This window comes from Salmo trutta, chromosome 40, assembly GCF_901001165.1.
Source record: "Salmo trutta chromosome 40, fSalTru1.1, whole genome shotgun sequence".
In the NCBI taxonomy this organism is placed as follows: Eukaryota; Metazoa; Chordata; class Actinopteri; order Salmoniformes; family Salmonidae; genus Salmo; species Salmo trutta.
Genome location: NC_042996.1, coordinates 16,349,929 through 16,422,017, shown reverse-complemented (window position 1 = coordinate 16,422,017; position 72,089 = coordinate 16,349,929). Strand labels below are relative to the sequence as shown.

At 42.4% G+C, this 72,089-nt stretch overlaps 2 protein-coding genes across 4 annotated transcripts in view; one reads left to right on the top strand and one right to left on the bottom strand.

Annotated features, from left to right (window-relative positions):
• Positions 1-21,507, bottom strand: part of sult4a1 (sulfotransferase family 4A, member 1) — a 21,531-nt gene extending 24 nt beyond the window's left edge. Inside the window, exons 1-8 of one of the 3 annotated variants that reach the window (XR_003873063.1) lie at positions 20,962-21,507; positions 13,280-13,410; positions 11,381-11,461; positions 11,170-11,296; positions 10,828-10,922; positions 5,288-5,426; positions 3,810-3,903; positions 1,440-1,522 (exon numbers count right to left, since the gene is read on the bottom strand). Coding sequence is in view for 2 of the 3 variants with exons in the window: in XM_029742409.1 (XP_029598269.1) it covers positions 1,410-1,522; positions 5,288-5,426; positions 10,828-10,922; positions 11,170-11,296; positions 11,381-11,461; positions 13,280-13,410; positions 20,962-21,130 (855 nt within the window). In the remaining variant the exon portion in view is untranslated. Of the gene's footprint in view, positions 1,523-3,809; positions 3,909-5,287; positions 5,427-10,827; positions 10,923-11,169; positions 11,297-11,380; positions 11,462-13,279; positions 13,411-20,961 lie in introns of those variants that run through there. The other 2 variants (XM_029742409.1, XM_029742411.1) reach the window with 2 other exon arrangements.
• Positions 21,508-34,913: 13,406 nt separating this feature from the next.
• Positions 34,914-59,701, top strand: LOC115180353 (patatin-like phospholipase domain-containing protein 2). The gene is made up of 10 exons (XM_029742399.1): positions 34,914-35,162; positions 35,977-36,190; positions 39,260-39,492; positions 39,786-39,851; positions 46,458-46,667; positions 53,938-53,998; positions 54,599-54,778; positions 55,911-56,043; positions 59,158-59,277; positions 59,407-59,701. The coding sequence occupies exons 1-10, from the start codon at positions 35,136-35,138 to the stop codon at positions 59,633-59,635; spliced, it is 1,473 nt and encodes a 490-aa protein (XP_029598259.1). The 5' UTR covers positions 34,914-35,135; the 3' UTR covers positions 59,636-59,701.
• Positions 59,702-72,089: the final 12,388 nt, after the last annotated feature.

Genomic DNA, 72,089 nt, shown 5'->3' with positions numbered 1-72,089 from the left:
AGAGAGAGAGAAACAGAGAGAGAAACAGACAGACAGAGAGAGAGAAAGCAGATAACTGCGCCTGTGGGAGGGGTTTGTTGAGGTTGTTACATCCACATCAATAAACACATTCACAAGTGTCCAGCAGAGCAGAGGGGTTGGGGGGGGGGGGGGGGGGGGTCTACTGGTCTGTCTGAGGGCATTTACAGCAGAGAGGAAGAGGAAGAGATGGAAGCAATAGAAGAAAGGGGGCTCCGATGACAAACATAGAGGGTAATGATGTTTTGATGCCTAACCTTTGGGGAGGGATGGATGCATCCATCCGACTTTGGATCCAGTCTGAAGGGACATTGGGTGATAGCACACAGAGAATGCTTTTAACATGGAGGGATACTCTGTTGTCTCAGTGTGGTGCATTAACTCTATAGGTGGCTATGGGTCTGAGGACAGAGAAAGGCATCACTTTAGCAGCATGAACAAACAGAACTGATATGAAAGGCAGTTGTGATGTGTTGTTTTTCTGATTTTGCTCACACACGAGCATGTACACACACACAAACACACGCACGCACACACGCATCCCCATTCACTTCAGCAAGAAAGGCTGATACAAAAAGTCTCGTGCTGATTAAGCTAATGCCCATTGAAAGCCTTTTTTGTAACAAACAAGCTGTGTAATGTACTGAAAGTGAAAAACGTGTGCTAAAATGAAGGACTAGGTAAAGTAGGAACTGACCTGGATACAGCCAAAACGGAACACTTGCTCTGTATCAAAGGGCAGTCATGGGTGGTCTCTATACTTGACTCTGAGCTGGACTTATGATTCCCCACCACAGCATTCATACAGCGTTTAAAAAACACAACACTGTCTCAACATTAAGTGTTGAACGAGACGTGTAAGCTTCCTCTGTATAGGTTTGGTGACGGCGCCACAAACTTCCATGCGTTTCCCTCAGGCTTGGGGCCACTGCCACATACACAACTTGCTATAGAGCACTGGTATATACATACATACATACACAGCGGTACATACTGAAGAGGAATGGGATGATGGGCGGAGAGGGGGGACATAGATGGGGGTGGGGGATGGGACCTGTGCCACATTGGGCTAAAACAGGATCTCGCTGATTGGCTGAGAAACTGACCGATTGATTGATAAATCAAAATTGATTTGTGAGCTTTTTAAGGATGCAATCTTTATATTGATTGATTGATTGATTTTGATTGGTGTGTTGGCTGACTAATTTATTGGGTGATTGATTGGTTGGTTGATTGATTGACAGCTATAGTCTTTGGCGGTGGAGCGACTTGATATACACATATCCAATACGTGATTGATTGATGAAGAGAGGCAGGAGTGTACAGTGTTTTGGCAGCAGGAGGAGGAGTGTAGTCCGTGTTCGCGTCGTTGTGGTCAGTCGGTCCGGTCCTCACAGGCCGAAGTCAAAGGTCAGGTCAGACTTGCCCATCTTCTGTCTATACACCGTGTCAAACTTGTCATTCATAGACACGGTGAAGATGTCCTGCCACAGTCCCACGCGACCTGACAGAAGAAAGAGTCACATGATCATACATCACTTCTGTTTTAGCTATGAATGAGACGAATGGCCGAGAGGAATGGTCAGCAGCCAATATGAATGTTATCATTTTGAAACATTCTTTATTGCATATTGATCAGCTCATAGGCTATCTATGCTTCCTTATGACTCCCAACCGTGTACAGTGAGGTCCATAATCACCCTCGATAGAGATGAGCAAAAAATACAAATAAATAATACAAATACGGAGCTATACTGTACGCTACACTTTGGTGGGGAAATTATATTATTTTATAGTAATACAATTGCTCAGAGAAAGAGATTTTGTTTAACAAGTTATATTGAGCAAAATAGCCCCATAACGTCAAAGATCCACCACCATATTTTACAGTAGGTCATCAAATCAAAAAGAGAAAGATAATTACACAAGGAATAGATACACAACGATTAACAAAAACTTTGCTATATTCACAGGGTACCAGTACCGGGTCGCTGCGCAGGGGTACGAGGTAATGGAGTTAGATATGTGCATACGGTGCATTCGGGAAGTATTCAGGCCCCTTTGACCTTTCCCACATTTTGACACGTTACAGCCTTATTCGAAAATTGATTAAATAAAACAATTGTCCTCATCAATCTACACACAATACCCCATAATGACAAAAACATGTTTTTAGAAATGTATGCACATTTCTTAATAAAATAAAATGAAAAACATAAGTATTTACATAAGTATTCAGACCCTTTGCTTTGAGACTCGAAACATGGCAGCCCGCTTGGACTTTGCCAAAAGGCACCTAAAGATTCTCTGGTCTGATGAAACCAAGATTGAACTCTTTGGCCTGAATGCCAAGCATCACGTCCTGGAGGAAACCTGGCACCATCCCTACAGTGAAGCATGGTGGAGGAAGCATCATGCTGTGGGGATGTTTTTCAGCAGCAGGGACTAGGAGACTAGTCAGGATCGAGGGAAAGATGAATGGAGCAAAGTACAGAGAGATCCTTGATGAAAACCTGCTCCAACAGAACAGAGGGCGGTCTATTTGTTCGCTCATTAGGAGGCTACCTCGCCTGCCTCTTTTTCCGAAGCCCGGTGATTAGGGCCTGGTCCGGAGTGAGCAGAATATCTAGAGCTTCCGACTCGTTAATGTAGTGCCATCTCATAAATCTAGGTAAGGGGATCGTTCCTGCTTATGCACTCTTATTTCGACGCCAAACCCACCACTGGTGTGCGTGACCAAGGCACTCTATTTTCATATCATCTGACCATAGCACCGGTTCCAATCCAAGTGCCATGGACCGTTTTAGCAAACTCCAGGAATTGACATTTGTTGAATAACATGAAAATATAGTGCCTTGGTCACTCACACCAGTGGTGGGTTTGGCGTCGAAATAAGGGTGAAAAAGCAGAAAAGAACCCCATACCTACTGTAAAATATGGTGGTGGATCTTTGATGTTATGGGGCTATTTTGCTTCCACTGGTGCTGGGGCCTTTCTTAAGGTCAACGACATCATGAACTTTACTGAGTATCAGGACATTTTTGCCAAAAACCTGGCTGCCTCTGCCAGCAGTCTGAAACTTAGTTGACCTTCCAGCAAGACAATAACACCAAGAACACATCAAAATCCACAAAGAAATGGTTAACTGACCGCAAAAATCAACATTTTTCAATGGCCATCTCAGTCATATGTATTTGAACCCCATTGAAAACCTGTGGTTTGAATTGAAGAGGCACAGACGATGGATATCAAGGATCTGGAAAAATGTTGTATGGAGGAATGGTCTAAGATCACGCCAAATGTGTTCTCCAATCAATAAAACATTTCAGAAAAAGGCTCAGTGCCGTTATCCTCACAAGGTGAAGTATTAAAAAGGTATTGAAAACATTGTGAGATAAAAAAAATATTACTTGTTAAACTAAATCTCTTTCTCTGAGAAATTGTATTAGAATAAAAGTATATAATTTTTAGAGCATACAATATGGGGCGGCAGGTTGCCTAGTGGTGGGCCAATAACCGAAAGGTTGCTAAATCAAATCCCCGAGTTGACAAGGTAAAAATCTGTCGTTCTGCACCTGAACAAGGCAGTTAACTCACCGTTCCTAGGCCGTCGTTGTAAATAAGAATTTGTTCTTAGCTGACTTGCCTACTTAAATAAAGGTTAAATAATATTTTTTTTAAATATAGCTCAGTATTTTGTATTATTTATTTGCTACAGTCTTTTTTGCTCATCTATCAACAACGCCAATCATTTTGGGCCTATGTATGTATGTCTACAGATACGGACTCACCTGTCCTCCAGTAGTGTGTATGGGAATGTGTGTTTATGGCCCTAATAGCTCAGAGCTGTGTGTTAGACCAGCACCAGGCCAGAGGCTAGGGGTCCTGCACTAAAAGAAACAGAACATGGAGAAAACAAGACAAATCTGACAACAAATCATAAGAAAAAAACAACATAACAAAAATCTACAATGATCAACATGAAAAATGAAATCATAATTATATTAAAACGACATTCATAAATCATAATGCCAGAAAAAGTACAACAAATGTGAACGAATTTCCAAACTGAACGGTAAGGTGCAACTCCTTGTGCCAGAAATCACTGAGCTGTAATTACTATGTTTAACCACAGGGCGGCGTTGCAGAGCAGAAATAGGAGTGAATGGAATGCAATATTCCCTATTCCTTTGATGGTTTATGTTACTGCTGGGGTATGTACATCTGAGTCATGATATGTGGTTTGCTACAATAAAGCTCAAGTTACTCTCTGCCCCTAACAGACCAAGGATCAGACTTCTGCAACCCAGTGCTAACCTTCACCATTATGAGCCAAACAACTAAACTGGCCCTGGATCATTGCTTAAAGATATAGACTACACACAAACACACATTATGTAACTGTTCTACATAGCCTACATACAAATCTGGTATAGGTTGACTCATCCTCAGCCGGCCGAGACATACGCTCCCTCAGGGTTAGCAGAGCTATAAAGCCATATGAACATATTCTATATGCCTTGAAGAGTGTGCGTGCATCCGTATGCATACAGCAACGGATAACATTCCAGCTGGCTGTATTTTGGTGTACGGCTGAGGCTCACATATTGCGTTCTGATATGCTCTTTGTCTCTCTCTGTCATTCTCTCCCTCTGTTCCCCCTCTTCTATCCGAGTGCACCATATCATGCACTGCAAGCATGCTTGTGTCTAGGCTTGTGAGTGTCTAATAATAGCCTAAACAATGTATATGATGCAAGCAGCGAAGCTATGAATGGGGCTAGAGGGAGTACAGTGTGTGTGTGTGTGTGTGTGTGTGTGTGTGTGTGTGTGTGTAAAGGTTGGAGTTTGCATACAGTACACACGTTAGGTTACTGTCCCTCTTGGCACACAGCCTTCACCCCTTCCATTTACTTTACGGCACAAAACACGCACTGCTTCAGTAACCCTACAGAGCTCTTTACTTTCTCAACTCTGTCGTCGGGAGATATTGGGAAATCTCTGCCTCCGTAACGATCATTCCTTGGCTTATCTTTAGTGTCTGTCTACCCCTCACTTCTGTTTTCTTATCTTCCTTTCCTCTATGCCTTTATCACTCTCTTTCTCTTCCTCGCTCTCTACCTCTGTCCTTCCCTTTCCCGTCCTCTCACTCCTCCAAATCTCTTGCTCCATCTTTCTCCCTCCCTCCCTTCCTTCTCTCCCTACCCCCTCTATTTCTCTACCGCCCTTTCTCCCCCATCCCTCCCCCCTGCGGATGGAGAGGACCTCACCCCTGCAGATAGAGAGGGCCTCTGAGTTGCAGCACTGCTCTATGAGCTGGTTGCAGCTCTCCACCATGGTCTCCAGTTGGGCCTTGTCACACGAGACACCCAGGAACCTCGCCAGCTTCCCCACCAACGTCCCCAGGTCCTGGAGAGAGAGGAGAAGAAGAGAGAGAGAGGGGGAGAGAAGAGAGGGGGAGAGAAGAGAGATAGAGAGATAGAGAAGAGAGATAGAGGGGGAGAGAAGAGAGATAGAGGAGAAGAGAAGAAGAAGAGAGAGAAGGCGAGTAGGAGAGGAGAAGAAGAGAGAGAGAGGGGGAGAGGAGAGAGATAGAAAGGAGAGGAGAGGAGAGGAAAACGAGTCAAAGACAGAAGAGAAATTCAAATAAAATAGTAATTATATTTAGTCACCTCCAAAATGATTGGCAAATTACATGCATGTTACCTCATTTTTACACCCCAGTGAAACAGGAAGCCATGGAAGGCCACAATACAGTTCCTTAAAGGGGCAATCCGCAGTTGTTACATCCATTTTTGGACTTCTGAATTCATTATACAGTGAGGGGAAAAAGTATTTGATCCCCTGCTGATTTTGTACGTTTGCCGACTGACAAAGAAATGATCAGTCTATAATTTTATTGGTAGGTTTATTTGAACAGTGAGAGACAGAATAACAACAACAAAAATCCAGAAAAACGCATGTCAAAAATGTTATACATTTATTTGCATTTTAATGAGGGAAATAAGTATTTGACCCCCTCTCAATCAGAAAGATTTCTGGCTCCCAGGTGTCTTTTATACAGGTAATGAGCTGAGATTAGGAGCACACTCTTAAAGGGAGTGCTCCTAATCTCAGCTTGTTACCTGTATAAAAGACACCTGTCCACAGAAGCAATCAATTAATCAATTAGATTCCAAACTCTCCACCATGGCCAAGACCAAAGAGCTCTCCAAGGATGTCAGGGACAAAATTGTAGACCTACACAAGGCTGGAATGGGCTACAAGACCATCGCCAAGCAGCTTGGTGAGAAGGTGACAACAGAAACAGAACAGAAACACAAAAGAACTGTCAATATCCCTCGGCCTGGGGCTCCATGCACGATCTCACCTCGTGGAGTTGCAATGATCATGAGAACGGTGAGGAATCAGCCCAGAACTACACGGGAGGATCTTGTCAATGATCTCAAGGCAGCTGGGACCATAGTCACCAAGAAAACAATTGGTAACACATTACGCCGTGAAGGACTGAAATCCTGCAGCGCCCGCAAGGTCCCCCTGCTCAAGAAAGCACATATACATGCCCGTCTGAAGTTTACCAATGAACATCTGAATGATTCAGAGGACAACTGGGTGAAAGTGTTGTGGTCAGATGAGACCAAAATGGAGTTCTTTGGCATCAACTCAACGTGTTAGGAGGAGGAGGAATGCTGCCTATGACCCCAAGAATACCATCCCCACCGTCAAACATGGAGGTGGAAACATTATGCTTTGGGGGTGTTTTTCTGCTAAGGGGACAGGACAACTTCACCGCATCAAAGGGACGATGGACAGGGCCATGTACTGTCAAATCTTGGGTGAGAACCTCCTTCCCTCAGCCAGGCATTGAAAATGTGTCGTGGATGGGTATTCCAGCATGACAATGACCCAAAACACACAGCCAAGGCAACAAAAGAGGGGCTCAAGAAGAAGCACATTAAGGTCCTGGAGTGGCCTAGCCAGTCTCCAGACCTTAATCCCATAGAACATCTGTGGAGGGAGCTGAAGGTTCGAGTTAACAAACGTCAGCCTCGAAACCTTAATGACTTGGAGAAGATCTGCAATGAGGAGTGGGACAAAATCCCTCCTGAGATGTGTGCAAACCTGGTGGCCAACTACAAGAAACCTCTGTGATTGCCAACAAGGGTTTTGCCACCAAGTACTAAGTCATGTTTTGCAGAGGGGTCAAATACTTATTTCCCTCATTAAAATGCAAATCATTTAATAACATTTTTGACATGCATTTTCTTGATTTTTTTGTTGTTATTCTGTCTCTCACTGTTCAAATAAACCTACCATTAAAATTATAGACGGATCATTTCTTTGTCAGTGGGCAAACGTACAAAATCAGCAGGGGATCAAATACTTTTTTCCCTCACTGCATGTACCCGTTGATTATTGAAGAATATAACTTATAAATGCCTCATGATCTTAGTTCAACTGTCGTACACCATCAGCAAACAATATATAAACTTGTTTTACTCAGTTTGTAAACAAATACAATTTAAACAAACGCTATATAGCTTCAAAACATGATTCCTTGCATCCGAAGCCTGGTCTATGAATTTGAGAGCGGTTACATTTCTCCAGCCCCATCCCTCAGCTTTTTACCAAAACCAGGGGTGGGGAGAAGCTTTGTTATTGTATCTACTGCTGATTGAGCTTTAAGCTGAGACTAAATTAAAAAAAGTCAAAAAAATATATTTAGGGGTGCCAATATTTTTGACACCTACGTATTTATTTCAGAAAACATATTACTATTATTAAAATCTATTTCTCTGAGCAATATAAAATAATAACAGTTTTGTATAAAACAATTACAATGTTTGAGTATTCAATATTGCACAGTATTTCTATTATTTAATTAATACAGTATTCTTTTTGCTCATCTTTATCAAGAGTGGCAATAATTTATGAGATGACTGTACCAAATGATCTCTTTTTCTTATCACTCCCAAATGACCTATGAACTAGAGTTTGATAATGCCTTAATAATCTGCATAAGACGGGTTGCAGTACTTTCTATTCCACACACAACCCAGTCACACCACATAGACAAGGTAGTTGGGCTGTATTTATAGGGGGAAGTGGGGGAAGTTGAGCCAAAAGGGTATGGTTTTCTTGTTTCTAGGAAACCATACACAAAATGTATCATTTGACAAAATATACTGAACAAAAATATAAGGCATTATTGCTTGGATATGAGGTAACAGTGGTAAAAACTACAAAGTGTTTGTTAGGTGTTAAGCCTGTGTTAAAATATGCTTAAAGTGATTAAAAGACAAAAAGCGATTGTGTTGAATTGTGTTTGGGAAATAAAGATAGACATGGTTTTAAAAAGGTAGTGGTAATATTTTAATTCAGCACAGAAATGTGTAGCTGGCTTAATTCACCCCATCCCGCTTGTCCAAAACAAGAGGTCTCTGTTGGCACATCTTACCCCGGGTATGAGGTAAGTTGAGCCAAGAGCCCACTTTTTTTGGACAAGCTATGTTTTCAAAACTGTAATGTTTACATGTATTCTGATTATTTCCAGGGATACACAACATCCTGAAATCTATGTAGAAATCTTTGTTAGAAAGAATACTACATTTCCCTTGACGGAGTGATGCTGAATGTAAAAAGCGGCTCAACTTACTCCACTCTCCCCTACATCTCAGACAGAGTGGGGGTTGAACTCTGACTCCGAACATCTGATTATGTCATCTAAGACACGTGTACAGATCCTTCTATGCGTTATCTAGCGGTTATACATTGGAGTTTCATTGCCTTGTTATAAAGAGGCTGAATTTCTGTCTGTCTATGTGGACGGTTATAAACTTCGACCAGAGTTCCTTTTTTCTTTCTATAGAAACAGATGTCTTATCCTTATATAACACACTTGCTCAGCGAATACCCTTGCCATACATGTTACGTTTTTTTCTCAGTTGTGTACAAGCCATTTTTGGATCTGTGTTGAAACGTATCTACAGCAGAACAGAAATGATCAAATGCTCAAATACTTTTACAGAAATTCTGATCATTTTCTTGCCTTGTATTTCTTAGACCAACTTTTGTCATCAGTGAATACAAAAGTCACTTAAGTTTTGTTCATAGAATATAACGCATTGTTTTCGTCAGAAGAGAAACGTGTGCAATTGCGTTCACTGTTTCTAGCAATCAGTAAATACTACTGCAAAACATTCTAAATCATCCCATCAGTATCATGCCATGTACAATATATGGAAAGATCTAGGAAATGGGGACTGTCTAATTGCCAAAATATTATGGACATGCAGAGATGCAGAGCATGAAGTTGGGTTACCCATAAGTCATCATCTTCAACATTGTGAACTTTGATAGAGCTTTGCTATGGTGGTGATTGAGGCCTATACATTCATAGCCGCACCATTGTATTCACCTTTTTTATTTGTATTTATTTCTTTACCCCTTTTTCTCCCCAATTTCGTGATATTCAATTGGTAGTTACAGTCTTGTCTCGTCGCTGCAACTCCCCTTCGGACTCGGGAGAGGTGAAGGTCGAGAGCCATGCGTCCTCCGAAACACAACCCTGCCAAGCTGCACTGCTCGCTTAACCCGGAAGCCAGTCGCACCAACGTGTCGGAGGAAACTTGCGGATAGTGTTTCTGCGCACCAATGGAAAATCTATATAGCAATGAGCAAACTAGCCTTTGTATTGAATACATGGAACTGCATTGTGATGATACCGATGAATGTGCTTTTTTTTTTAAAATCAGGAACAATATTTGTGTATGAAATTGTTTGGTGTAATATGCATAAAAGGAGAGTAAAAGCCCAGAATCTGCACCTTTGGATAGTTGTACTTCCTTTTTAGTGACTGCAAAGATTTTTATTAGACAGACTAACTTCCTGTTTTGTCTGCTTGGACTCAAGTTTGGTTGTGTTAATTTTTTTTGCAGGCAGTCATGTTCTTTTGATCAATCTGAAATTTTGACAGTATAATATCATTTAGATGAATGGATTTATGTTTTGAGACGGCATTTACTGTTTTGCCAAAGGCCACAGAGATCTCTTTTGAACTCTATTTTGTAAGTCGACAAAATTGTTAAAAAAAAATTCAAAAATGCTTGTACGCGATTGAGAAAAACTGTAACCTGTTTGGTTTCCAAGAAGGGTAGGCTACATGAGCTACTTTCCCCCAACAGTGTCAATGCTGTAACTATGCAGTGATAGTCACTTTGAGTGATAGTGAATAAGATCACGTCCTGGAAGGCTTGCTAGTGTATATACTGTATAAAATGTTCATGTTTGCAAATGATCCCTAATAAGAACACGCTGTGTGTCTGTGTGTGTGTTGTGTGTGAGCCCGCATGTGTGTGTGTTTCCGTGCAATGCAGCCCTGCAGGGACCTTTGGAACAGCAAACAACACTATTGATTTGTCCCCATTCTTCCCCAGTGAGAGTACAGTTACAGTTATGTTCCATACACCGGAACTATGGTTGCCACGTAGCTCTGAGGGTGGTACGATTATCATAGGGGTTAGGTGGTATGGGTAAAGTTAGAGTGACATTGGGGATAGGATAGAGCAGGACCACTTAAAGTAGGGCCAAACGGCCTGCTAGAGGCTTCCAGAATGATCTTATGTATAATGGTGGGTTTTTGCGGCTCACTAATCACTGTACCTCTACGATAGAGGGTGGAGGTTCAGGTAAGGTTTGGTTTTAGTTAGATATATGGTAGACAGTAGATATAGACGAGTGACGGAGGGAGAGAGAGAGAGAGAGAGAGAGAGAGAGAGAGAGAGGAAGGGAGGGAAAGAGTTTTTTTTACCTTGTACATGTCTTCATATTTCAGGAAGAGGACGTTTGAGTCCATGCGATGCTCCCAGAACTCCTGTACATGCTCAAACCAGGAACCATATCCCACTATGAGACAGAGAGAAAAAGAAGGGGAGAGAGAGAGACATAGGTGGAGAGAGTTTAGTGACTTTCCCCAGGTGACTCGGCTTTCTCTTCCCTCTTCACACAACCTGGCCTGATCAGTTACTTAATAACTAAATAATACCACCCATTCCTCTCAGTCCCAATTAAGAAAAGTAGTCCTGTGTAGACAGACGACACAAGATGAATAGTGACACACCTGGGCGGGTGAACCCTGAACTCTGACACTCACGCTTGTCGTTCATGAAGCGTCTGCAGAACTCCTGGAAGGTTCCGCGGTAGCTCATAGTTCTGAGGGAGCGGTGGAACTGGTAGTAAGACACCACAAGATCTTTAGGGTTCCTCGCCATGTAGATCACCTACAGGAGAACCGCATAGAACCACAGACTATTAGGATTGAATACATGGAAACATTATACAAACCAATTGAAGTGTACTCTAACCTTGGACTCTCCATTGTGCATGGCTGTAGGCAGGAAGCGGTAGGGCAAGTGGCTTTTGATCAGACGAGGAGACGTCAACTCCTGTGAAAACATAGAGGAATCGTCATCATGACATTGGGAACAGAGACGGTATGAAACAAGGAGCAGAAAAACAACTAATCCATTTATTGCTTTGCATTGAAATATGGTGCTGGATGTTGCGTTTTGGTTAACTGTACCTGTCTGTTTTACAAGCAAGTGATTCAGGATCAGGAAGTAATAATACTCAGTGCTATAGGCCTACCTGTATGATGTATAGGGCAGGCTGAGGGTACTCCAGAACAGTAGTAATACTCAGTACTGTAGGCCTACCTGTAGGATGTCTAGGTTAGACTGAGGGTACTCCTGAACAGCAGTAATACTCAGTACTGTAGGCCTTCCTGTATGATGTCTAGGCCAGACTGAGAGTACTCCAGAACAGTAGTAATATTCAGTAGTGTAGGCCTATCTGTATGATGTCTAGGTTAGACTGAGGGTACTCCAGAACAGTAGTAATACTCAGTACCGTAGGTCTACCTGTAGGATGTCTAGGTCAGGTTGAGGGTACTCCAGAACAGTAGTAATACTCAGTACTGTAGGCCTACCTGTATGATGTCTAGGCCAGGTTGAGGGTACTTGTTACGTTCCCCAGTTTCTGTGTTGTGGGTTTGTATGTGTGTATTTCAGGAAATGGCTTCCTGGATTCTAAGCAGCTGATTGGTTGGCCCCGTCGATGATTGGAGCTCTGAACCCTCCCTCTCGTCAGGGGAAACAGCTGTTTTCAATTACCAACTCCTTCTCCAGCTGGATAAAAGCCAGTGTTCCTTTGTCAGGAAGAGAGAGCTTCTTTGATGTACTGTGTTGGTTGTTGCACAGTGACAGTTTTGTTGAAAGTATTTTGTAGCTGCTACTTCTGAGGTATGTGTATGCAAATCTCAGTGTTTTTGTTTATTTAAATTGTTATTCTGTTTTATTTGTTCCCGAAGGGGAAGGCACCTTGAGTGTTCAGGCAAGAGGCCTGATGGCGTACATATACCTGTAGTATTTACTGTCTATGCACACTAGGTAAGAACTGGGTGCCCCCCCCCCCCCGTATTTTGGTTAGCGCGCCAGGTGGTGCTAAGAATAGGTAACCAGTGGGTAGGTAGGAGAGGGTGGACTTTAACTTTAACTTTCTTTGCTTTGGTTCTCTCCAGCCCCTTTCACCCACTTTACCGTGTGAAGGAAGAAAAAAATCCCTGTAAATGTTAATATTCTCTGCTTCTGTCATCCTTCCCTGCACCTACAATCACATACCTCTTTCACTCCACGGTGAGTTGAGGTGTAGCAGGGTGTTGCGTACACCTCTTGGAGGGAACGCAACAGTACTCCAGAACAGTAGTAAAACTCAGTGCTGTAGGCCTACCTGTATGATGTCTAGGCCAGACTGAGGGTACTACACAACAGTAGTAATACTCAGTACTGTAGGTCTACCTCAATGATGTATAGCGCAGGCTGAGGGTACTCCAGAACAGCAGTAATACTCAGTACTGTAAGCCTACCTGTATGATGTCTAGGCCAGACTGAGGGTACTACAGAACAGTAGTAATACTCCGTACTGTAGGTCTACCTCAATGATGTATAGCGCAGGCTGAGGGTACTCCAGAACAGCAGTAATACTCAGTGCTGTAGGCCTACCTGTATGATGTCTAGGCCAGACTGAGGGTACTACACAACACTAGTAATACTCAGTACTGTAGGCCTACCTCAATGATGTCTAGCCCAGGCTGAGGGTACTCCAGAACAGTAGTAATACTCAGTACTGTAGGTCTACCTGTATGATGTCTAGGTTAGACTGAGGGTACTCCAGAACAGCAGTAATACTCAGTACTGTAGGTCTACCTGTATGATGTCTAGCCCAGGCTGAGGGTACTCCAGAACAGGAAGCTGCTCATCGATGTTCATCAGACCAATCTCATCTGGGTCCGCCCCCTGACTCACCAGATACACCACCTCCTGAAGGAGACTGGTACCTGGGGGAGTGGGGGTAGAGAGAATCAATATGAAAAGGTAAATGGGTAGTCGTTTGTCTAAATGTAAAATGACACCAATGAGGGAAAAATTCACAGCCCAAACTACACCATTATAGTGCTATGTTTAGCAAACATATCCCAACCTCACACACCAAATGATCTACACAGAACAAAAATATAAATGGAACTGGAGGTCCGAATAGTATTTATGTTCTGGAGAATGTATAAAAGATCGGTGAAGAATCCAGCTACGAACTGGTCCGTTTGGTACAATTTTGTGAAACTCATGAGACAATACGGCCACATTACCATAACGCTGTTTATACAATAGCCTCAGTTATGAGGCTTACATCTAATTGTTGTATGAAATGAATGAGGATGGAACTGTTTGTGAAATTGTGTAATTTGATTTTGGACTGTTCAATGAAGGAAACCATACCACGTGGTTTAACTCTTAGACTATCGATACCGACAGAATAAGAACAAGTCTTTGATATTAATTACTAGTCTGCAGCTAGGAATTCGGTATCATTGAATGTGAAGACCGACAACCGCCGAAACATCTATTCTATAATGACATGAATGAATGTTACTCTGAACTATCCATTCTAACCACGACAGAGAGGGCCGAAACTCTCCAACAGAAACAAACTTTTCAACAGAGATCCCGACGACACACTGAGCGTAAATATATATATATTGATTGCAATTATTCCCGAATGAGTGAGCATTCATGTGCAAAGGATTAGCGTTTCAATTGTTATAATTATCAACTCTGTAGTGTCCCTTATCTTTCGCGCCCTTCTCAGTCCCTCTGTCTAACAAGCCGCCATGCCGGTTTAGCCTACTAGGGCACATTCCCCTATCATTTCTTTGTAACAATATCTACTTTGTTTGTTTGTTATGCATTTCTGTGAGTACTTAGTAAATAAATGATTTTAAGACAATTGATGTATGGATGACTCCTAGTGAAGACTGGGTTCATGCACATAACCAACAATTTACGACATTTGGAATGAGACTAACGTGAGGTAAAGAATATTTCATTAATCAGAAGACTAAGTGATCAGATATTAAAATATCTGAAAGTTATATTAGGAAAATTATAACTTTTGTAATCTGAATATTTTCCTTGGTGCCCCGACTTCCTAGTTAATTACAGTTACATGATTAAGTAGTTTAATCACGTAATAATAATTTGAGAATGTTTGATAGATTAATCAGTTCAGTTTAATAATGCCAAAGACACGACACTGGGAATACAGATAAGCATCTGTTGGTCACAGATACCTTAAAAGGTAGGGCCGTGGATCAGAAAACCAGTCAGTATCGGGTGTGACCACCATTTGCCTCATGCAGCGCAACACATCTCCATCCCATAGAGTTGATCAGGCTGTTAATTGTGGAATGTTGTTCCACTCCTCTTCAATGGCAATGCAAAATTGCTGGATATTGGTGGAAACTGGAACACACTGTCGTACACATCGATCCATAGCATCCCAAAAATGCTCAATGGGTAACGTGTCTGGTGAGCATGCAGGCCATTGACGAACCGGGCCATTTTCAGCTTCCAGGAATTGTGTACAGATCCTTGCGACATTGGGCCGTGCATTATCATGCTGAAACATGAGGTGATGGGGGTGGATGAATGGCACAACCCCACCGACACCATGGGGCACTCTGTTCACAATCAGCAAACCTCTCGCCCACACATCATATGTTGTCTGCGGTTGTGAGGCTGGTTTGAAAGAAATTAGCTTTTTGTGTGTATGGAACATTTCTGTGATCTTTTATTTCAGCTCATGAAACATGGGACCAACACTAAACATGTTGCGTTTATTTTTTGTACAGTTTTATACCGAATGCTAGTTTGGCTATTTTAGCTAGCTAACCTTAGCTAGGACCAAAGCTAGCACAGTATCTGGATCTTTTCCTTTTCCACTGCAGTTTCAGATGAGCAGCACTCAGTGAGTCAGTGTTAAACATGGTGAGAAAGTAGCTAGTGCCCCTAATGGAAGTACCAATGCCAAAGAGGAGAAAAGTGCAGATTTTAATTGCAGAGAATTGTAAATGAATGAATGGCTACATAGCTAGCTAACTACACTGTACATACTATAATGGTCTGGTAATATGTAGTCAGCTGGCTAGCTATACATATTTTGCCAGACAGTAAATAAATCATTTAGCTAATAAATCAGAATCTAATTCATATTAATAAGTTAACCCCATCATTGTTCAGGTCAGCCATTTTTGTCGTATGATAATGGAATTAGGTCAAATGATTATGGCACAGTTCAAAGACAGGCAATAGAGAGTGAGGGAGAGAGCACCACCATGTTGAAGCAGGGAGAGGACGAACAGGTCATCAGGTGAGAATTTAGAATTTGTGTTATAAAGCAGTCTGGTAAAGCACTTTGACCAGCAATTTACATCGCACACAGATTGGAACTATCAGTTCAACTCATCTTGCTGACTAAGCCCAAGTGCTATAACAAAACAGTTGTTGCCTAGATTCTAATTTCATATCGTTGTCATGGCAGGGGACAGAGACAGTCAGTGGAGAGAGCGCGAGAGAGAGAGAGGACTGCCCATGTTGAGGCAGGGAGAGGACGAATAGGTCATCAGGTGAGAATTTGAAATGTAGTGGTGAAGAAACAATGGTGAACACACACATTACAATATTTAAATGTAGTCCTATAAGACATGCCTTGTAGATGTATTATTGTTTACGTTTAATCATATTTTGGCAATAGAAAGGCCCTTCTATTTTGGCAATAGAAAGTAAGACAAGGTTTGTCATGTTTGATGAAGGGGACTGAGCCACAAGTCAGGGACCAGTTGCCTACAGATGACAGTGGCAGAGCCACCGAACAAATAGAAGTTATCGACATCAGTACCAGCACAAAGCCAAATCAACCACATCCCAAGTGTATTGTAATCCAGAAGCGAGCTGACAGTTTTGTCATTTCAAGAGAAGTGGTTTCAAGTTTCCCCTGGCTGCATTACAGTGCTCTTTAAAGGGGGTTTTATGCTTCCACTGCACCAAAGTTATTCTGAATAAGTGGTCACGCTTTGGCAAAAACTCAGACCCTGCCTTTTATTGTCCCCAGCACAAGGTGCACCTGTGTAATTATCATGCTGTTTAATCAGCTTCTTGATATGCCACACCTGTCAGGTGAATGGATTATACTGGCAAAGAAGAAATTCTCACTAACAGGGATGTAAACAAATTGGTGCACAAAATTTGAGAGTATTTGAGAGCAGTATAGTTGTATACCGAATGCTACAATGCTAGTTTGGCTATTTTAGCTAGCTAACCTTAGCTAGGTAGCTAAGCTAGCACCAGGCTTTAGAAATTGGAAGAAGGCTCTTGAAGTTTTCAGCTTATGCTAAAAGAGCTCACAAAAATCAAACCCTGTGGACTCACAGTTATCTACTGCTTTAAGAAGAGGAAGCAAAACATTGTCTACTGAAAATGGAAGGTTCAGTGAAGTTCTTTGCAAGACAGGTTGAGGCCTTAAGAGGTCATGAGGAAGAACATGAAAATCTTTAGGAACTTTTAAAAGGCAGAAGACGACAAAGTCCTTCAGAGCTGGTTAAAGAGGCGCAACCATGATTACACTAGCCCTAAGATACAGAATAAGATTCTTAACTTAATGAGCAATGACATAATTTGAAGAATAGCCAAAATCATCTGATCTCTCCCCTCCCCCCCAACAACACAAAGTTACGCCCTTGGCTGTCGGACAGGCGAACAGTGAGTATTGACTGTCCGCTTGGGTTGTGAGGTTTCCAGATTTTTCATATCGTCATACCATCCTTCTCTCATTCCAGGATTTACGGTATTACCGGATTAGTGCACAAGGGGGCGCCAAAAACGTAAAAACCGTTGGGCATCTGCTACCAAAATGTTAACAAAATTAGAGAATTTCCATGGAGGCTGCTAGCTAAATATGCTTACAAGCAAGAACAAAAATAAACAAATTGCAAATCCAGCTCAAAGTTATACATGCACTACCATTGAAAAGTTTGGGGTGACTTAGAAATGTCCTTTTTGAAAGAAAAGCAAAAAAAATGTTTGTCCATTAAAATATGATGCACAAATTTGGTGCTTTAGTTGCACTTCTCCACTAGGATGAGAATTCATGAACGGGCATTCTATCAGCAGACAGCTCTGATTGATGTCTAGCTCTCTTCTCAGGTACTTTCCTCTGTACTTTTCTCAGGTAAAATTCAAGATTAACTGTAAGCAAAACATTAGGAAATATGTACGGCTACATTATGTCTACGATAAACATTAGAAATGATGACCATGCATCGTTTTTGCAAAAAATACCTTGCTTTTTCGTTGTAAACTCATTTACTTGTGTGGCTGCCATCTGTCGAATGTGTTGCGCTAATATATGTTCTGTTAAGGAAATCTATAGTTGCACGTCCCTGATCACTCTGTTGAAGCAAAAGAACACTGTTGACTTTGAATATAAAATGCAACCCCTGTCAATACTCAGCTACTCCTGCTTTCACCCATTGTGCTATTTACAAACATGACTGGCTCAACTATTCTGGGGAACTATGATAAGCTTCATAATGTAAAATAACGTGACCGATGAAATGAAGAACGTGATCTGCTTTATCTCCTAATGCATTGCACAAGTTGACTACAGGTATTTACTTAAAAAGTAGCTACAAATGGTATTGACTGTATTGAAAAACCACCCAGTGGCTAATTCCAAATACCCCGGTACACGGTATATACGGTATACTGCCCAAGCCTACTGTCCACCTGTGTACAATGTCTTTAAAACTACATATTTTACCAGGACTTGGAAAATCTATCTGATCATTTATTTTCCCCGAAAGCTTTGTGGACATCGGGGAATTGTGCATCTCCCGCCCTTCTCTTTGATGGCCCGAGCCTGTTGGACATGATTGAGGAAGATTCGTGGCTAGGTGCACGTGGAAGGACTGTGGTCTCCCTCAATAGCTCCTGTTTTTTGTCTCTATCTAGTCTTAACTTTCCGATAGTTGATGTTCCACTCTCAAAACCCTATAAATGGTATGTTATTTAAAAAAATAATGTATTTAACCTTTATTTAACTAGGCAAGTCAGTTAAAAACAAATTCTTACAATGACGGCCAAACCCGGACGACACTGGGCCAATTGTGCGCCGCCCTATGATACTCCCAATCCCGGACGGATTTGATACAGCCTGGAATGGAACCAGGGACTGTAGTGACACCTCTTGCACTGATGCAGTGCCTTAGACCACTGCGCCACTCGGGATAAAAAAATGATAGAATGGTTACCTGGAGGAAAATGGGGTAGGGTCATGCTTTTTAATTTCAGTTAAAAGGAGGGTTTAGTCTTTTTTTAAATCTAGTCCAGGGTTGGGTCATGTAATTTGTAATTTATGAAATCTCAATATTTCTGTGTTTTAGAATAAGTTGCATATTAGGCTATATCAATGTATGCCCAATGCTGCGGGCAACATCAAGCGCACCTATAGGCTATTTAGTGTGGTCTCAATCAAATGATCCATAGCCTATAGGCTATGAAGTGCATGCTGGGAGAAGCACAGAGCAAAGTTATATTTCTAAGATACTTTTGTGTGTATATATATATATATATATATATATATATATATATGTATGTGTGTGGACACCCCTTCAAATTAGTGGATTTCGGCTATTTCAGCCACACCTGTTGCTGACAGGTGTATACAACTGAGCAAACAGCTATGCAATCTCCAGAGACAAACATTGGAAGTAGAATGGCCTTCCTGAAGAGCTCATTGACTTTCAACCCAGCACCGTCATAGGATGCCACCTTTCCAACAAGTCAGTTCATCAAATTTCTGCCCTGCTAGAGCTGCCCCGGTCAACTGTAAGTGCAGTTATTGTGAAGTGTAAACATCTAGGAGCAACAACGGCTCAGCCACGAAGTGGTAGGCCACACAAGCTCACAGAACGAGACAGCTGAGTGCTGAAGCGCGTAGCGCGTGAAAATCACACTCACTACCGAGTTCCAAATTGCCTCTTCCCAGAAGAGTGGAGGCTGTTATAGTAGCAAAGGGGGGACCAACTCCATATTAATGCCTGTAATTTTGGAATGAGATGTTCGACAAGCAGGTGTCAACATACTTTTGGTCATGTAGTATATGTAAAATGGAGTAGAATTGCATGAAATGTTTATAAAAGGCCATTTCTTCTTGGACCTGAAAATGCGATGATAGATTCATACAATGCTTTTACTAGAAAGGGGATCTTTCCACCACTACTCTTGTCCACAGTGGTCTGCGAACCCAAAACCTTCTGGTCTTCAGCCCTGTCGCTATCAACATTCCTGTGTTGCCATGTAATGCTTACAAGATTAAGAACAGTTTCTAAAACTGCATATCTAAGACTCTGGTCTGTCCAAGAAGTGAGGGTAAACGTATACATGTTCTCTGCTGTCCACTTTGGTTTAATTATTATTTTGGGTACAGGGGACAGTTGTTTTTTTTTCAAGCGTTCAGGGAGGGTTTAGGTCATATATTTAGCTGGAGGGAGGGCCAGCCATTTGCGTTTCAGAGGTCTGATTCTATCCATGTAACCCTTATTATAAATAACATTCACTCCCTTACAGTGCTAATATTGTAGGGAACAACATCGCTGATCACTGACTGCCAGCCTGCATCTGTTACCAGGCCTAGACAGCACAACAACCCAGACTGCTCCCGCCTCTCTTCTTCTCTCTCCTGCAATTATACTTTACTCCTGCAGATGCAGATATAGGCACTGCTGAAATCCAGTGTGGACAGAGAAGAGACATTTAAAGGAATAATTGCTATATATGTCTCTGAAAGATTTGACTGCCACAATGAACTTGAGGGAAGATGGATATTTATGTCCACCTAGTCACGTGACCAGGAGGACCCACCCGTGGAGCGAGTTCTGCTCCAGCACAGGTTGTCAACACACCAGTGCGTCACGCGCAAGCACAGCGTAGCCCGGTCAGCAGCAGCACAGCACTGCGCAAAGCAGTCTGTATCTGACCGAAAGAGACGGATATAAGCAGTAACCCGAGGCCTGAAAATTCAATACATTGTCTGTGTATCCTCCGGTAACATATGTCAACAGCGAATGGATGCGAAGAGCGCAGGCGTTTAACGTAACTCGAAGGTTCCCATGATAAGTTATTGAGTTCAGCAGCACATAACTCAGAATGAAAAGTCCTTCAATGAGCTGCCATGACTGCCACGAAATCAGACTGTTGTCTATTTGTGAATGTTCCTAACGCAGCCAGGCGATCGCAGCATTTAGCCTGCTGCAGGCTATGTTTGGAGAGGTAAAGATTGACGCACTTCCCTTATAGGCCAGTGCAACTCTGAACACGATGCAATAATAAACTTATAAGGACTCAACTGAAGACATTTGCATTGATTACACACGACACAATATGACGAAAGTAATGTAAAGCAACTATAGACCTACACCTAAGACCCTGCATTCTCTAGTGAGGGTACTGGACTAACATACTGCATAGCATCAACACTTGCCAATATTGTTTACCTGACTTGGGATACGTGACAATCCATATGTCGCTACTTCTGAGGGAGAAGTTGGCGATCTCCTCCATCTTTCCTCTGCAGAAGGGTGGGAGCCGCACTCCATCAAACTCGAAGTATTTGCTCTCAAACTCTATCGGTGTGCTTGGCGTGTCTGCCTCGCTCTCGGCCATCCTCAAAACGGGCACCAAACGACAATATATTTGTAATCAATTGAAAGGTTATAATTACATTTGTTTTGAGAGCGATAATAATTATCGTCTCGAGTCGAGATATATGGTCAGGCTAGGACGTGATAATCCGCGAGCGAAGTACGCATTGACCTTCAGCCAATCACGTCGTAGCAAAGTGATGTAATGCGATGCGCTCATGTGATGCGCGCGCCTCCTCCTCAGCATCAGCACCAGTTCGCTGTTGTGGAGCACGCGCGTGCTCACAAGTGTCTGTAGCCGGAAGAGGAATGCTTTCAAGCATAGGCTACATGAAGCATTCAAGCTGATGCAGGTAGTTGTTCTTGGCATTTAAAATCAAGAGATTATTATAATACATTTTACGTCAATGGCCTTCTTCATTAGCCTATGTAATGGTCCCTTGTTTGATCTGGGTAGACTACCCAAGTGAGCCGACACCCGTAAAACGCTGCAAAGCCACCCGCGCTTCAGTCTCCTCCTGAATTTATCTGCGCGAATACACAACACTTCACGGTATCTCAAGTTTTATCGTAGAAAAACTGAGTCGGATGCACAGATAGCGACAATAGCTACAAATCATACCAAGCAAACAGTTTGAAGCACACTTATCCAATCTTCCACAAAAAAGTTTACCAAATCGTTTATTTAATTTTCGGGCCTTATCAAAAATGACTTTGATATCACGAGTAGAGTGAGGCTGCAACGGTCGGCCATATTGGAACTCCTCAGAAGCAGCAGTCCTCATTGGAATGAATGGAATTCTACAGTTATTTCAATTAAATGTTTCAAGGACAAAATTACATGTATTTAAGTATTTTGTTGTAGTGGGGACAGTAACATATGAACTTTCTAAACATTATACTTTAAGGACACGTTTGTATATATTTAAAAATATATATATTTCACCTTTATTTAACCAGGTAGGCTAGTTGAGAACAAGTTCTCATTTACAACTGCGACCTGGCCAAGATAAAGCAAAGCAGTGCGACACAAACAACAACAGAGTTACACATGGAATAAACAAGCGTACAGTCAATAACACAACAGAAAAAAAATAATGTCTATATACAGTGTGAGCAAATGGCATGAGTAGGTTAGGCAATAAATAGGCCATAGTAGCAAAGTAATTGCAATTTAGCAGATTAACACTGGAGTGATAGATGAGCAGATGATGGTGTGTAAGTAGTGATACTGGTATGCAAAAGAGCAGCAAAGTAAATAAAAACAATATGGGGATGAGGTAGGTAGATTGGATGGGCTATTTACAGATGGACTATGTACAGCTGCAGTGATCGGTTAGCTGCTCAGATAGTGGCAGTTCTAGACTATTTCAACTGGGGGGGCCAAGCTGGGGCCAGTTGTACTGTTAGAGGGGCCAGTTACATTAGACGTTATTGTTGTCATATCGTTTTCTTCAATGCATTGCAGGCATTAGCAGGCAAAAGACCATGCTCATAATCATTCAACAATTTATTTGCATTTCCATTAGAATTTTCATTTGCATTACATATTCAGTATCAGGTCACATCAACTGTATTCTCCGGTTTTTGTGTTTTTTTTTGCAAAAAGATCAGCAAATTAATGTAGACTCGAGGCCTTTGCCGTCCTTGACTCAACACACCTAAATTGCTTAATCTGTCATCTGACATTGTGGACCTGAAATACGTTTTCACCAGCTTTAGTACAGAAAAACTCAGTTCACAAGAAGCAGTACTAACAGGGATTGAAACCGCTATCTTGCACAATTTAAAGAGCTCAAAGAAAACTTCTTTATAAGGCTCAATGAATAATGCCAGCTCTACTACGCTGGAGGGTCTCTGCATGCCACTCCTGTATTCTCCTTTCTAAAAGTCTTCTGAACTGATGTAGTTCATGCCCCAAGTCCTCAATATTTGATTCATACATTCTAGCAAATGGAAACAGGGACTTCTCTTTGAGAAACACATCACTTGTAGGGTTTAGAGTTTGGATGCCATTCATTATGTCACAGTTTTTGCTAGGGAACCTTCTGTTAAGCTCATTGAGTATATGATCTAAAACAGGGTAGAAAAGGGTTGTACGAAAACAGCCTTTTTCTTGTTCTGAATCGGACCTCTGACCCACTGTACTGAGTACACAGTCTCCATTCAATTGAGAGCTTAGCTTTTTTGGTCGTTTTGCAGTGGGCTGTATTGCAGTATCACATTGCTCAGCTGTGTTCAACACTTCATTCCATAAGTCATCAAAAAATGACTCATCCCTGTAGTCATTCAAAGTTTGAACTAAGGCTTCAACTAAATCAACAGCCTTTGACAGGTCAAGTGATGAAGACGGTAGCATATCTGATAGAAATGTTGCTTCCCCAAACACTTTATGGAGTATAACAAGGCACACAATGAATTGTAAATCTATCTGTGCAAGCAGACCTTGTGCCTCAACAGATCTGTCACCATTGTGTTCTTGGACTATGTCTTGCAGGACTCGCTTAATGGCAGGTAATCTATCCATAATAGTATGTAGAGCCATATATCGACATGCCCAGCGAGTGTCACTTAGTCTCTGAAGCTCTCTAGGTGCATCTCTTTTTGTATGCTAAGCCATTTTTGATGCACATATGACCCAGATGTGTAGACGTAAAGTCTTTCTAGTAAGGAGAAGAACTGTCCTACCTCAGCGACAGCTTTGACTGTATCCACTAAAACTAAGTTTAGACAGTGTGCACTGCAGTGGATGGAAAAGGCATGCTTTGCTTGTTCTTTAATGCGTGCCTGGACATCTGAATGCTTGCCACTCATAATTGAAGCACCGTCATATGCTTGGCCTACAAGGTTGTTTTTGTATTCAAGACCATGACTTTCTAATATGTGTATGATTTTGTCAGTAAGCCCTGCTGCATCTAGTCGATCAGCCGATTCAAAGTGGAGAAAGCTCTCATGGACAGCTCCTCTGAGATAGTACCTGAGTACTAGAGATATCTGCTCCTTTTTTTTTTTTTTACATCTTTTGTTTTGTCTGCCATTATGCTAAAGACCTCACTGTCTTTCACTTCTTCTATCATTTTTGTTCAAACCATGTCTGCCAAACAACTCAGAACCTCATTCTGAATTCCTTTGCTTGTATATTTTGCATTATGAATGGAAGTCAACCTTTTTTTCACAGTTGTCATGCTTAGCTATTGTTTCTAGGATTGCCACGAAGTCCCCTTTATTATCTGACTCTGCAGACTCATCGTGTCCTCTTTGTGCAATGTTTTGTGTGGCTGTAAGTAGTAGTACTTCTCCTATTGTTTTAATATAGTCCCAATTTTCTTGAACCTGTTTGTTGTGTTCCTTGTTTAGGGCATTTACCAGTGTTGCATTACTTACAGCTTTCTGATAGTCTCTCCATGTAATCATTGCTTGTTTGTGCTGCTCAGACCTGGCATGAATTGCAAATCCCCCCTCTTTGTAAGTTGCCTTCTTCCAGTTGTTAAAACCCAATTGTGAATCAAATACAGTCTGTGAGACTTTGGGAGGGCTAAAATGCCTGCAGGCGTAACAAAACAGAGTCAGATTGTTTTGAATATTCAAGCCAGGGGTGGATATGGTACCAGGCCGCCTTGAAGCTCCTCCTCCGGTCCCCCATCAGAGTTCTTGGGTATATGTTCATCATTGGCTGCACCAGAGGTTCCTCCCGGGATTTGCTGATATCTGCCAAAGAAAAAAATATATAATTAAAAGTATCTATTTGGGTAATTTTAGATATACCATTGCCATCAGGCAACTTCTGAAATCCATCTGATATCTATATCACAAGCCCAATAGCATGTTAAATAAGAATTAATTTCAATCACAAACTAATTTCTATACACCATATAAACTGACTCATTTCTATACACCGTATAAACCGACTCATTTCTATACACCATATAAACTGACTCATTTCTATACACCATATAAACCGACTCATTTCTATACACCATATAAACCGACTCATTTCTACACACCATATAAACCGACTCATTTCTATACACCATATAAACCGACTCATTTCTATACACCATATAAACTGACTAATTACACTGCTTTACAAGTAACCACAGATTTATTCAACATCACAAACCTGATGGTCCACTGCTTGTGGACGCACGAGGCTCCTCTGTTGGTGTCTCACTCTCAACCTCTACCTCAGCCTCAGTCTCTCCATCTGTCTCACTTTCCTGCTCTACTATGCCTTCACTCTCAGTCTCTCCAATGGACAAGTCTTCCTGGTCTCTCTCTGCTCTCTTGCTCTCTCCACACCTGAACCATCTGGCTCGGTCTCACTGTCTGCCTTGTCTTTTCTTTGGAAGAAGAACATGATGTCCTTCTTTCTCTTTATTTTGGTGAAAACTAAAGAGCAAAAGCAATGGGGACCACGCTTATTAATTCATTTACTTAAAATAACTGACTTGCTAGGTAACTACCCTTTATGTCTAACCGTTTTACGTTACAATGCGTCTACGGAGTGTGGTTTAAGTAAAAACACTCAGTACCATGAGTTTGTTGTTCATATATTTTATCCTTTTTCATACTGCCACAAAGTAACAAATGGCCAGGTTAAGATAAGCTGATCTAACGTTACACTTCTGTAATGCATTTAATACAAATACAACATATTAACAATTTGACTCACCTCTATATTTCCTTCTTTATTTCCTTCCCGTCCAGAGTAGTGATGCTAGTCGGGCGGGCGGATGCGGGCAGCGAACGGTTGAAAAGCATGCATTTGGTTTTGCTAGCGTTTAAGAGCAGTTGGAGGCCACGGAAGGAGTGTTGTATGGCATTGAAGCTCGTTTGGAGGTTAGTTAACACAGTGTCCAAAGAAGGGCCAGATGTATACAGAATGGTGTCGTCTGCGTAGAGGTGGATCAGGGAATCACCCGCAGCAAGAGCGACATCGTTGATATATTCAGAGAAAAGAGTCGGTCCGAGAATTGAACCCTGTGGTACCCCCATAGAGACTGCCAGAGGTCCGGACAACAGGCCCTCCGATTTTACACACTGAACTCTATCTGCGAATGTAACCGATGTGAAATGGCTAGTTAGTTAGCGGTGGTGCGCGCTAATAGTGTTTCAATCGGGTGACGTCACTCGTTCTGAGACCTGAAGTAGTTGTTCCCCTTGCTCTGCATGGGCCGTGGCTTTTGTGGAGCGATGGGTAACGATGCTTCGAGGGTGGCTGTTGTCGATGTGTGCAGAGGGTCCCTGGTTCGAGCCCAGGTAGGGACGAGGAGAGGGACGGAAGCTAGACTGTTACACAAAGTAGTTGGTGAACCAGGCGAGGCAGTCATTTGAGAAACCAAGGCTATTGAGTCTGCCGATAAGAATACGGTGATTGACAGAGTCGAAAGCCTTGCCAGGTCGATGAAGACGGCTGCACAGTACTGTCTTTTATCGATGTTGGTTATGATATCGTTTAGTACCTTGAGCGTGGCTGAGGTGCACCCATGCCCAACTCGGAAACCGGATTGCACAACGGAGAAGGTACGGTGGGATTCGAAATGGTCAGTGAACTGTTTATTAACTTGGCTTTCAAAGACTTTAGAAAGGCAGGGCAGAATGGATATAGGTCTAACAGTTTGGGTCTAGAGTGTCACCCCCTTTGAAGAAGGGGATGACCGCGACAGCTTTCCAATCTTTAGGGATCTCGGACGATACGAAAGAGAGGTTGAACAGACAGGTAATAGTGGTTGCAACAATGGCGGCGGATAATTTTAGAAAGAGGGTCCAGATTGTCTAGCCCAGCTGATTTGTACGGGTCCAGGTTTTACAGCTCTTTCAGAACATCTGCGATCTGGATTTGGGTAAAGGAGAAGCTGGGGAGGCTCGGGCAAGTAGCTGCGGGGGGTGCGGAGCTGTTGGCCGGGTTTGGGGTAGCCAGGAGGAAAGCATGGCCAGCCGTAGAGAAATGCTTATTGAAATTTTAGATTATCATGGATTTATCGGTGTTGACCGTGTTACCTAGCCTCAGTGCAGTGGGCAGCTGGGAGGAGGTGCTCTTGTTCTCCATGAACTTTAGTGTCCATATATACAGTACCAGTCAAAAGTTTGGATACACCTACTAATTCAAGGGTTTTTCTTTATTTTTACTATTTTCTACAATATTGTTTCTGACAGTTGAGGAAGTACAAGGAGATTAATGTGGGAGAGTGAGTCAATGGAACGATGAGAGAGGAGAGTCGAGACTGTGTGGGATCAGTGTTTGTCATCAGTGCACTGGAATGGGAGAGCTCTCCACTCCTCTAGCTTTGGAGATCTCTCCATGCCTGCCTCAATCCCTCTGCCTAGTAGTGCCTCTTGATGGAACAGCCAGGGAGTTGAGTTCGCCTTCAGAAGGTAAACTAGCACCTGATACTCAGTTTCATTCCCAGAGTAAAACACACACGTTTCACACCTCTATTCCTCAGGTAGGCAGGTTACCGCCAGGTTACCGCCAGGTTACCGCCAGGTTACCGCCAGGTTACCGCCAGGTTACCGCCAGGTTACCGCCAGGTTACCGCCAGGTTACCGCCAGGTTACCGCCAGGTTGGGCATTGTAATTCTAACTTGGCACAAGCAGACTTTATTCAACTACTCATGGGCTTTATGATAGGTTGAGTTGTTGAATCAGGTGTGCTGAGTTAGAACTACAATGAGCGACCATTGGTTTTCCAGAGAACTGAAGTTGAGAGTCACTGGCCTTTGGTTCCCAAATGATGGGTCCAAACCCATTGGCGAGTCTTAGTCAGTTTGTACTGGATGTTTTCTGGTTGAGAACCAGGTTACAACCAACTGGTCTCTGATACAACCAAGAAAATATGTATTTTTCCAGTCCAGTTTTTAAGTAAATACGTGCAGTAAACTTTGCAATACATTAGGAGCTAAAGCAGATTGTGTTCTTTATTTCACCTGTCATATTATTTTACATTATGAAGCTTACCATGGTTCTCCAGAACAGTTGAGCCAGTCACGTGTTTGTTTATAAAGAGCACAACGGGAGAAGGCTGGAGCAGGTGAGTCCAGCTGTGTATTGACAGGGGTTGTGTTTTATATTGAAAGTCAAGTGTTTTTTTGCTTCAATAGAGTGATCAGGGACGTGCAACTATAGATTTCCTTCACAGAAAATATATTAGTGCAACACATTCAGCAGAAAACAGATGACAACAGAAGTGCAACACTATTCGGCTGGCAGCCACACAAATAAATGAGCTTACAATGAAAAAGCATGGTCTTTTTTTGCAATGTTTATCATAGAAAGAATGTAACCAGCTACATTTCTTCATGTTTTGCTTAAAGTTAATCTTGTATTTTACAGGAGAAAAGTAAGCTGGCTACACCAAGAAAAGTACAGTAGAAAAGTAGCTCCACATCAGTCAGAGCGCTGTCTGCTGATGGAATGCCAGTTTGGGAATTCTCATCCCAATGGAGAAGTTCAACTGAAGCACAAAATTAGTTAGATGCCGAGCAGAAATTCCAATAAAAAGCATTTTAGATCTACGTTTTATAAAATGCAGCAAGATATTTCGCATGCGTTTTATCTTTTTTTTTCTGCGTGAAAAACGCAGGCCCACCCATGCTGCGCCCCTGCCCAGTCATGTGAAATCCATAGATTAGGGCCTAATGAATTTATTTAAATTGACTGACTTCCTTATATGAACTGTAACTCAGTAAAATAATTAATTGTTGCATGTTGTGTTTATATTTTGGTTAAGTACAGTTGAAGTCGGAAGTTTACATACACTTAGGTTGGAGTCATTAAAACTCGTTTTTCAACCACTCCACAAATTTCTTGTTAACAAACTATAGATTTGGCAAGTCGGTTAGGACATCTACTTTGTGCATGACGCAAGGAATTTTTTCAACAATTGTTTACAGACAGATTATTTCACATATAATTCACTGTATCACAATTCCTGTGGGTCAGAAGTTTACATACACTAAGTTGACTGTGCCTTTAAACAGCTTGGAAAATTCCAGAAAATTATGTCATGGCTTTAAAAGCTTCTGATAGACTAATTTACATAATTTGAGTCAATTGGAAGTGTACCTGTGGATGTATTTCAAGGCCTACCTTCAAACTCAGTGCCTCTTTGCTTGACATCATGGGAAAATCAAAAGAAATCAGCTAAAGACCTCAGAAAACAATTGGAGACCTCCACAAGTCTGGTTCATCCTTGGGAGCAATTTCCAAACACCTGAAGGTACCACGTTCATCTGTACAAATAATAGTACGCAACTATAAACACCATGGGACCATGCAGCCATCATACTGCTCAGGAAGGAGACGCGATCTGTGTCCTAGAGATGAACTTACTTTGGTGCGAAAGTGCAAATCAATCCCAGAACAACAGCAAAAGACCTTGTGAAGATGCTGGAGGAAACAGGTGCACAAGTATCTATATCCACAATAAAACGAGTCCTATATCAACATAACCTGAAAGGCCGCTCAGCAAGAAAGAAGACACTGCTCCAAAACCGCCATAAAAAAAGCCAGACTATGGTTTGCAACTGCACATGGGGACAAAGATCATACTTTTTGGAGAAATGTCCTCTGGTCTGATGAAACAAAAATAGAATTGTTTAGCCATAATGACCATTGTTATGTTTGGAGAAAAAAGGGGGAGGCTTGCAAGCCGAAGAACACCATCCCAACCGTGAAGCGCGGGGGTGGCAGCATCATGGGGGGGTGCTTTGCTGCAGGAGGGACTGGTGCAATTCACAAAATAGATGGCATCATGAGGTAGGAAAATTATGTGGATATATTGAAGCAACATCTCAAGACATCAGTCAGGAAGTTAAAGACTGGTCGCAAATGGGTCTTCCAAATGTACAATGACCCCAAGCAAACTTCCAAAGTTGTGGCAAAATGGTTTAAGGACAACAAAGTCAAGGTATTGGAGTGGCCATCACAAAGCCCTGACCTCAATCCTATGGAAAATTTGTGGGCAGAATTGAAAAAGCGTGTGCGAGCAAGGAGGCCTACAAACCTGACTCAGTTACACCAGTGCTGTCAGGAGGAATAGGCCAAAATTCACCCAAACTTATTGTGGGAAGCTTGTGGAAGGATACCCGAAACGTTAAACAATTTGAAGGCAATGCTACCAAATACTAATTGAGTGTGTGTAAACTTCTGACCCACTGGGAATGTGATGAAAGAAATAAAAGCTTAAATAAATCACTCTACTGTTATTCTGACATTTTACATTCTTAAAATAAAGTGGTGATCCTAACTGACCTAAGACAGGGAATTTTTATTAAGATTAAATGTTAGGAATTGTGAAAAACTGAGTTTAAATGTATTTGCCTAAGGTGTATGTAAACTTCCGACTTCAACTGTATATATGTTATGTTTAGCTCACATAATATAATTTAAAAGAATGCATTAAGGTGTCTGCAATTGAATAAATTAGGTAAAAACATATGTAAATGTAATGTTTACCACATGGCCTTAAATTTAACCAATTTGTTTCTCTGTTGCCCATGCTATTTTAATATTTAAATAAATCATTTGATTTTTCCATTGTGTTAATGGTCGTGGATTGATTGATTTCCAAGTTTTTAATATTTGTTTTTTCAAGATGAGAAGAGAATCATCCAGCCCATTGTGTATCTCACTACACCCGATATGTCATGTCTTAAAATATGCAGAGACAGATTAAAAGTAAATTAACATTGTTATACTTCTGACAGCCAATGTTCTAGCTCCGCCCATAACTTTTGGACTTTAGCGTTCCCAGAAAACTATTGATATACTAGTGGCACACATCTGACAAAATGTTAACCATCCATTTTTACTGTATTACAATTCACATTTTTACTGTGGTTTACAGTGTTAAATGAATTAGAATCCCTGAAAGTTCACTGTAATATACAGTAAAGTAGTATTTTTCCAATCTTCTAGCTGGCATAATATGGGCATGTGGACAGTATTCCAAAAAAAGTACACCGAACGAAAAAATGAATGCATCATGCATCAATTTCAAAGATTTAACTGAGTTACAGTTAATATAAGGAAATCTGTCAAAAAATGTATTAGGCCCTAATCTATGGATTTCACATGACTGGGAATACAGATAGGCATCTGTTAGTCACAGATACATTCAGGTACAAGTCTGTCGTTCTGCCCCTGAACAAGGCAGTTAACCCACTGTTCCTAGGCCGTCATTGTAAATAAGAATTTGTTCTTAACTGACTTGCCTAGTTAAATAAAGGTAAACATTTTTTTTTTAATAAATAAAAGGTAGAGGCATGGATCAGAAAACCATTTGCATGAATGGAGGCATGAATGACCACCATTTGCCTCATGCAGCGCAACACATCTCTTTCACATAGAGTTGATTGTGGCCTGTCGAATGTTTTCCCACACCTTTTCAACGGCTGTACGAAGTTGCTGGATTTGGCGGGAACTGGAACACATTGTCGTCGACGTGGATCCAGAGCATCCCAAACACACTCAAAGGGTGACATGTCTTGTGAGTATGCAGACCATGGAAGAACTGGGACATTTTCAGCTTCCAGGAATTGTGTACAGATTCTTGAGACATGGGGCTGTGCATTATCATGCTGAAACATTGGGTGATGGTGGCGGATGAATGACACGACAATGGGCCTCAGGATCTCGTCACGGTAACTCTGTGCATTCAAATTCCCATCGATAAAATGGAATTGTGTTTGTTGTCCTTAGTTTATATCTACCTGCCCATACCCTAACCCCACCACCACCATGAGGCACTCTGTTCACAACTTTGACATGAGACATCTGTGGATCCGACCAGAGAGGATCTGACCAGAGAGGAAGAGGCGACATTTTCTTGCACTGGCTCTATGCACACTCACTGGACTCTACCCCCCCCCCACACACACATCATGCACTGACACTCCAACACACACATACTCACACACACTACATACACTCACACACACAAAACAAACATTCATTTTGACTCCACACTCACACAGACACATGTTCACACTCGCTGATGCTACTCTGTTTATTATCTATCCCGATTGCCTGGTCACTTTTACCCCTACCTACATGTACATATTATCTCTTACCTCAACTACCTCATACTCCTGCATATTGGCTCGGTACCAGTTGGTACTCCTTGTATATAGCCTCGTTATTGTTATTTTATCGTGTACACTATTTCCTTTTTTTATTTAGCAAATTGTTTTTACTTTTTAACTCTGCATTGTTAGGAAAGGGCTCGTAAGCATTTCACTGTAAAGTCTATATACATGTTGTATTCAGTGCGTGTGACAAATCAAATTTGATTTGATAACTGGGCCCCAAATCTTTGTGTAGATTTTTTTTCGCTCACCAAGCGAGGAGTTTTTGTATGGAGGTCAATGAGTGTCGAATCTGGTCAACAACAAAAAAATGACAGATTATTTGCTGTGTGAGGCTTATTTGTAGTGATGGAAAACAGAGGCTTCCTTAAGGCTTCTGCTCTTTCACCAAATTGTGCCGGAAACGGTACTTGGAGATTCATTATCTATTCCCACATGAGTGACATCTGCTGGTCAGCAATAAATAGCAGCAAAAACAATTTAATCAAAACTCTGTGGCAGTAAATCGTTGGCTTTAATAGCCGATAATCAGTTGGAATACCATTTTTGCATTTTACATCACGCTTCCCTCTTTTGCCCTCAAGTTTACTCTTTTTCAAAAAGTGAATCTATGGCATTATTTAGGATGCTTAAGACAGAAGCTTATACTATACTAAATAAAACCAATTATTTGAACAACAGTGCAGAAAGTATGGTTTCACATTCATCAAGTTCTAAATAGTGTGTCTTCACCGAGATTCGGCCTCATACCCTCATGTCCCTGAACATTCCATAATTCCCTACTCCACCTGCTAAGCTACCTGTCATGTGAAAGAATCTGTACAAAATCTTAACTATATTTGTATGTACGGAGTATAGTAGAGGTCAGTGTTTGAAAGCAACTTGGAATCGAAGAAAGCATCAAAACCAAGGTGAAGTCACTTGGATCTTGCATTTAGTAACACATGGTTTGAAAAAGCATGTGATAAAAATAAGCTTCAGATGTGATTGATGAAGTACTTCTGACAAAGTGATACATACATCGGCACTCTGCTATCGAAATCACACCGATAGTGTTTTGCAGGTACACTACCTGACCAAAAGTATGTGGACGCCTGCTAGTCGAACATCTCATTCCAAAATCATGGGCATTAATATCTAGTTGGTCCCCCCTTTGCTGCTATAACAGCCTCCACTCTTCTGGGAAGGCTTTCCACTAGATGTTGGAACATTGCTGTGTGGACTTACTTCCATTCAGCCACAAGAGCATTAGTGAGGTCGGGCACTGATGTGGACGATTATGCCAGGCTCACAGTCGGCGTTCCAATGCATCTCAAAGGTGTTCAATGGGGTTGAGGACAGGGCTCTGTGCAGGCCAGTCAAGTTTTTCCACACTGATCTCAACAAACCATTCTGTATGGACCTTGCTTTGTGCACGATGCCATGCTGAAACAGGAAAGGCACTTCCCCAAACTGTTGCCACAAAGTTAGAAGCACATGTCACAATGTCATTGTATACTGTAGCGTTAAGATTTCCCTTCACTGGAACTAAGGGGCCTAACCCGAACAGCCCCAGTCCATTATTCCTCCCCCAAACTTTACAGTTGGCACTATGCATTGGGGCAGGTAGCGTTCTCCTGGCATCCGCCAAACCCAGATTTGTCTGTTGGACTGCCAGATGGTGAAGCGTGATTCATTACTCCAGAGAACGCGTTTCCACTGCTCCAGAGTCCAACGGCGGCGACCTTTACACCACTCCAGCTGACGCTTGGCATTGCGCATGGTGATCTTAGGCTTGTGTGCGGTTGCTCGGCCATGGAAACCCATTTCATGAAGCTCCCGACGAACAGTTATTTCGCTGACATTGCTTCCAGAGGCAGTTTGGAACTCGGTAGTGAGTGTTGCAACCGAGGACAGAAGCTTGTGTGACCTACCACTTTGCGGCTGAGCCGTTGTTGCGCTTAGACATTTCCACTTCACTGTAACAGCACAAACAGTTGACCGGGGCAGCTCTAGCAGGGCCGAAATTTGACTAACTGACTTGTTGAAAAGGTGGCATCATATGACAGTGCCACGTTGAAAGTCACTGAGCTCTTAAGTAAGGCCATTATACTACCAATGTTTGTCTATGTAGATTGCATGGCTGTGTGCTTGATTTTATACACCTGTCAGCCAAATCCACTAATTTAAAGGGGTGTCCACATACTTTTGTCTATAGCATGGTTCGTTCTGTGTTATATAATTGAATGAGGACACTGCCACAACTGGAGGTCTGCTTGTTGGATTTTTATTTGTCCTGTGCACGAAGAGACAACGTACAAAATGTTAGAGCAGGTAGCTTGAGCACATGGAAACTCACTCAAACGCTGTCCCAAGTAACCACAAGTTACAATAGGTACCCTAGCTAGCGAGCTCGTTAAAACTTTTGAACATACAATATGGAAAATATAAATATTTAACAAAACTTATGCAACCATAACAGCACATTGTGTAACATTACCACGGTTTTATATTGAGAAATAGCAGAGCCAAGGGCGACATACCTCGCTAATTGAAGGTCAGGCAAGAGAGAACAATACCATGTGGTCCATGTGGGGTACGGTAACACAGATACCCCACATGGACCAAACCAAAATATACAAAACTTTTACAATCAAGTGTATTTACAATATAGATATGAAAAAGTGTTTGCACCCAAAAAAATAACATTAGCTATGCAGCTGTAATGAAATAAAAAACTCACTGAATTGTTATTATCATAATTAACACCCCCTCTTGACCTGGCCTATTTGAACTGGTCCTTATGTGCCACTTGGGGCATAATCAGGGGAACAACATCACACTGCTACGGCTATGCATATTCATTTCCAACGGAAGCTGTGTTTGCATTGCGTTGCAGAGCGTTTTGTGTGGCGTATACATCGGCTTTATCGAACGCATGCATCAAATTGTATGCGTTAATGGCTTGCCAGAAGTGGTGGCAGAAGGTGAATGCTGAACTTTTGTTGCACACATCCATATGATGCTGCGTGACCATTTTGCGCTTAGCACTGTAGGTGTGATCGAGGCATGCCTTGGAGCTCCTGTATCAAACGTAATATCACTACTTGTTTGATCGAATATGAGTTTCGCAATGATTAGGTTGTTACGAGTATACTGTTATAAATAGGGCACGTAACATCCAAAAAATACTTTATATCGGAGTTGTGCCTGTTGTTCACACGCTTATCTGCCCTCTCATTGACTAGGATGGTGCGACCTGATCTTTCCTCCTCGGGTGTCCAACCTGAAAACACGCGAACCAAATTCAGGAGGCACCTGAAGCGCGGATAGCTTGACTGCGTTTTGCGAGTCTCGGCTCTCTTGACCGCAGTGGACGTTATAGGCAACTCAAATCGGTTAATAAGGTTCGAGGTGTCATAGTAATAGCAGGCAGGTTAAACAAATATACAGATTACGATATAATAGATATTAGTCGAATGCATCTCTCTCATTTATTTCCAATGCAGAGTGTGGGGCGTGGCTCCACCTAAAATAAGACTGCCTCCTTATGCAGGTTGGCCAGACCTGCCCTGTTCTAGAACCGGGTAGTTCAGCGCTCCGGCGATTCTCAATAGATGACTCTCCGTCTCTTCATACATTGCACAAGAGGAGTAGACTGGCTAGTGTACGCTAATTTGAGCCGTCCTCTATTCCAATATCTTTCGGAGCTGTTGACATTCAACCAACACTGAAGGGAACTTGTCAAAAAAGTTAACATTTTGGGGTGATCATAACGAGCGCATTTACCCAAACGTCTAGGTCCTCGCCAAGGACTGTCCACCCGGGATGTTCGACCTAACGAAGGAATGGAATCTGTCGTTTGCCGGCTGCGGGTTCCTGGGGATCTATCACATCGGAGTGGCCAGCTGCCTGTCAGAACAAGCGCCCTACCTCATCAAAGGAGCCACCAAGATCTACGGGGCTTCAGCTGGTTCCCTCTCCGCCTCGATGCTCGCCAGCCAGGCATCCATAGGTAGGCTACAGTACCCTACACCGGCCGTTGATATCACCGGTCCCTGTCATCAGCTGATTGCCTGGATGGAGACTTTTACGCACAAGGAGGTCCTCTCTCTCATGTGTTTAGGGCAACTTCAAATTAGCAGTCAAATTAACTTTCAAGAATTATAACTTGTGGTCTTGAGACATGGGGTGAAATTACTTTAACAATGCTGGAAACTTTGCTCCTATGTAATAGATAGGTTGAATTTATTATTTTAAAATAGGCTACATTTTTCTCATGTTATAAACTGCAAATGATGTATAATTTGAGCCAAAATACATGCCTGTGTATAAATATGGTAGCCTTCCACTCATTGATCATGTCACACCATTGATAAATATCATCTGAGTCAGTTATAGGACTATTGACCTATTGGTCCTCTGGATCAGAGGCCTTCCAATGGTACTGATGGATCTCGCTGACTAGGGGCACACACGCAATCACGATTAAGAGCAAATATAACCTTGCATCGCATAGAACTGGCTTAGAGAGTAGTTCTTAGCTGAGTGTCTGTGCGATACCAGGCCTTTTTCCCTCTCTTCATTTTGAACCTTATAACCTTATAGTGAAGAGACGAAGGAGTAGCCTGCAAGGTTTATTGGAATCAGTCCATACCTGTCCCAGTTGTATCATGTTTAAATGAGAGAGAGCGCGTCCAAAATGTAAAATTGTGTACAATCTTTCTGCAGCAATTTTATGGAGAAAAATTACATTCTTTGATGTAGACATGACTTTTTTCATGCGTTCATGAATGTTTGTGTTTAGACCTGGTGGCCAAAAAACCTCTCCAAATACATTTACGATTTTAGACCTATTCACAAAATATCTTACAGATATCTTCCAGGCCCTTTCTCACTCTCTCTCATCATGTTACACGCTGACAGGCACAGACCGTAAAAGCCTCAAGCTCACTCAACTACACCTCCCCTTCTCCAGCCTCGACCAGATAAGGATGTGGCTCCACTGAGCTGACCAATCAGCAGTGAGGAGACTTGACAGGCAATGCACTATTGTGACCCCATCAACACCAACTATTATATCACCGACAAGTACATCACCCCATCTAGTGGAGAGGTGTCAATTGCACAGGTCATGACAGTTCAGCTGTATTGAACATGTAGCTGTACCCAACACAGGCCCACAGCCCATTTGAACTGTTTCAGCTTTACTCAATGTCGATGTTATACAGGCACTACAAATACAGAGCAAACAACAGGCAAGGGAAAGACAGGTAGCCTGAGTTCATGTCACAGTACAGGGGATGTACAGATACCTATAGATGTTTTTATGTGCATGCAAAGGGGAGCTCTGGTCACGTACTCAGCTGCTGTGAGTAGTAGTACTTAGTTTTGTGTAATCCGTGGAGAGGTTGTATCATAGAGATTCCTGTAAGGTGAAATACAATTATGTAAATGTATAGTATTTTGTCTTGGATTTTAAGTGTCTTATATCGGCTGAAAGCTTAAATTCTTGTTAATATAACTGCGCTGTCCAATTTACAGTAGCTATAACTGTGAAAAATGCCATGCTATTGTTTGAGGAGAGCTCCTAACAACAAAACACTTTTTTCAAGGCGATATGTTTGATAAATTCACCTCTGAAGGTGAAATGTGTACTTACATTCTGAAATCTTGCTCGGATTTATCATCCAAAGGGTCTGAGAGAACATGAAGTGTCGTTTTGTTAAATAAAATCCTTTTTCATATCCTAAAAAGGTCCATATAACATGCACGATTGATTTTGTATTTCCACTCGTTCAATTTGCAAAGAAAGAAATCTGTGAAAATCTCACCCGAAACATTGTTTTAACCACCAGTCAAATCGCATTCATATGTATTCCTCAGAGATCCTAGAACATAACGAGACTTCATTATATCATTAGGGGTGTAGTATATCCTATAGGACACCATATTTGGTCAGAGAGCGAAGCCTTCATGGCACGCAGATGACGCGGGCGGTCTTCATTTGAACGACGCTTATTTTGTCAAATAAGCACCAATCGGGGTCAAACAAAGCTAGCTAGATAACCAATGAGCTAGGCTTTACTGGAGTATCTGTATCTGTCGTTAAATGTAGCTACTAACCTTGTACGACAGCATGCCTTTCATTTAGGACAAAAATTATAAGAATATTCAGAGTTATGAAGTTATGAAAACTGGTTGTTTTGCAAATATTGAACTTATAATATGGCTACTAATACTGGAAAAGCTAAATCAAAGTCCAAGTATATAGATTTGACGATATTCTTGCAGAAAAATATAATATGAATGCAAATGTGTATATGAATACGTCATAAGCTATGACATTTTTTTTATTACAGGAAATTAGCTTCACAGCTGCAAAATATTCTCTCTGCCCCATGCACCAAATACAACAGGTGTAGACTTTACTGTGAAGGGCTTAAGTAAGAACATTTGCACACAAAAAAAGGAAATAGGAACACAATAAAATATACGAGGCTATATAAAAGGAGTACTGGTACCGAGTCAATGTGCAGGGGTACGAGGTGATTTAGGTCAAATGTACAAGTAGGTTGGGGTAAAAGTGACTAGGCAAACAGAATAGATAATAAACAGATAATAAATCGAGTAGCAGCAGCGTGTGAAAGTGTGTGTGTGTGTGTGTGTGATTGTTGCTGTAGTATGTGTGAGTGTGTGGGTGAGTCCAGTGAGTGTGCATAGAGCCAGTGCAAAACAAGTCTGTCACTGCAGATAGTCTGGGTAGCCATTTGATGAACTATTAGACTACCTCAGTATTTTCTAATCACCAATAGATTTTCTTTACTAGAACACTGTGTATAACAGTCTTGAGATCCATTCCATCTAAGTGTAGATAGTATGAACACACATAACTAGCTAAGTACAGGTGCAGAGCAGTAAATAAGTTAAACCAGTGGAGAAATGTTTTGTTGTGAGCTACAGATCACTGTTTAGTTCCCTTGAGAATCAATCTTCCTTTGAATAAAAAACATTATCCAATTCCTCCCAATGGAAGGCCCAAACACAACTAACATACTGTCTCTCCGTCTCTCCCCTCCTCTAGCTAAGTGCTGTGAGGATGTGATCGAGACTGTCAAGGAGGCCCGGAAGCGTAACCTGGGTCCCCTCCACCCCTCCTTTAACCCGCTCAAGATCATCAGGTCGGGCCTGGAGCGCGACCTGCCCGCCAACGCGCACACACTCGCCTCCGGGAGGCTGTGTGTGTCACTCACTCGCGTGTCTGATGGACAAAACGTCATCGTGTCTGAGTTCAAGTCCAAAGAGGAGCTCATCCAGGTGAGTGTCCCCACTCAACCCACCTGGGCTGCTATTCACAAAACATATCCGAGTAGGAGTCCTGATCTAGGATCAGTTTGGCCACTTAAATCATAATGGATTGGAGTTGGGACCTGATCCTAGATCAGTACTCGTACTATAAAACGCATTGTGAAAATGGACCCTGAACACCCATGAGCACATGCATGTTTGTCTTCTCAGCTCCTGGTCTTGCCATTGACTGTTTACATGAGATGTATGTAGTGTAAACTGGGTTGGACGGTGTAACATCTCTCTCTCTGATGTGTCTACAGGCACTGCTGTGTAGCTGTTTCATCCCCATATACTGTGGTCTGATCCCCCCATCCTTCCAAGGAGTGGTAAGTGCCCAAGGCCCTAATGCCTCAACTGCTTTCTTACGTTTCCTTGAACACTGTTTCCTTGTTTTCTAAGAAAAAGCAGCAGATGTTTGACTGGGTTTATTATGGTCTCATCTCTAATGCCTTTATTGCTCAGGTCATAGTCATAAGGAGGCTGTAGGTTCAAGTGTAGCACAATGTTATGTTTTTCTGTTTGTGTGTATGTCTGTCTGTCAGTCAATCTGTGCATACACTCTGGTACTTGTTCATTTGTCAGTCTACCTTACCCTAGTAGCTACTCAGCCCGTGAACCATTTTCCTTGGTAGGTCATAACCAAAAGTATGTGGACACCTGCTCGTCATTGGCTTTCATTTGGAGTTGCCCACCCCTTTGCTGCTATAACAGCCTCCACTCTTCTAGGAAGGCTTTCAGCTAGATGTTGGAACATTGCTGAGGGGACTTGCTTCCATTCAGCCACAAGCATTAGTAAAATCAAATAACATTTATTTTTTATTTTTTAAATAACATTATATTAGTCACATGCGCTTAATACAACAGTGAAATGCTTACTTACGAGATCCTAACCAACAATGCAGTTTCAAAAAAATACAGATACAAATAAGAGAGAGAAGTAACAAGTAATTAAAGAGCAGCAGTAAAATAACAATGGCGAGACTATATACAGGGGGTACCGGTACAGAGTCAATGTGCGGGGGCACCGGTTAGTTGAGGTAGTATGTACATGTAGGTAGAGTTATTAAAGTGACTATGCATAGATGACAACAGAGAGTAGCAGTGGTATAATGGGGGGGCACTGCAAATAGTCTGGGTAGCCATTTGACTAGATGTTCTGGAGTCTTATGGCTTGGGGGTAGAAGCTGTTTAGAAGCCTCTTGGACCTAGACTTGGTGCTCCGGCAGCGCTTGCTGTGGAGTCTTTGACAATTTTTAGGGCCTTCCTCTGACACTACCTTGTAAAGAGGTCCTGGATTGCAGGAAGCTTGGCCCCAGTGATGTACTGGGCCGTTCGCACTACCCTCTGTGGTGCCTTGCGGTCGGAGGCCGAGCAGTTGCAATACCAGGCAGTGATGCAACCAGTCAGGATGCTCTTGATGGTGCAGCTGTAAAACCTTTTGAGGATCTGAGGACACATGCCAAATCTTTTCAGTCTCCTGATGGGGAATAGGTGTTGTCATGCCCTCTTCACGACTGTCTTGGTGTGCTTGGACCATGTTAGTTTGTTGGTGATGTGGACACCAAGGAACTTGAACCTCTCAACCTGCTCCACTACAGCCCGTTGATGAGAATGGGGGCGTGCTCGGTCCTCTTTTTCCTGTAGTCCACAATCATCTCCTTTGTCTTGATCACGTTGAGAGAGAGGTTGATGTCCTTGCACCACACGGCCAGGTCTTTGACCTCCCTTTAAGCCTTCTCATTGTTGTCGGTGATCAGGCCTACCACTGTTGTGTCATCGGCAAATTTAATGATGGTGTTGGAGTCGTGCCTGGCCATGCAGTCATGAGTGAACAGAGAGTACAGGAGGGGACTGAGCACGCACCCCTGTGGGGCCCCTGTGTTGAGGATCAGCGTGATGGATGTGTTGTTAACTACCCTTACCACCTGGGGGCGACCCTTCAGGAAGTCCAGGATTCAGTTGCAGAGGGAGGTGTTTAGTCCCAGGGTCCTTAGCTTATTGATGAGCTTTGAGGGCACTATGGTGTTGAACGCTGAGCTGTAGTCAATGAATAGCATTCTCACATACAGTTGAAGTCAGAAGTTAACATACACTTAGGTTGGAGTCATTTAAAACTAGTTTCTCAACCACTCCATAAATTTCTTGTTAACAAACTATAGTTTTGGCAAGTCGGTTAGAACATCTACTTTGTGCATGACACATGTCACGGCTGTCTGAAGAATGGAACCAAAGCACAGCGTGTGTATCGTTCCACATTTTATTATACCTGTGAAACTATGCAAGACATACAAATAAACTAATGAACAAAACAACAAACCGTGACGAAGAGGTGCAACATACACTTACTCAAAATAATCTCCCACAAACCCAGGTGGGAAAAACAACCACTTAAATATGATCCCCAATTAGAGAGAATGATGACCATCCCCCCCCAAAAAACATAGAAATACAACAACTAGAATCCCACATAGAAATACATAAACTAGACAAAAAACCCAACATAAAAAATAAACTAGAACCAACATAGACATAAATAAACTAGACAAAACCCTCTGTCTCGCCCTGACCTACTCTACCATAGAAAAATAAAAGCTTTCTATGGTCAGGACGTGACAACACAAGTCATTTTTCCAACAATTGTTTACAGACATATTATTTCACTTATAATTCACTGTATCACAATTCCAGTGGGTCAGAAGTTTACCGTGTTACTAAGTTGACTGTGCCTTTAAACAGCTTGGAAAATTCCAGAAAATGATGTCATGGCTTTAGAAGCTTCTGATAGGCTAATTGACATAATTTGAGTCAGTTGGAGGTGTACCTGTGGATGTATTTCAAGGCCTACCTTCAAACTTAGTGCCTCTTTGCTTGACATCGTGGGAAAATCAAAAGAAACCAGCCAAGACCTCAGCACTTCACAAAATATATGGCATCATGAGGCCGGAAAATTATGTGGATATATTGAAGCAACATCTCAAGACCTCAGTCAGGAAATTAAAACTTGGTCGCAAATGGGTCTTCCAAATGGACAATGACCCCAAGCCTACTTCCAAAGTTGTGGCAAAATGGCTTAAGGACAACAAAGTCAAGGTATTGGAGTGGCCATCACAAAGCCCTGACCTCAGTCCTATAGAAAATTTGTGGGCAGAACTGAAAAAGCGTGTGCGAGCAAGGAGGCCTACAAACCTGACTCAGTTACACCAGCTCAGTCAGGAGGAATTGGCCAAAATTCACCCAACTTATTGTGGGAAGCTTGTGAAAGGCTACCCAAAACCTTTGACCCAAGTTAAACAATTTGAAGGCAATGCTACCAAATACTAATTGAGTGTATGTAAACTTCTGACCCACTGGGAATGTGATGAAGAAATAAAAGCTGAAATAAATAATTTTCTCTATTATTATTTTGACATTTCACATTCTTAAAATAAAGTGGTGATCCTAACTGACCTAAAACAGGGAATATTTACTTGGATTAAATGTCAGGAATTGTGAAAAACTGAGTTTAAATGTATTTGGCTAAGGTGTATGTAAACTTCTGACCTCAACTGTATGTATGTATGTATGTATGTATGTATGTATTGTATGTATGTATGTATGTATGTATGTTATTTTACTGCTCTAGGGAGGTAATTATTGTTTGGATAACCTTATTCACTAATATGTATTGATTTTTCCCATACCTTTTTCCCCCCACTCTTCATGTGATGCCCAGTGCAGAGAACACCGGAAGAAGAATGATCATTTAATTACCATAGTGAATTATTGTAATGTTTGTTTATGTGTCACTTAATCCCATAAGGGATGGTTGCCAATTGGCCATTTGACATAGAAATAACATTTCATTCATTCATTCATTCATACAGTTGACCGGTCAGCTCTAGCAGGGTAGAAATTTGACGAACTGACTTGTTGGAAAGGTGGTAACCTATGGTGGTGCCATATTGGAAGGCACTGAGCTCTTCAGTAAGGCCATTCTAATTCAAATGTTTGTCTATGGAGATTGCATGGTTGTGTGCTCACTTGTCAGCAACAGGTGTAGCTGAAATAGCCAAATCCACAAATTTTAATGTTTGTCCACATACTTTTGTATATGTAGTGTACTTCCAGACTGGCTTCTGGTTCAGCAGATTTGGACCAGGAAGTCCAGGGTGGCTCCATTCTAAACTTGAGTCACTATGACATAGGAGCACAGTCCTCCAAAACATCAATTACCATATAACAATGACCTATTTAAGTATTCTCTTTCTCTCTCTCGTACCATTCTGACTCAGGGGAAGAACTGGCTCAGAGCCAAGTCTACATTGTGACTGAACACATTAACACATAGACCTGTCTAATATGTTGACCACACCACCCGCCTTGCAAAATAAATGTACACATGCATGTTATTCAATCATTTCATCTAAACTGCTTGTGACGCATCAATGAGCGTCTGCGTAGTCAGGTTGGCTGCCAACCGCCATGTAAAGTCCACAGAAGAAGACTGAAAGAGGAGAGATTACTAGAAACTAACTAGGTTTTCCCTTTTTAATGGTGGGAGTAGAGAGGACACGATTATGTGTGACTCAAAATGGGTAAAAATTCTACAAAGATCCAGAAAAAAGGACCTATGTGCATTTCAGGTCAACTAACAACCCAATGTTTTTGCCACTCTTACTGCCAAATTAAGTCTTAATCTGGCTTTGGAACTGGCACTGATATCCTTTTTTCCCTTAGATGTCCTAAGCGTTTTACACAAGAAAAATGTTAATTAATGCACAAATCTGTACTTGAAATGGAGCTGCATCGTGCAATTACATAAGACTGGCAAAATTGATTAATTCTCCAAATAGTACTGTCGGTCTGTTTGGTCATGATTTGGCAGTGTGGAGAAGCTGGCTTAGGGGAAATCTTGTACTGACACGCCATGCCTAATATGCCCACAAGGAAAATGTTTCCTTGAATATGTCGTATCGTATACATTTGATTTCAGTGATAACCGAGTCGGGTTAAGTGGCACGTTTTTTTTTAGCAGAAGATATTTATACTACATTTTCCAAATACTATTATTTACTTCCTCTCTTCTCAAAATACCTAGGGGTCTCTGTCAGTGCTTAAGTGGCCTATGTGCTATATCTATTTCGGTCTCGGGCACAGGGCTGTTGAAAGAGAGCGACCCGGCTCTACATATTTTACTGGTTTGTGACTCACTGACACCGCGCCCGGTTAGAGGGGAATAAAACAGCCCAGAGTTAACACGCACAGGAACTTTAATCATACACAGGAGAAGATGTACATGTGTATGGTTCTGTAATGGACCGAAATAGAGAGGTAGTAAATATGCTATAGAGGAGATAAAGACACTGTCCTGAATAGATATTTTCAGAGTATGATAGAATGAGATATGGTATAGAACAACAAGGACTGTATCTAATAATGACCTAATAACCATATATTACATAGTAACACCAGATTAATGACTAGCGTGACAATAGCACAGTAAGAATGATGACAAAGACTGTATATTATACAAATAGTATTCTATTGCACAGCAATACACAAGAGCAAGGACTCATCATTGCATACAATATCTGTAGTAACATAATAATAACAGGAATGAGAACTACATGGACTACTGCTACTCTAGCACATACTACAATGACAACAGCGACATCAACTTACTTTGTAGTCATAAATCGTATGCACATATGTTCACCCGCACTCGCAGACTGGAATAACACAGCTTAGTTACGGGCAATATTTACTCCCTTGGAGAGCGTGGGTCAGGCTGGCTAGCCAATCAGGGCCTGGAAAGACTGCATGGCTAGAGCGTGCACAGGGTTGAGACACATGGCTATTGTCCGATTGGCTGAAGCCATGAGCTGGAGGAGATATTGATATCTCAGGTGAGGGGAAGAAAGGGTGAGGATGGGTGAAATTCAGACAGTGCGGCTCCAGAAAGCAAATTAACAAGTGCTTACATAAAACAGTGTGTCATGAGAATTTTCAATCCCATTGATAATAACTAACAATAATTTAAGCTTTGACTAATCCCCGAGGTTTGTAAGACCCTAGGTTTAATAATAATTAGGCAAAGACTCAGCTTCTGCCAAAGGTCCGTAAAGTTTATTCACGAGAACATTCTCAAGTCAAAATACAAAGAACATGTCATTTTATAACTCACTCACTCCCTCCTACTTACGCACATACCTACACACAAACAGTAGATAGCCTACGCACATACATACACACGAACAGTAGGTGGGATGTATCCTTCCCCATAGTTCTCACCACTGTTTATCACTACCAAGCTGGCAGTTCCATTCCCCCGAGATTAGAGGGACCTTGATGGGACTCCCTTTCCTGCCGTAAGTTTCTCAGAGTTCTAGTCAGGTCATACAGTTTAATTGTTCTCGGTATTTTCTTAGTCACACACACATTTCTACTTGTCTCGACCAAACCTTATTAGACTGAAGTTTATCCTTCTAATTCATTATACATGTTACAGAATCTAATAATTACTAATAGTTACGTTTGTCTAATTATTCATTATATATATGTTACATAATGTCATAATTACGTTTCAGGGTGGAATTGTTTAGTCATTACCTTTAAACATATAAATTCCCTTATCACAGTGCTATAGCGCCCTTGGCATGGGGATGCTGTAACAGCTATATTGTTCTGTCTTGCCCCCTAGAGAAGATTTGTCTGGCATTCATTCTAAGTTGATAGCCTTTATACAGTAGAAGAGATGTAGAACAGTCATATCTGTCAGCACTGAGACATCTTGACCACAATATGCCTGGGGTCTTGTTCTGTGGAGAGGCTGTGGTCCTGATGTAAGTAAATAGTCAAACAGGCTTGTTTATAGTTGTGCATGGGTCCAAAAACACCCAGTAGTCTCACTTTCACTGTCCTACCTCCCTGTGTCCCCCCTCTTCTCTCTGTAGCGTTACGTGGATGGGGGAATCAGTGACAACCTTCCACAGTCAGAGCTGAAGAACACCATCAGCATCTCTCCGTTCTCGGGCGAAAGCGACATCTGTCCACGGGACACCTCCTTCAACTTCCACGAGCTTCGTCTCACCAACACCTCCATCCGGTTGAACCTGAGCAACATGTACCGCCTCAGCAAGGCCCTGTTCCCCCCAGAACCCAAGGTACACACTTAGCACCTTTTTTTCTATCTAGAACCTAGAAGGGTTCTTCGGCTGTCCACATAGGACTCTTTGAAGAACCCTTTTTAGTTCCAAGTAGAACCCTTTTGGGTTCCATGTAGAACCCTTTCCACAGAGGGTTCGACCTGGAACCAAAAAGGGTTCTCCTAAGAACCACTCTTTCTAAGAGTGGTGGACGCCGCTATGACTGCTTACCAATGCGTTATTTATGAGTTATGAAGGTCACAACTCCGGAATGGCCTAGTACTGGCTATGTAAAGGCGCAGTGCGCGCGCCGGACACAACGTGTTAACGCTGCTCTGGAGAAGAGAACAGCGGAGGGTGGAAGGGAAAGAGGTCAGTGGCTTGACTACTATAAGTCATGGCAATGACCTTAGGAATGAACGCAGCGTTAGGACGTATCATAACCTTAGAGTAGTCAGGGGCAAACTGAGTGCATAAAGGATAAACCGAGAGCGCATGTAGGTCGCTACCGCCTTGCCCTTGTCGAGAAATTCCTTTAGGAAGGAGCGAACGACAGGGATGGAACACTGAAAGAACACCAACTCTCGTCTCTAACACAACCTCTCGAATACCCTCCACTTCAGGTCGTAATGACCTCTTTGTAGAAGGGGCTGTGGCGCTCTGAATTGTGGCAACCACGTTCGGAGGCAAGCCCGTCGAGTCTAAGTTGGACCTCTCACGGGCCAGGCCCAGAGATCCATCAGCTCGGGATGAGGGTGGAATATTTCACCCTGTTCTTGGGATAGCAGATCCCTGTGCTGTGGGAGGCCGCCTTGCCCTTGTCCTTCCCCCACAACAGTAAATCTGCACTTCAGTTTAGTCTACCTGGCAGGTGTTGTTCCGAGAGACAACACATGGTCGCTGCTCCATAGCAAGAGCTCTCTCGCCAGAGAGTGAAGTTGATGGGAGAATGTTCCTCCTTGGCGGTTGATATATGCCACTAGACGTATTGGCCGACCTGACCAGGACATGTTGGCCCTGTAAGAATGGACGGAAGTGCCTGAGGGCTAGTAACACAGTGTAGAGCTCGAAAACGTTGATATGGGCTGTACTCAGAGTCTGACCATACGCCGTTCACCGTATGCCCTTTGTGGACGTGATGTTGCTGGGCAAAACACAGAGGCAGTGGCGAAAAGCCGTCGCTGTCTCCACGGTGAGGGCTGCTCAACAGGATACAGTCCAGAGACAATCCCTAAAATATTTTCTGCTGGGTCGGTAAGAGTAAGCTTTTGGCACGATTTATCCTGAAGCCTAGAGTGAGCAGGTGCGACAACAGCAGGGCTGTGTGCTCCACAGCCTCTGCCCGAGTGTCCGCGCAGATCAACCAGTCAGCTCAACCAGTCATTCGAAATCTATAGACTTTCAGATGCTTGTTGAGGTGCTGTAAATCCAGGATCCCCTTTTTTTTGGGGGGGGGGGGCAAGAAATAACGTCTGAATAAGCCCAGGTGAGCTTCCTCCCTCAGCACCACGCATATGGCTCCCTTGGCCAACAGAGACTATCTCATCTCTAAGGACTCGGGCAGCTTCCCCCTGTGGACATGAAACGCGGGGGGACTCCTGCAAATTGTAGTCTGTACCCCTGGTCTACGGTGCGTGGGACCCAAGGGGAGACTGCACACACATGCCACTGCTCTCTGTCAGAAGTAAGAGAACCCGCCTGTCCCCTGGGGGGGACGGGGTTCTCTCTCCGCAAGTTGATTGTTTTGCATGGGAACATTCTGAACCATCACCCTCAAACCATGGGCCTGGATGTGATGGGAACTCTTTATTTGAGAACTATACTTGGAGAAGGGTAGTGTTGACCCGCCCCGACGAGGGCTTATGGGTCTTGAGGGGGGCTCCTGTGCTACACCTATACCATGTGTAAACGAGCTTGTGTAACCTGACGCAGGACTCCCGAGGAGACTCTAGTCGTTAAGGTCGGAGGAACTCTTCCGGATCTTTGAGTGCTAGGTGTGCCGCTTCTTCCCCTTCCCTCCAGATGAAGCTGAGGGTGTCGCCGCTGCTCGTCGCTTGGAGTGACGCCTGTGCCCTGAGGCACTGCGTTGCTGGTGAGCTCGTTGCTGGTGAGCAGACTGTCTGTCCTTAGGTCGTAAATGCAGGAGAAGCCTGCTGAGGCTTCTTAGGGATCCTCCAGTTCTGGGAGGGAAGGCTCATGTTGACGACCTGGACAAACGTGGGCTTCTGGGGTTTCAGGGCTTGTTTCTGTGGTAACAGGGAGCCCAGTGCCTCAGTCAAATTTTTCTTAGACTCGAACCTGGCCTGTATCTCCTATAAGGCTGGTCCAAACAGTCTGGTGGGATCAATCTGTCCATTGAGAATCTTTCCCTTTTCCCTCTGACACCCTTGCGTTGTTCAGTCAGAGGGCTCTCTGGCCGGCGGTCGCGTGCGTGGTACACTTGAGTGTGCTGGTGGTATGGTCGGCATGGTGACTTGGCTCCATTAGCTTCTCCCGGTCAACGGTACCACCGTTCGCCAGGGAGTTGCATAGCTCCTTAACCTGCACTGCCATGTAGACGGAGATGAGGGCAGCTGCGTTCACAGAGCGTCCCTCATGAACTGCAGATCTGTAGATCCTCTCATAGACGGATGCTGTGATGTGGTAATTGAATGAGCTTGGGGGCAGAGGAAGAGGACCTCAAGCCTTCGGGTCGAGGTGCTCAGCCAGGGAAGGCTCCACTGGAGACGACTCCATGCCGTGCATATCCAAGTGGGGGTAGCCAGTCACAGGAGAAGGTGACTTGTGACTCTGCTCAGGAAGACTCTGACAATGCCAGACAGTCTGGGAAGGCTGGTACATGCTGTCGGACGGATTGTAGAATTACTTTGAGAGGAGATTCCATCCATCCTAGTCTTCTTGGAAGGTGGGGGAGGCGTGGGATACACAATATCAAGTTTGGTGGCAGCGTGTCTGATTGCTTCGAAGAAGAGGAGAGCAGTTATTCAAATCAAATCAAATTTATTTATATAGCCCTTTGTATATCAGCTGAAATCTCAAAGTGCTGTACAGAAACCCAGCCTAAAACCCCAAACAGCAAGCAATGCATGTGAAAGAAGCACGGTGGCTGGGAAAAACTCCCTAGGAAAAACTCCTGAGAAAGGCCAAAAACCTAGGAAGAAACCTAGAGGAACCAGGCTATGAGGGGTGGCCAGTCCTCTTCTGGCTGTGCCGGGTGGATATTATAACAGAACATGGTCAAGATGTTAAAATGTTCGTAAATGACCAGCATGGTCAAATAATAATAATCATAGTAATTGTCGAGGGTGCAACAAGCACGTCCGGTGAACAGGTCAGGGTTCCGTAGCCGCAGGCAGAACAGTTGAAACTGGAGCAGCAGCATGGCCAGGTGGACTGGGGACAGCAAGGAGTCATCATGCCAGGTAGTCCTGAGGCATGGTCCTAGGGCTCAGGTCCTCCGAGAGAAAGAAAGAAAGAGAGAAAGAGAGAATTAGAGAGAGCATATTTACATTCACACAGGACACCGGATAAGACAAGAGAATACTCCAGATGTAACAGACTGACCCTAGCCCCCCGACACATAAACTACTGCAGCATAAATACTGGAGGCTGAGACAGGAGGGATCAGAAGACACTGGCCCCATCCGATGATACCCCCGGACAGGGCCAAACAGGCAGGATATAACCCCACCCACTTTGCCAAAGCACAGCCCCCACACCACTAGAGGGATATCTACAACCACCAACTTACCGTCCGAAGACAAGGCCGAGTATAGCCCACAAAGATCTCCGCCACGGCACAACCCAAGGGGGGGGGCGCCAACCCAGACAGGAAGACCACGTCAGTGGCTCAACCTACTCAAGTGACGCACCCCTCCCATGGACGGCATGGAAGAACACCAGTAAGTCAGTGACTCAGCCCCTGTAAAAGGGTTAGAGGCAGAGAATCCCAGTGGGAAGAGGGGAACTGACAAGGCAGAGACAGCAAGGGCGGTTCGTTGCTCCAGCCTTTCCGTTCACCTTCACACTCCTGGGCCAGACTATACTTAATCATAGGACCTACTGAAGAGATAAGTCTTCAGTAAAGACTTAAAGGTTGAGACTGAGTCTGCGTCTCTCACATGGGTAGGCAGACCATTCCATAAAAATGGAGCTCTATAGGAGAAAGCCCTACCTCCAGCCGTTTGCTTAGAAATTCTTTTGTCGGTCCGGTCGAAACAAGATGGCCGGTAAGCATGTCGACAAATCGTCAGGGAAGGGGGAGAAAAAGCAGCGCTTGCGCTGCTTTTTCTGGGAAAGGTGGGGGTTCTCCAAATTATTGACTCCTTCCCTAGCTCTTCAGGTGGCTGAGTAGCACAAACTGAGCAGAGGGGAAAAATTCTTCAGGGGCATAATCCATCTCCTGGTCAGAGAGGGTGCTGTCTGATGCGTCATCCTCACTTCCGGATTCGTCGGAATTAAGGTCCACCCCCTGGGAAAGGTGGGGGTTCTCCAAATCAGCCTGAAGAGCAGACAGAGGGAATGCCTGAGTAGCTTCTACCTCCTTTGGGACTTCAATGTCAATTGAGTCATCCTCAAGCAAGGACGAGGCCTGACAATACTTTCCATGTACTTTGCTGTACTTCCAAGGACACCGGAACACAGCTGAGCTCAATGCACATAACTAGCGGGGGTCGACAAGAGCCTCCATAGTGTGTTCAACACTGAGGCAAGTAGTACAGGGCGAATGAGAATCCATCCTGGGCATGTAATGCCCGCAGTTGCCAGGGCAAGCTTTGCTAGGCTTGCGCTGCTTTTTCTCCCCCTTCCCTGACGATTTGTCGACATGCTTACCGGCCATCTTGTTTCGACCGGACCGACAAAAGCAAATGGAATTATCGGGGAGCTAGCTAGCCACTCCACACGCTGATTTTACGGCGTGAAGTCGGAAGACACACAGCATAACGTGAGTTTGAGCCAGGTAAGCAGAAACAAAAAGCTTTATTTACCAGGGTGGTGGGAAATGAATGCAGTCTTTATACTTTCTGTGTAGTGAAAGTACAGCCAAAAGTGATGCTATCTAATTAGCTGTCTATCTTCACCTGAGTGATGATAGCCAGCTAGCCGAGCCGTCGTGTGAGATTCCAAGTACCGACTCGGTGTGTAAATCAAGTAACTCGAAGTAAAACGCACGGTTGGGTTATCTTTCACAGGGGAATGTAAAAGGAATGGTTCTTCAATGGTGGGGTAACACACTGAAGAAACAGCGCTGCTCGTGTTAACCAAACAAACCTGAATTGAGGTTTAGCCCAGAGGCTGCTAGCTAAAACTTCTGAAGAAATCTGCTTAATGGGCTAGAAACCAGATAGTAACCAAATAGACTTGTGAATAACCGAAGAATGAGGAAACCAGAGCAGTGCAGGGTGTTATATAATCACGCAGGGGTGTACACCCACATAGCTCTGATTGGCCTGTAGGCTTGATTGAATAAGGATTCAACCAAATAAGGGTATGTTCCATAGTGAGATGTTGAACCGAGTCGACTGAAAGAGAACCTTATTTAGGTACCCTTGAAATAGTAGTATTCCATGGTTCTAAAAATTATATTTACATTTCTATAGGAGAGTCTAGTGTTCGGGGGAGGGCCTTGTATGCATCGCAGAAGTTAGAGTAGCAATGGTCCAGTGTATTGCCCGCGTGGGTGCTGCAATCAATATGCTGATAGAATCCAGGTAGCCTTTTTCTCAAAGTTGCTTTGTTAAAATCCTGGATGTTATACTAATTTCAAGCCTTAGCAGTCATTCTGATCTCTATCCCAATGATTAGTGCTTTAGTGTATTACATATTATGTTGCTGTGCTGTCCAGCGGTTCTGAATTTTGCGATGCACCCGACTGTCCACGTTTTTCTGTGCATTTGAAAAGTTTTGGTGTGTGTACTAGGCTATTTGATATAATTTATATATGTTACCAAACTTTGGTTTCGCAAATAAATATGTTGAAATGGAACCAAATATCAATAACATGATTGCTAATAGAAATAGTTAACAAATGACATGACGAATGTGATCATGCCCTGTATTTTGTGTGGCTTTATACAGTTGAAGTCATAAGTTTACATGCACCTTAGCCAAATACATTTAAACTCAGTTTTTCACAATTCCTGACATTTAATCCTAGTAAAAATTCCCAGTCTTAGGTCAATTAGGATCACCACTTTATTTTAAGAATGTGAAATGTCAGAATAATAGTAGATAGAATGATTTATTTCAGCTTTTATTTCTTTCATCACATTCCCAGTGGGTCAGAAGTTTACATACACTCAGTTAGTATTTGGTAGCATTGCCTTCAAATTGTTTAACTTGGGTCAAATGTTTCGGGTAGCCTTCCACAAGCTTCCCACAATAAGTTGGGTGAATGTTGGCCCATTCCTCCTGGTGTAACTGAGTCAGGTTTGTAGGCCTCACTTTTTCAGTTCTGCCCACAAATTTTCTATAGGATTGAGGTCAGGGCTTTGCGATGGCCATTCCAATACCTTGACTTTGTTGTCCTTAAGCCATTTTGCCACAACTTTGGAAGTATGCTTGGGGTCATTGTCCATATGGAAGACCCATTTGAAACCAAGCTTTAACTTCCTGACTGGTGTCTTGAGATGTTGTTTCAATATATCCACAGAATTTTCCTGCCTCATGATGCCATCTATTTTGTGAAGTGCACCAGTCCCTCCTGCAGCAAAGCACCCCCACAACATGATGCTGCCACCCCCGTGCTTCATGGTTGGGATGATGTTCTTCGGCTTGCAAGCCTCCCCCTTTTTCCTCCAAACATAACGATGGTCATTATGGCCAAACAGTTCTATTTTTGTTTCATCAGACCAGAGGACATTTCTCCAAAAAGTATGATCTTTGTCCCCATGTGCAGTTGCAAACCGTAGTCTGGCTTTTTAATGGCGGTTTTGGAGCAGTGGCTTCTTCCTTGCTGAGCGGCCTTTTAGGTTATGTCGATACAGGACTCATTTTACTGTGGATATATGACTTGTGTCATGCACAAAGTAGATGTCCTAACCGACTTGCCAAAACTATAGTTTGTTAACAAGACATTTGTGGAGTGGTTGAAAAACAAGTTTTAATGACTCCAACCTAAGTGCATGTAAACGTCCGACTTCAACTGTATCGGTTGTTATATGATTGACAAAATCTCTGCCTTATGGGTATCTTCTCTCGCTTATATATGAGCAGTATATTTATTCAATTTACCTCTTGCATATGATCCCTACCTCAATAGGTATGATCTATGTGTTTTCTCTGACAGGTCATGGCAGAGATATGTCAGAGTGGCTACAAGGACGCCCTTCGCTTTCTTGAGGAGAACCGTGAGTATTACTATGTTGCCTTTGACAGTAATAGTGGGCTGTGCTAAGAGCATAAGCTAATGTGGCATACATGCAGTGAGCATCAATGATGTCAATTGTACAGGGTTCAACATGAAGTATGGAGTAAACCAACGCTTATTTATGGTGTAATATTTGTATAGACGGGTTGGCTGACAAGGTCACGAAAATGTGCGCGCATCGATGGTGGCGGAAGCCGTGCTTTGTTATGATTCTGAACAGTCAGATAGCTAGCAACAATGACAAGAAGCTGCCGTGTGGGGACTTGTAGGTGGCTAGTTTTATCTTGATTACCATGTCTTCTTTTGAGGTGTTTTGACTGATTTCATGTCAATGCTAATATGGCTAGCTAGCTAACCAACAACTTTAACAATGTATTTGAGAAACAACAAATGCTCATTGTGCAATTGTATCTATGGTTTCAATAAACATTGAGACAAAATATAGTTTACATGTTGTCAACAATCTTAGCCAACCCAGTCTGTTTTGCCCCATAGTTGCCACGTGTCGGTTTTGTTGCTAAACAAACAACTCGTCTATGCTGTATTACAAAGATGATGAATGTATTGTTTATGATGTCAGATCTGCTGAAGCTGGAGTGTCCGACTGCCGGCCCCAACCTATCAGAAGCCGCCTGCTGCAAGCCCATCGCCATGGAAACAACTAAGAACTGGATGTTCTGGCGGCTCCGCCTCCTGAGGAAGCAACACTGGTGGTTGGATGAGCAGATTGTTGACAACCTGCCAACCCAAATCAAAAAAGGTAGCTAGGTCAACCTACACCAGGGATGGGCAACTGGCACCCCGCAGCCTTTTGTAAGCCTACGTATCAATTTCCACTTTTTTAAATGTGTGTGTATATATATTATGATATTTTTTTACTCTTACTCTTGCGAGTTCGTATAGTAGAATACACTAGGTGCAATTTTGTAAGTTGCTTGTGCGTCAGCAGTTTCTCTTGATATGTCAGTCACTAACCAGGTTTCCATCAACCATTTGATGCGGATTAATTACCTGACGCATTAAAAAAAAGTCACCACCAGGCTGATGGAAACATGAAATGCCAGTACAATTTTATAAATGCAGACATGGTATGCACAAACTCATCACGACCAGCCTTTTATCCGCAAAAAGTCAGTTTGATGGAAACACATCTCTGCTGGGAAAATTCGCATATTGTTTTATGCAGATTTTATAATATTCACATGAAAATCTGTCGCAAATTTGATGGAAACTTAGCTACTGTCAGTCACTCAATTAGCCCATGTCAGCATTTTTTGGGGGGGATTGATAAATTCTAGTTTAGCCAGCTATCTAAACTTACAGTAATCATGATCATGGTTGAATTACAGATCGGGGAGCCCCCATTTATTTTGTTAGTCACTCAGATATCATATTAAAAATTGCTAAATCTTCTCTCCGCCCCATGGCAAAATGTGTAGAATTGTAGCAGACTTGGTTTAAAACTACAACATTTTCTCTACGCCCCATGGCAGAATGTGTAGAATTGCAGGAACTTAACTCTTAAACTGCAATTTTTCCATCTGCTGTCAAGAGGGGGGCTGCCCCCCCCAACAAGTTTTCACTTAGGGCCACCAGAGGCTAGGGCCGGCTCTGACTGCATATGTGGGTATGGATGTGTTTATGCAGACCTGTGAGCCACTGCGGCCCATCATGATGAGTTCCACTCCCATCAAAGTTGCCCATCCCTGACCTACTGTAGACTTTCCGATCTTTTCTGCTCAAAGCTGTTATAAGCTGTTGTTATTTAGTTATAACATTGTGTTGTTATCATGCTATTGTCAGTGACGTGTGGTTGTTGTCTGTATCTGAAAGTCATCTGAGGCTGTGCCCGTGTCAGCGAAGTGTGACATATTGTGTCTCTATGACTGTAGTGTTCTGTGAGGCGTGCCAGCAGAAGCCGGGTCTGTATGCTCAAGTGTCAGAGATGCTGCCGGTCAGAGTGGCCTCCTACATGCTCCTGCCCTGCACACTACCTGTGGTATCAGCCTACTCTGTGGGCAAGAGGTAAGTCTACATCCTATACCACTACTAGTGCTACCTACCACAAACTAACAAGCCCTCAATGAACTCTATGCAGTCACAGTAGCTCAAACAGCAACCAATGACAACAGTAATGCTAACAAATCAGCTCAAAAAAGCCCCAAAATATTCTTTAGCATAACTAGCCTTTAGCATACAGCAGCCTCATTAGCCCACCACAGCAACCAAATATCTACCCTCCGTTCTGTTGGCGAACGTGCAATCACTGGAAAATAAACTGAATGAGCTCTGTTCGAGACTATCCTATCAACGTGATCTGAAGAACTGTAATATCCTATATTTATCAGTTGTGGCCAAACAAGGACATGGTAAATATAAATGTATCTGGACAGAACGGTGGCGTCTGAGAAGCTCAGGGGAGGGTGTGTGTGTGTCTCTTTGTTAACAACAGCTGGTGTGCGATCTCTAATATTAAGAAAGTCTCTAGGTTCTGCTTGCCTGAGTTGGAATACCTCATGATAAGCTGTAGACCATACTATTTACCGATGCGACACGAAGACCACACTCAATGAGCTGTATAGGGCTATAAGCAAACGAGAAAATACTCCTAGTGGCCGGTGACTTTAATGCAGGAAAACTGAAATCTGTTTTACCTCATTTCTACCAGCATGTCACCTATGCAACTAGAGGCCAAAAAACTCTAGAACACCTTTACTCCACAGACGCATACAAAGTTCTCCCTCGACCTCCATTTGGAAATTCTGACCATAACTCTATCCTCCTGATTCCTGCTTACAAGCAAAAACTCAAACAAGAAGTACCAGTGACGGGCAAAATATGGAAGTGGTCTGATGAAGCGGACAGCACTGTTTCGCTAGCACAGACTGGAATATGTTCCAGGATTCATCCGATGGCATTGAGGAGTTTACCACATCAGTCACCAGCTTCAATAATAAGTGCATCGATGACGTCGTCCCCACATTGACCGTACATACATATTTATTGGACTATAGGCAACATCCGCACTGGCCTAAAGGCTAGAACTGCCGCTTTCAAGGAGCAGGACACTAATGTGGATGCTTATAAGAAATCCCGATACTCCCTCCGATGAACCATCAAGCAGGAAAAGCGTCAATACAGGACCAAAATCGAATCTTATTACTCTGGCTCTGACGCTCGTCGCATGTGGCAGGGCTTGCTAACAGTCATGGATTACAAAGGGAAACCCATCCGCAAGCTGTCCAGTGACGCGAGCCTACCAGACGAGATAAATACCTTCTATGCTCACTTTGAGGCTAGCAACACTGAACCATGCATGAGAGTACCTTCTGTTCCAGTTGAATGTGAGATCACGCTCTCCGTTGCCGATGTGAGTAAGACCTATAAACAGGTTAACATTCACAAGGCCAGACGCATTACCAGGACGCGTACTCAGAGCATGCGCTGACCAGCTGGCAAGTGTCTTCACTGACATTTTAAACCTCTCCCTGATCCAATCTGTAATGCCTATATGTTTCAAGCAGACCACCATAGTCCCTGTGCCAAAGGACGCCAAGGTAACCTGTCTAAATGACTATCGCAGCACTTAAATCTGTAGCCATAAAATGCTTTAAAAGTCATGGCTTACATAAACACAATCATCCCAGACACCCTAGACACGCTCCAATTCACATAGCGCCCCAAAAGATCCACAGATTACGCAATCTCTATTACAATCCACACTGCCCTTTCCCACCAGGACAAAAGGAACACCTACGTGAGAATGCTTTTCATTGACTACAGTTCAGCGTTCAACACCATAGTGCCCTCCAAGCTCATCACTAAACTAAGGACCCTGGGATTGAACACCTCCCTCTGCAACTGGATCCTGGACTTCCTGCCGGGCCATTCCAGGTGGTGAGGTTAGCCAACAACACATCCGCCACGCTGGCCCTCAACACGGGGGCCCCTGAGGGATGCGTGCTTAGTCCCCTAGTATACTCTCTGTTCACACACGACTGGCAGCTCATGACTCCAACACCATCATTGAGTTTGCAGACGATACGACGGTGGTAGCAGACCTGATCACCGATGACAATGAGATAGCCTATAGGGAGGAGGTCAGAGTGTGGTGCCAGGACAACAACCTCTCCCTCAACGTCAGCAAGACAAAACAGCTGATTGTGGACAACAGGAAGGGGAGGGCTGAGCATGCCCCCATCCACATCAACGGGGCTGTAATGGAGCTTGTCGAGAGCTTCAAGTTCCTCGGCGTCCACATCACTAAGGAATGATCATGGTCCACATCACACCAACAGTCTTGAAGAGGACATGATGCATCTTCCCCCTCAGGAGGCTGAAAAGATTCCTCAAAAAATTCTAAAGCTGCACCTTTGAGAGCATCTTGACTGGTTGCATCACCGCTTGGTATGGCAGCTGCTTGACATCCGACCACAAGGTATTACAGAGGGTAATGCTTACGGCCCAGTACATCACTGGGGCCGAGCTCCCTGCCATCCAGGACCTCTACACCAGGCCACCCAAGACAGCCACCCAAGACGTTGACCGTTCTCTTTGCTCCCGCATGGCAAGCGGTACCGATGCACTAAGTCTGGAACCAACAGGGCCCTGAAGAGCTTCTACCCCTAAGCTATAAGACTGTTAAATAGTTAAATAATTAACCAATAGCTACCTGGAATATCTGCATTGACCCTTTTCGTACTAATCTCTTTTGACTAATCACATACGTTGCTGTTACCGTTTAATCTATCCCGTTGTCTAGTCATTTTATCCCTACCTATATGTACATATCTACCTCAATTACCTTGTACCCCCTGCACATCAACTCGGTACTGGTACCCTGTGTATATAGCCAAGTTATCGTTACGCATTGTGTATTTATTCCTTGTGTTATTATTTTTATTATTGTCTTTTTTATCTCTGCATTGTTGGAAGCATGTGACAAATACAATTTAATAGATTGAGGTTTCTTACTAGACCCAATAAATTTCAACGTCCTGCACAGGGCCGCCACCTAGTGGACATTGTAACAAAATAGGCAAGTCAATCCACCACAGGAATTGTTGAGGACTGCCCCTCCCCCCACTTGGTGGCACATCACAGTACATTGACTCTTCTTGTCCCTCTCCTGTACTCCAGGTTTGTGGAGTGGATCCCAGAGGTGCCTGCAGATATGCGTTGGCTAGCTGGGGTGGCTGGGGATGTGGCTGGGAGCGTGTACAGACAGACCTGGAGAGGAGCACCAGCAGACATAACCAGGTGAGAGACATGGAGTTACTACTACTGGGTTATATTATGGATGGATGGATGGAGTCTACTTGTAGATTTGGATGCCTGTCATACAGTATGAATAAAGTCTAATGGCCTTGTGTGTTTTTCTTTTTGCAGTGATGGTTCCCTGAGGAATTGCATGAGCCTGCCCCTACCCCTGGACAGTGACGGACACAGGGAGAGAGACTGTCACCTCTCCGGGTTCGCTCTCTCTGCTCTCAACTTCCAAAGCCAATGCTGGAACATCCCCACCGCCCCCTCTTCCCACCGCCTCACCAGCTCCCACACGCCCAGCCCCTCCCCACGACAGATCTGCTTCAGTGTTCATTTTGGCACTCTTTTTTAGATTCATTCTAGTCTGGCATTTTGACTAAAATATCATTAAATCTTAGTCACATTTTTGTGATTTGAATAATGATTTAGTCATTGTTAAAATGACAAAAACAGAGCCATTTTAGTCAACTGAATGCACTAATTTGAGTCATATTTTAGTCACATCACATTTGTATTGCCTCATTAGCCACAAACCACGTTTCCATCCAGAGTTTTTATGGGAGTAAAGTCAAATCAAAGATTTTTTATAACTAACCCAAGATGGACCATTAACTACTGAGATGTTAGGCTATTCAAGAAATAAGTTGTTCTATCTAACAAGTCCAAGCAGGAAAGCATGATTCCAGATACAGTATTTTCATGTGCAATCTGCGATTGTCATGAATTGTGAGTTGACAATAGGTTATTGTTGTTATATTTTACTGTTAAAATAGGGCTCTAGAATTTTCTGATATTTTTTGTTCAATAGAGATGAATTTGCCTAGATCGTTATGTGCACTAATATCATAGGCTAATTTATTTTGGGGCTTATACACCACATGATAAAGTGAAAACTCAAAAAGCATTAGCTAGATCACTAACACTTAATATAATACCCGCTGCTATTAGCCATGTATTCATCTGAAAGTAAATGTAATGTCAGTTTATTGTTGCAGTTGTAGCCCTGCTACCCTTTGCACTTGCAATAGCGCGTTTCGCAGGCTTCGTATCTTAAAGCCATATCTAATATTTTGATTGTAAAATAGTTGCTATGTTTTATTTAACTAGGCAAGTCAGTTAAGAAGAAATTCTTATTTACAATGGACGGCCTACACCAGCCCAACCCAGACGACGCTGGGCCAATTGTGCGCCACCCTATGGGACTCCCAATCACTGCTGGTTGTGATACGGCCTGGATTCGAACCAGGGTGTCTGTAGTGATGCCTCAAGCACTGAGATGTAGTGCCTTAGACCGCTGTGCCACTCAGATGCCCAATTGAGCTGAATATTATTGAGATGACAAATATAAAGTATACCCACAGAAAGCTGAGCACATTAGTTCCTTCTAAAGCTATGTATTTCCTGCAGTTGGATTTTGAAATGTTATATTGAAATGGTATACAATCAAGAAGCCTTTTTTCTCTCCTGGAGTGCACACCGTGGCTTGCTCATCACAGCAGCAGGCTCCACCGGAACAGGTCAAGGCACTTTCATTACAGGAATCATGAGGATAATGCATTTTTCTGTTTGACCAAATCATGGTTTTAGCTACCCAAAAAATTTGACTTAAAAAAATAAAAAAAATTGAGTGAGGTGACCATGTCATGAATGTTCAGCTCGCACGCCACCAATTACAAATTTAACTCGCACTGCCAAGTCAAAGGGTTGCAAAACGCCGTTAAATGGTTTCAGTCTAGAGCCTTGCCCCTTGACGTACTGTAGCTTTATTGTAATCAAAGTTGTCATAAGTAGTGGTCTGATACTGTAGGTTGCAGCAAACCACAAGCTAGCACTATCAATCGGTTATTAGCCTATTGGAGCGACAGAGGAGACTGGTGGGAGGAGCTATAGGAGGACGGGAATAAATGGAACATATCAAACATACGGAAACCACACGTACCAGCTAACGTTCCCTCCCACGGGGCCTGTCTATAGTGTATAGGAACTGAAAGGTGGTTTAGGATAGGCAAAAGATGGTCATGTGATCGAATAGCTTTGGGATCCAGAACTGTTAGACACACTGACTCAATCATGTCTTTTGATCACTCCACCAATCATATTTTATTCCATTGTACACATTGGAAAACAATTTACCAGCTCACCACCAAAGACCTCTGCCAGTGAATTCTTTTTTGGGAATGCACATTTTATAAATCACTTTGTCTAGTTTTACCAGATAACGTGTTATCACTACCTACTTACAGTACCTACATACCTACAGTACCTACCTACCTACCTACCTGTGTTCAGTCAAATGTAGCATTTATTCCTGACGCATTGTTGACCTGAGTTGAGGTTGACTTCCTTGACTATGAGCTGTGTGTTTTCCTGACTACTATTAGACAGGACCCTTGAACTGAACTATGAACTACTGTGATGCAAGAAATATGAATCACAATATTCTTGAAAGTTCCTTTCAGAACTTTTCTCAATGTTGACTATTGCTTTTGCACAATAACTTTAGGTGCATAGGATTCACAATTTTAAAGGCATAATCAAATGTCAAATTTAAGTTACCACACTGCCCCATTTATAGTAGGCTACATACTGTACTTATATTTGTAACGTGTGTAACACTGTGAAAACCTCTACCTACTTGTGCCTAAGATGGCAGGTAGCCTAGTGGTATATTTCTTAAATATACTTTACTGTTGTTATTTCACATTAAGGACCTTATCTTAATACGTAAAACACAACGATGGTTGTTATGATGTGAACTTCTGGGTTTAAATATACTGTAACTGTTCAAATCATTATGGAAACTGCATAATAAGTAGGGGAGAGTGGGATAAGTTGAGCCAAAGCGGTAACACAAAATTAATAATTTGACCAAATATTTTGGAAGAGTCCATCATTTCATGGAGTTTGAAGGAAGAAACCACATGGATAAAGTGGTAAGCAAGTTAGGTAATAAAAATTATTCACCAACTCAAATGAATTTGTGTTCGAGGTTTCATGATGCTTGTATCTAAACCAACTTACGTGGATCATTTTAAGATTGTTCTATACATCAGTTGGGGTCTCTATAAATTTCAGTATGAGATCCTAAACCTAGCATGAAAGTGCATCCTTGTAGCTGTGTGGGCTAATATAGTGAATATGTTTGCCTTGGGGTAAATTGAGCCAATGACCACGGGGTAAGTTGAGACAATGGTTGGAGCCAATTGCAAGTTGAGCAAATGTAAGTGTTTTCTTCCTAGGCTTAAACAGGACCTGGCCTATGTTAAAAATGTTTTTAAAGGTACAAAGTGTTTGTTAGGCGTTAAGCCTGTGTTAAAAGATGCTTAAAAGGATACAAAAATATATATTGTGATTGCACTGAATTGTGTTTGGGAAATAAAGATAGACATGGTTTTAAAAAGGTAGTGGTAATACTTTAATTCAGTACAGAAATGTGTCGCTGGCTTAACCCCATACCCAGGGTAAGTTGTGCAAACCACTTTTTTGGACAAGCTATATTTTAAAAACTTTAATGTTTACATGAATTCTGATCATTTCCAGGGATACACAACATCCTGAAATATATGTAGTTATCTTTGTTAGAAAAAATACTAAATTTCCCTTGACAGAGTGATGCTGAATGTAAAAAATGGCTCAACTTACCCCACTCTCCCGTAAGTGTTTTCAATGTTGGGTACATACTGTACACTGAGTGCACAAAACATACCCTTTCCATGACAGACTGACCAGGTGAATCCAGGTGAAAGCTATGATCCCTTATTGATGTCACTTAAATCCACTTCAATCAGTGTAGATGAAGGGGAGGAGAGATAATTGAGACATGGATTGTGTATGTCTGCCATTCAGAGGATGAATGGGCAAGACAAAATATTTAAGTACCTTTGGACAGGGTATGGTAGTAGGTTCCATGCGCACCGCTTTCTGTGTTAAGCACTGCAACACTGCTGGGTTTTTCAATCTCAACAGTTTCCTGTGTTTAAAGAATAATCCACCAACCAAAGGACATTGAGCCAAATTGACACAACTGTGGGAAGCATTGGAGTCAACATGTGCCAGCATCCCTGTGGAACGCTTTCGACTCCTTGTATAGTCCATGCCCGACGAATTGAGGCTGTTCTGAGGGCAAAAAGAGTGCAGTTTTATTTTACTAGGCAAATCAGTTAAGAACAAATTCTTATTTTTAATGACAGCCTAGGAACAGTGGGTTAACTGCCTTGTTCAGGGGCAGAACAACTTATTTTTACCTTGATCAGCTCAGGATTTGATCTTGCAACCTTTTGGTTACTAGTCCAACTCTCTAACCACTAGACTACCTACCTGCCGCAGTATTAGGAAGGTGTTCCTGTTTTGTACACATCCAAAATATGTATTTTCCCAGATGTTGAAGTTAGGTTAATTTTCGGTTCTGAATTAAAGTTGAAAAGATGTATTGAGTAGAGTACATTAGAGTAAAGTATAATGTACAATACAGTACATTATACTTGTACTGTTGTACTCTACTGTACTCAACTACCATTTACTGTACTCTAATGTACTGTACACTGCTGTGCTGTTCAAACTTGTGAAACATAGATGTCTATGATTTGTTCAGATTTAGTCCAGTCAAATGTTTTGGCTTGTCCGGACCGGACCAAATCTGAACCAAAACATAGACATCTATGATTGGTTCAGATTTGGTCTGGTTTGTAGATGTTGAAATCAAGGTGGTCCGGACCTCACATAAAAGGACCTAAACAAGACATGACATCTGCTTAGGCCCGTGCTTACTGGGGTGTAGCCTACCATGTCGGCTACAATGGAATGTTATGAATGCCCATCCACGTGGTAGGCCCACCATTTGTAAAACTGGCCGTTGCATTGGCTTTATTAGTCCTGATTCCTGTGACTAATCATTTTGGCTATTTAAGCTCTGAATATCAGCTATCCTGAGCCTATTTGCAATGAGAATCGATGTGTTTACACAGCTGGAAATGGAGAAGTATTTAATTTTTCATTATGATCATAATCAAAAAATGTACGGTGTGGTGGCTAATTTCTGCATTACCAAATGAGGAGAGTTAAACACACCAGTCCTGGTTAACTACATCTTTAATTATTAAGATACTTTTGCAAAAGCTCTTGATCTTCAATAATGTACTCTCTTGAATGAACCATTGAATAAGGTGATTACACAATGGCTGCAGAGATATTTTATAGCAAAGATACACCCCCTTCAACGTACATTGACGAACCACAAATCTTAGTAACAGTTCACAAAGGTTAAGTTTTGTATGACAGATATCCATAAAACACAGCAGACAGTAACTGCTATGTCAACAGGGTTCATTCTATAGACCGGTGTCTGGTCTCCCTAGAACCGTCCCTCCCTGGTACGGTATTGAACAAAACCATTAGCTCATGTCCTCTGGAATGCTTTTTAGGCGTTCTTATCAAAATACACCATAAATCTCCTTTGTCAGTGCTATCTCATAGTGGCCCATCCTCAGTAAAACACCTCTTGTTCCCACTCCTGGACAAGCTCACTGAGGGGAGTGACCGGCGCACAGACATTGTGGAGACAAATAATTGGTTCCCCATTAATCACGCCATCCCTTCACATGGTTTAAGAATAGGTAATGACACATTCCCATATGAAAGACAAATCTGACCTCTCCCCTCTCTGGGCCCCAAGTGACTGAGCCCCAGCTAAGGGAAACGTGCAACTGAAACATACCAGAGTCCAAAGGACACTTTCTAATGACAAGTATCTCACATAAGCATATTATACTAATAAAACATCTTAATCATCTATGTTACCCAACTAATTCTGATTCATCCACCACAACGGATACAAACTTGAAACCATTGATTATCATGCCAATTTAAGCCCAAGGGGTAAAACTCCTGGACAGCAGTTGTGAGTAGCCTAATTTACCATTCCATATTGTCCATTTTACTTTGATCTGTCCTGTATTTATGATATTATGTTTGTTAACATGCCACATTTAAGTGCATTTTTTATTTGATTGGGCCCCATTTAGGTTAGGCTATTTGATCGGAGAAATGTGCATGATGTAAAAAGTGGCTGGCTAATGAAATTGTCATACATTTAATCTCCAGCCTGTAGGCTACAGAAAAGGCCATAATACGCATCCACCATAGACTATAGACCCTTTTCCAGTACACAACACACTGACGTCACGCAGAAATGCGTGCTACTCTTGGTAGTTTTTTCTTTCAGTAAGAAAGCCACCACCATCTGCCCATTCAACATAACCTAGATTTACATTTGTATTACTTCTAAACAAAATAACTTTTTTTGCAGTCTCATAGGCTTACAATGATGTTTTGATTCTTGCTTTAACAGTCGCTAAGATTATATTTGGTTGTGATCTTAGCAAAATAACTATTTTGGATGTAGCAGTCATTAGCTAGAATACTAATGCTCATTGACATGGGCTGTAGCAAAAGCTAGCCAAAGAGACATTTCACTGGTTGAAGTTGAAGTGTTTTTTTTAAGTATAAGGCAGTTGATTTGCGATGATGACACAAACATTATATTATGCAGGACATTCATAAGAGCCTTAGTCAAATTATAATCCAAAAGTAGTGTGAAATACACTCATAAGCAACATGCAAATATAGGCTTTTGTTGTTGCTTCAATGTGCAAACACAGAAAGGGGTGTATAGGCTACATGGTTTATGTAACGCCTCGTTTACATCGTGACGTTTTTCATTACGCAGGCAAGTGTACAGTCGTGGCCAAAAGTTTTGAGAATGTCACAAATATAAATTTTCACAAAGTTTGCTGCTTCAGTGTCTTTAGATATTTTTGTCCGATGTTACTATGGAATACTGAAGTATAATTACAAGCGTTTCATAAGTGTCAAAGGCTTTTATTGACAATTACATGAAGTTGATGCAAAGAGTCAATATTTGCAGTGTTGACCCTTCTTTTTCAAGACCTCTGCAATCCGCCCTGGCATGCTGTCAGTTAACTTCTGGGCCACATCCTGACTGATGGCAGCCCATTCTTGCATAATCAATGCTTGGAGTTTGTCAGAATTTGTGGGTTTTTTTTTGTCCACCCACCTCTTGAGGATTGACCACAAGTTCTCAATGGGATTAAGGTCTGGGAGTTTCCTGGCCATGGACCCAAAATACTTAGTTATCACTTTTGCCTTATGGCAAGGTGCTCCATCATGCTGGAAAAGGCATTGTTCGTCACCAAACTGCCCCTGGATGGTTGGGAGAAGTTGCTCTCGGAGGATGAGTTGGTACCATTCTTTATTCATGGCTGTGTTCTTAGGCAAAATTGTGAGTGAGCCCACTCCCTTGGCTGATAAGCAACCCCACACATGAATGCTCTCAGGATGCTTTACTGTTGGCATGACACAGGACTGATGGTAGCGCTCACCTTGTCTTCTCCGGACATGCTTTTTTTCGGATCCCCCAAACAATTGGAAAGGGGATTAATCAGAGAAAATGACTTTACCCCAGTCTTCAGCAGTCCAATCCCTGTACCTTTTGCAGAATATCAGTCTGTCCCTGATGTTTTTCCTGGAGAGAAGTGGCTTCTTTGCTGCCCTTCTTGACACCAGGCCATCCTCCAAAAGTCTTCGCCTCACTGTGCGTGCAGATGCACTCACACCTGCCTGCTGCCATTCCTGAGCAAGCTCTGTACAGGTGGTGCTCCGATCCCGCAGCTGAATCAACTTTAGGAGACGGTCCTGGCTCTTGCTGGACTTTCTTGGGCGCCCTGAAGCCTTCTTCACAACAATTGAACCGCTCTCCTTGAAGTTCTTGATGATCCAATAAATGGTTGATTTAGGTGCAATCTTACTGGCAACTATATCCTTACCTGTGAGGCCCTTTTTGTGCAAAGCAATGATGACGGCACGTGTTTCCTTGCAGGTAACCAGAGGAAGAACAATGATTCCAAGCACCACCCTCCTTTTGAATCTTCCAGTCTGTTATTCAAACTCAATCAGCATGACAGAGTGATCTCCAGCCTTGTCCTCGTCAACACTCACACCTGTGTTAACGAGAGAATCACTGACATGATGTCAGCTGGTCCTTTTGTGGTAGGGCTGAAATGCAGTGGAAATGTTTTTTTGGTGATTCAGTTAATTTGCATGGCAAAGAGGGACTTTGCAATTAATTGCAATTCATCTGATCACTCTTCATAACATTCTGGAGTGTATGCAAATTGCCATCATACAAACTGAGGCAGCAGACTTTGTGAAATGTATATTTGTGTCATTCTCAAAACAATTGGCCATGACTGTAGTGTTTGTAACGCAAGATGAAGAGATCACATTTATTTTGGAAGATTGCAAAATATTACCTTTTCATTCAAGACAGGATAAATATATTGTTTCAGGTGATAATAAAACATGTTTGTTACTTTATCCTCAACTTGTTTCTGTAACTTTACAGCAAGTCAACCTAGCTTGCACTGCAGAGTAGCTTGCTAGCTAGCTAAAAGCTAAGCTAGGTGGAAGATAGCAATGATGTAGCTAGTGACCTCCACCTAATTATTATAATCAGAATTTTTTTAAATTATATATAAAAGCACCCCCACAACATGATGCTGCCACCCCCGTGCTTCATGGTTGGGATGATGTTCTTCGGCTTGCAAGCCTCCCCCTTTTTCCTCCAAACATAACGATGGTCATTATGGCCAAACAGTTCTATTTTTGTTTCATCAGACCAGGAGACATTTCTCCAAAATGTATGATCTTTGTCCCCATGTGAAGATGCAAACCGTAGTTTGGCTTTTTTATGGCGGTTTTGGGGCAGTGGCTTCTTCTTTGCTGAGCGGCCTTTCAGGTTATGTTGATATAGGACTTGCTTTACTGTGGATATAGATACTTTTGTACCTGTTTCCTCCAGCATCTCACAAGGTCCTTTGCTGTTGTTCTGGGATTGATTTGCACTTTTCGCACCAAAGTACGTTAATCTCTAGGAGACAGAACGTGCCTCCTTTCTGAGCAGTATGACGGCTGCATGGTCCCATGGTGTTTATACTTGCATACTATTGTTTGTGCAGATGAACGTGGTACCTTCAGGCATTTGGAAATTGCTCCCAAGGATGAACAGACTTGTGGAGGTCTATAATTTTTCTTCTGAGGTCTTGGATGATTTCTTTTGATTTTCCCATGATGTCAAGCAAATAGGCACTGAGTTTGAAGGTAGGCCTTGAAATACATCCACAGGTACACCTCCAATTCACTCAAATTATGTCAATTAGCCTATCAGAAGCTTCTAAAGCCATGACATCATTTTCTGGAATTTTCCAAGCTGTTTAAAGGCACAGTCAACTTAGTGTATGTAAACTTCTGACCCACTGGAATTGTGATACAGTGAATTATAAATGAAATAATCTGTCTGTAAACAATTGCTGAAAAAATTCCTTGTGTCATGCACAAAGTAGATGTTCTAACCGACTTGCCAAAACTATAGTTTGTTAACAAGAAATTTGCGGAATTGTTGAAAAACTAGTTTTAATGACTCCAACCTAAGTGTATGTAAACTTACGACTTCAACTGTGTGTGTGTGTATATGTATGTTTGTATGCATGTGTATATATATAAAATAAGAAAACAAACGTCATTACCATCCCAATAAACGGGAGGCAACAGTCATGTAATATATTTGGCTTAACAGCCAATGTGTATTATTTAACATAACTTTTAAAATAGTACTCACTCAAAGGAATGGGTAGTTGTTTACAAGTTGCTAGGTATATATTATTGTTGAATTTTTTTTTCTGTAATGATTTTTTTTACATTATTTGAAAACGGATATGAGATACATATTAATGCCAAAATAATATGCAAAACAGCCTATATTATTTTTGGGGCATTAATATGTATCTCATATCCGTTTTCAAATAATGTAAAAAAAAAATCATTACAGAAAAAAACAATTAAACAATAATTAATATAAACAAGATACAACAGAAAAATGAAGAACAGAGAAACAGAGACATATATATATATACACAGTACATACACACAGTGCCAGTCAAATGTTTGGAAACACCTACTCATTCAAGGGTTTTTCTTTATTTTAACTATTTTCCACATTGTAGATTAATAGTGAAGACATCAAAACTACGAAATAACACATATGGAATAATGTAGTAACCAAAAAAGTGTTAAACAAATCAAAATATATTCTTCAAAGTAGCCACCGTTTGCCTTGATGACAGCTTTGCACACTGGGCATTCTCTTCATGAGGAATGCTTTTCCAACAGTCTTGAAGGATTTCCCACATATGCTGAGCACTTGATGACTGCTTTTCCTTCACTCTGCAGGGTCATCTGATGCAGCACTCCATCACTCTTCTTCTTGGTCAAATAGCCCTTACACAGCCTGGAGGTGTGTTTTGGGTCATTGTCGTGTTGAAAAACAAATGATAGTCCCACTAAGCGCAAACCAGATGGGATGGCGTATCGCTGCAGAATGCTGTGGTAGCCATGCTGGTTAAGTGTGCCTTGAATTTTAAATAAATCACTGACAGTGTCACCAGCAAAGCACCCCCACACATCACATCACACCTCCTCTTCCATGCTTCATGGTGGGAACCACACATGCGGAGATCATCCGTTCACCTACTTTGCGTCTCACAAAGACACGGTGGTTGGAACCAAAAATCAGAGGACAGATTTTCACCAGTCTAATGTTGCTCATGTTTCTTGGCCCAAGCAAGTCTCTTATTGGTGTTCCTTAGTAGTAGTTTATTTGCAGCAATGTGACCATGAAGGCCTGGTTCACACAGTCTCCTCTGAACAGTTGATGTTGAAATGTATCTGTAACTTGAACTCTGTGAAACATTTATTTGGGCTGCAATCTGAGTTGCTGTTAACTCTAATGAACTTATTCCCAGCTGCAGCGGTAACTCTGGGTCTTCCTTTCCTGTGGCGGTCCTCATGAGAGCCAGTTTCATCATAGTGCTTGATGGTTTTTGGGACTGAACTTGAAGAAACTTTCAAAGTTCTTGAAATTTTGCAGATTAAATGACCTTCATGTCTTAAAGAAATGATGGACTGTCTTTTCTCTTTGCTTATTTGAGCTGTTCTTGCCATAATATGGACATGGCGTTTTACTAAATAGGGCTATCTTCTGTATACCACCCCTACCTTGTCACAACACAACTGATTGGCTCAAACGCATTAAGAAGGAAATACATTCCATAAATGTTATTATGGCACACCTGTTAATTTAAATGAATTTCAGGTGACTACCTCATGAAGCTGGTTGAGAGAATACCAAGAGTGTGCAAAGCTGTCATCAAGGCAAAGGGTGGCTACTTTGAAGAATCTCAAATATATTTTGATATGTTTAACACTTTTTTGGTTACTACATGATTCTATATGTGTTATTACATAGTTTTGATGTATTAACTATTATTCTACAATGTAGAAAATAGTAAAAAATAATGAAAAAACCCTTGAATGAGTAGGTGTGTCCAAACCTTTGACTGGCACTGTGCATATTTTTGGGGGTTTTTAGCTCTTCCCCACCTAACCTGGATGATTCCCTTTCCCTACAGCCACTTCTGTTGATCCTCTCACTTCAGTTGACACACACACTTCCAGACACACTCCATGTATGCAGTTACCCATGACTCAAATGTGAGGGAAAGGTATTGAGGATGTAGGGGCTAATGAGCTCCTCCGGTGAGTCATGGGTAACTGCATATATGGAGTGTGTCTGAAAGTGGGAGTTCGAAAGGAAATAGGTGGATCAACAGCAATGGCAGTAACATCAGTGGGTAGATCATTCAACAGGAATGGCAGTAACATCAGTGGGTAGATCATTCAACATGAATGGCAGTAACATCAGTGGGTAGATCATTCAACAGTGATGGCTGTAACATCAGCGCTCCATTATTGGTTAGACTGGCCATAGTCAGGTGCACTGCAGGTCACCTTAATGTTTACATAGCAGGTTAAGAGAACTAACGTAGCAGGTTAGGAGAATTAACATAGCAGGTTAGGAGAATTAACATAGCAGGTTAAGAGAATTAACGTTGCAGGTTATGAGCATTAACGTTGCAGGTTAGGAGAATTAACGTTGCAGGTTAGGAGAATTAACGTTGCAGGTTAGGAGAATTAACGTTGCAGGTTAGGAGAATTAACGTAGCAGGTTAGGAGAATTAACGTAGCAGGTTAGGAGAATTAACATAACAGGTTAGGAGCGTTAACATAACAGGTTAGGAGCATTAACATAGCAGGTTAGGAGCATTAACATAGCAGGTTAGGAGCATTAACATAGCAGGTTAGGAGCATTAACACAGCAGGTTAGGATAATTAACGTGGCAGGTTAGGAGAATGAACATAGTAGGTTAGGAGCATTAACATAGCAGGTTAGGAGCATTAACACAGCAGGTTAGGATAATTAACGTGGCAGGTTAGGATAATAAACATAGCAGGTTAGGAGCATTAACATGGCAGGTTAGGAGCATTAACACAGCAGGTTAGGATAATTAACGTGGCAGGTTAGGATAATTAACATAGCAGGTTAGGAGCATTAACATAGCAGGTTAGGAGCATTAACATAGCAGGTTAGGATAATTAACGTGGCAGGTTAGGAGAATGAGATTAAGGTTAGGAAAAGGGTTAGGGTTAGCTAAAATGCTACAGTTGTCAACAATCGTCTCGATTAGCTGATTCTCTTTCAATACACTCACTTCTGTTGATCATCCCATTTCCGTTGACAAGCTCACTTTCCGGCACACTCCATGTATGCAGTTACCCATGAATCACCGGAGGGGCTCATTAGCCCCTACCTACAGTACACCCTCTATAATTCACTC

Excerpts from the sequence above, each read along its gene's own strand:
- LOC115180353 (XM_029742399.1), top strand. The coding sequence starts at position 35,136 with ATGGCTTGCCAGAAGTGGTGGCAGAAG. Across the intron at positions 53,999-54,598 it reads TCGCTTTCTTGAGGAGAACC|ATCTGCTGAAGCTGGAGTGT; the intron begins GTGAGTATTACT and ends TTATGATGTCAG. Across the intron at positions 56,044-59,157 it reads GCCTACTCTGTGGGCAAGAG|GTTTGTGGAGTGGATCCCAG; the intron begins GTAAGTCTACAT and ends CCTGTACTCCAG.